General features: G+C 44.5%; 4 protein-coding genes across 9 annotated transcripts; 2 read left to right on the top strand and 2 right to left on the bottom strand.

Annotated features, from left to right (window-relative positions):
- The first annotated feature begins 10,003 nt into the window (after nucleotides 1–10,003).
- LOC118397760 (uncharacterized) lies at nucleotides 10,004–19,002 on the top strand. Of its 2 annotated transcripts, none has more exons than XM_035792646.2 (2): nucleotides 10,004–10,197; nucleotides 14,189–19,002. In XM_035792646.2, exon 2 carries the CDS (start codon nucleotides 14,256–14,258, stop codon nucleotides 15,195–15,197), a length of 942 nt encoding a protein of 313 aa, XP_035648539.1. In that variant the 5' UTR covers nucleotides 10,004–10,197; nucleotides 14,189–14,255; the 3' UTR covers nucleotides 15,198–19,002. The 2 variants fall into 2 exon arrangements, with proteins under 2 accessions (XP_035648539.1, XP_035648538.1); XM_035792645.2 differs by lacking the exon at nucleotides 10,004–10,197 and adding an exon at nucleotides 11,159–11,365.
- A 5,020-nt stretch (nucleotides 19,003–24,022) lies between these two features.
- Nucleotides 24,023–36,044, top strand: LOC118398264 (proteasome subunit beta type-2-like). Its single transcript, XM_035793432.1, has 6 exons — nucleotides 24,023–24,214; nucleotides 24,999–25,121; nucleotides 25,305–25,375; nucleotides 34,981–35,143; nucleotides 35,420–35,469; nucleotides 35,822–36,044. The coding sequence occupies exons 1-6, from the start codon at nucleotides 24,124–24,126 to the stop codon at nucleotides 35,948–35,950; spliced, it is 627 nt and encodes a 208-aa protein (XP_035649325.1). The 5' UTR covers nucleotides 24,023–24,123; the 3' UTR covers nucleotides 35,951–36,044.
- Nucleotides 36,045–37,272: 1,228 nt separating this feature from the next.
- On the bottom strand, nucleotides 37,273–49,247 carry LOC118398265 (transcription factor AP-2-epsilon-like). Of its 4 annotated transcripts, none has more exons than XM_052470555.1 (7): nucleotides 49,025–49,247; nucleotides 46,306–46,761; nucleotides 43,738–43,792; nucleotides 41,316–41,547; nucleotides 40,649–40,767; nucleotides 40,193–40,331; nucleotides 37,273–38,309 (listed from the first exon to the last, which is right to left on the bottom strand). In XM_052470555.1, exons 1-7 carry the CDS (start codon nucleotides 49,232–49,234, stop codon nucleotides 38,048–38,050), a joined length of 1,473 nt encoding a protein of 490 aa, XP_052326515.1. In that variant the 5' UTR covers nucleotides 49,235–49,247; the 3' UTR covers nucleotides 37,273–38,047. The 4 variants fall into 4 exon arrangements, with proteins under 4 accessions (XP_052326515.1, XP_052326516.1, XP_052326517.1 ...); XM_052470556.1 differs by having other exon boundaries at nucleotides 46,318–46,761; XM_052470557.1 differs by lacking the exon at nucleotides 49,025–49,247 and adding an exon at nucleotides 48,079–48,285.
- Nucleotides 49,248–50,122: 875 nt separating this feature from the next.
- ncdn (neurochondrin) lies at nucleotides 50,123–59,717 on the bottom strand. Of its 2 annotated transcripts, none has more exons than XM_035793430.2 (8): nucleotides 59,470–59,717; nucleotides 59,050–59,126; nucleotides 55,560–55,764; nucleotides 54,185–55,438; nucleotides 51,825–52,069; nucleotides 51,432–51,647; nucleotides 50,956–51,098; nucleotides 50,123–50,802 (listed from the first exon to the last, which is right to left on the bottom strand). In XM_035793430.2, coding segments are annotated over exons 2-8 (2,487 nt in total). In that variant the 5' UTR covers nucleotides 59,052–59,126; nucleotides 59,470–59,717; the 3' UTR covers nucleotides 50,123–50,380. The 2 variants fall into 2 exon arrangements, with proteins under 2 accessions (XP_035649323.1, XP_035649324.1); XM_035793431.2 differs by lacking the exon at nucleotides 59,470–59,717 and adding an exon at nucleotides 59,361–59,438.
- Nucleotides 59,718–70,738: the final 11,021 nt, after the last annotated feature.

Genomic DNA, 70,738 nt, shown 5'->3' with positions numbered 1-70,738 from the left:
ACCTAGACTTGGCATTCCAGTACCGCTTACCGTGCTGTAGCAGAGAGAACAGTCTATGACTAGGGTGGGTGGAGTCGTTGACAACTTTTCAGGCCTTCCTCTGACACTGCCTGGTATAGAGGTCCTGGATGGCAGGAAGCTTGGCCCCAGTGATGTACTGGGCCATACACACTACCCTCTGTAGCGCCTTACGGTCGGATGCCGAGCAGTTGCCATACCAGGCAGTGATGCATCCCATCAGGATGCTCTCGATGGTGCAGCAGCAGAACCTTTTGAAGATCTTAGGGTCCATGCTAAATCTCCAGAGGGGGAATAGGCTTTGCGTGCCCTCTTCACGACTGTTTTGATGTGCTTGGACGATGTTAGTTTGTTGGTGATGTGGACACCAAGGAACTTGAAGCTCTCAACCTGCTCCACTAAACCCCCGTCGATGAGAATGGGGGCGTGCTGGGTCCTCCTTTTCCTGTGGTCCACAATCATCTTCTTTGTCTTGATCATGTTGAGAGAGGGGTTGTTTTCCTGGCACCTCACGGCCAGGTCTCTGACCTCCCCGAATAGGCTGTCTCGTCGTTGTCGGTGATCAGGCCTACCACTGTAATGATGGTGTTGGAGTCGTGCCTGGCCATGCAGTCATGAGTGAACAGAGAGTACAGGAGGGGACTGAGCACGCACCCCAGAGGGGCCCCCGTGTTGAGGAGCAGTGTGGCGGATGTGTTGTTGCCTTTCCTTACAGCCTGGGGATTGCCCGTCAGGAAGTCCAGGATCCAGTTGCAGAGGGAGGTGTTTAGTCCCAGGGTCCTTAGCTTATTGATGAGCTTTGAGAGCACTATGGTGTTGAACGCTGAGCTGTAGTCAATGCACGGCATTCTCACATCAGTGTTCCTATTGTCCAGGTTGGAAAGGGCAGTGTGGCGTGCAATAGAGATTGCATCATATGTGGATCTGTTGGGGCTGTATGCAAATTTGAGTGGGTCTAGAGTTTCAGGGAAATGGGGTTGATGTGAGCCGTGACCAGCCTTTCAAAGCACTTCACTGCTACAGATGTAAGTGCAACGGGTCGGTAGTCATTTAGGCAGGATTCCTTAGTATTCTTGGTCACAGGGACTATGGTGGTGTGCTTGAAATTTGTTGGTATTACAGACTCAGATAGGGAGAGGTTGAAAGTATCAGTGAAGACACTTTCCAGTTGGTCAGTGCATGCTCTGAGTTCACGTCCTGGTAATCCGTCTGGCCCTGCGGCCTTGTGAATGTTGACCTGTTTAAAGGTCTTACTCACATCTGCTACATAGAGCGTGATCACACAGTCATCCGGAACAGCTGATGCTCTCATGCATGTTTCAGTGGTACTTGCCTAGAAGCGAGCTTAGGCTTGTGTTACTGGGCAGCTCTCAGCTGTGTTTCCCTTTGTAGTCTGTAATAGTTTGCAAGCCCTGCCACATCTGACGAGCGTCCGAGCCGGTGTAGTGCGATTTGATCTTAATCCTGTATTGACGCTTAGGCAAAGCTCAATGCGGTTGTTCCCTGTAATCCATGGCAACTGGTTGGGGTATGTACAAACGGTCACTGTGGGGACTACGTCATCAATGCACTTATTGATGAAACCAATGACTGATGTGGTGTACTCCTCAATGCCATCGGAAGAATGCCAGAACATATTCCAGCCTGTGTTAGCAAAACAGTCCTGAAGCTTAGCATCTGACCACTTTTTTATTGACTGAGTCACTGGTGCTTCCTGCTTTAGTTTTTGCTTGTAAGCACGAATCAAGAGGCTAGAATTATGGTCAGATTTGCCAAATGGAGGGTGAGGGAGAGCTTTGTACGTGTCTCTGTGTGTGTGGAGTAAAGGTGGTCTAGAGTTTTTTTCCTCTCTGGTTGCACATTTAACATGCTGGTAGAAATTAGGTAAAACTGATTTAAGTTTCCCTGCATTAAATTCCCCAGCCACTAGTAGCTCCATCTCTGGATGAGCGTTTTCCTGTTTGCTTATGGCCATATACAGGTCATTGAGTGCGGTCTTAGTGCCAGCATCGGTTTATGGTGGTAAATAGACATCTACGACGAATATATATGAAAGCTCTCTTGGTAGATATTGTGGTCTACAGCTTATCATGAGATACTCTACCTCAGGCGAGCAAAACCTTGAGACTTCCTTAGATATCGTGCACCAGCTGTTGTTTACAAATATACACCCTTTGCCTTACCAGAGGCTGCTGTTCTATCCTGCCGATACAATGAATAACCCGCCAGCTGTATGTTATTCATGTAGTCGTTCAGCCGCGACTCGGTGAAACAAAAGATATTTCCCTTTTTAATGTCCTGTTGGTAGGATATACGTGCTTGTAGTTTGTCCACTTTACTATTCAGCGATTGTACGTTGGCCAATAGTACCGATGGCAAAGGCAGATTAGCCACTCGTCGCCGGATCTTTACAAGGCACCCCACGATCTCCTTCCGCGATATCTCCGTCTTTTCCTCCTGCGAATGACGGGGATGAGGGCCTGGTCAGGTGTCTAGAGTAAATCATAAGAGACGGTAGCAGCAACATTATGTACAAAATAAGTTACAAGCAATGTGGGAAAAAAAATAGCAAGGTTAGTTAAGAGCCCATAAAACGGCAGCCATACCCTCCAGTGCCTTCATCGCCTGTTCAGCCTCATTGTTGGAAAAGATCAACGTAATACTACTGTTTATCTTCTGCCATCCTTATTAAGCCTTCATAAAGCATTGCCTGTAAGTACAAATCATTTCTAAGATAGTCATATTTTAGTATTGTAAGTATTTTATACAGGTACTGTTTTAATTCTGAGTTATTATGTAAATCGATGACATGTATTTCTTATTTTAATTTGATTTAACCTTTATTTAAATAGGCAAGTCAGTTAAGAACAAATTCTTATTTACAATGAGGCCTACCAAAAGGCAAAAGACCTGTGGGGACAGGGGTTGGGATTAAAAAATAAATAATAATAACATCGAAATATAGGACAAAACACAAATTCCTTCACTCACCTGCCTCTTAAGTGCTGTTCTGTAGCTAGCTTCTCTCTACATGTGAGTTCTCTTCACACTTAAGTTATCTTACATGAAAATGTAGATACTAATCCTGTTTAGAACAATATTCAAGCAGGATACGTACATTTTCTATGTACAGTGTTGGTCAAGTATTGTATTGTTCACAATGCAACTCTATTCACTCTGTTATGTATTTATATTGCCTTTAAGTCTGAGCTGCTCCAATAATTTTGTTTTTCTTTGTTGTTACAGCTTTATACCATTTCAACTGTAAAACAGGAGGTTTATGGAAAGCCTGTCCCTGACTCTGGTTCAGTTCTTGATTGGAGTTTGGCTTGCTGTCAAATTATGGTTGCATACACCTTAAGGAGGACAGTACAGTCAAAAGGCACAGCTACTATGGCAGTGGATCGATTCACAGTACAACAGAACCTGCAACATGGAAGCTAAAGGAAAACAAGACGACCAATGTTCCCAGGTCAGTTCCAGAACGGGATCGTCAAGATCATCAGTTGCTGCAGCTAGTCGAGCCAGGGCAGAGGAAGCACGCACCCGTGCATCATTCGCTGACAGAGAAGCTTAGATCAAGATAGAAAAAGCTACATTTGAAGCGGAGTTAGACGCATTAAACCTTCATAGAGAGGCAGCCGCAGCACTGGCTCAGGCCGAGATCTGGGAGGCAGCAATAGAGCCGCAGGATGAGGGGCTCGGCGATAAAATTGGCGACCCTCCATGTCAAAGGACATTGCTGAACGCACAGGCGAATTACGTCAGGGAGCAGGCAAATACGTCAGGGAGCAGGCGAATTACGTCAGGGAGCAGGCGAATTACGTCAGGGAGCAGGCGAATTACGTCAGGGAGCAGGCGAATTACGTCAGGGAGCAGGCGAATTACGTCAGGGAGCAGGAGAATACATCATGGAGCAGGCAAATTACGTCAGGGAGCAGGCGAATTACATCAGGGAGCAGGCGAATACATCAGGGAGCAGGCGAATTACGTCAGGGAGCAGGCGAATACATCAGGGAGCAGGCGAATTACGTCAGGGAGCAGGGGAATTACGTCAGGGAGCAGGGGAATTACGTCAGGGAGCAGGCGAATTACGTCAGGGAGCAGGCGAATTACGTCAGGGAGCAGGAGAATACGTCAGGGAGCAGGCGAATTACGTCAGGGAGCAGGATTACATCATGGAGCAGGCGAATTACGTCAGGGAGCAGGCGAATACATCAGGGAGCAGGCGAATACGTTAGGGAGCAGGCGAATACGTTAGGGAGCAGGCGAATTACGTCAGGGAGCAGGTGAATTACGTCAGGGAGCAGACGAATTACGTCAGGGAGCAGGCGAATTACGTCAGGGAGCAGGCGAATTCAGGGAGCAGGCGTCAGGGAGCAGGCGAATTACGTCAGGGAGCAGGCGAATTACGTCAGGGAGCAGGCGAATTACGTCAGGGAGCAGGCGAATTACGTCAGGGAGCAGGCGAATACGTCAGGGAGCAGGCAAATTACGTCAGGGAGCAGGCAAATTACGTCAGGGAGCAGGCCAATACGTCAGGGAGCAGGCGAATTACGTCAGGGAGCAGGAGAATACGTCAGGGAGCAGGAGAATACGTCAGGGAGCAGATGTATACGTCAGGGAGCAAGCTAATTACGTCAGGGAGCAGGCTAATTATGTCAGGAAGCAGGCTAATTACGTCAGGGAGCAGGCTAATTACGTCAGGGAGCAGGCTAATTACGTCAGGGAGCAGGCTAATTACATCAAGGAGCAGGCGAATTACGTCAGGGAGCAGGCTAAGCCGTCAGTCAGTATCTGGTGTGGCCATCAGCTACATTAAGGACTGCAGTGCATCTCCTCCTCATGGACTGCACCATATTTGCCAGTTCTTGCTGTGAGATGTTACCCCACTCTTCCACCAAGGCACCTACAAGTTCTCAGACATTTCTACCCTCTGATCCAACAGGTCCCAGACGTGCTCAATGTGATTGAGATCTGGGCTCTTTGCTGGCCATGGCAGAACACTGACATTCCTGTCTTGCAGGAAATCACGCACAGAACGAACAGTATGGCTGGTGGCATTGTCATGCTGGAGGGTCATGTCAGGATGAGCCTGCAGGAAGGGTGCCATATGAGGGAGGAGGATGTCTTCCCTGTAACGCACAGCATTGAGATTGCCTGCAATGACAACAAACTCAGTCCGATGATGCTGTGACACACAGCCCCAGACCATGATGGACCCTCCACCTCCAAATCAGTCCCGCTCCAGAGTACAGGCCTCGGTGTAACGCTCATTCCTTCTACGATAAACGCGAATCCGACCATCACCCCTGGTGAGACAAAACCCTGACTCCTCAGTGAATAGCACTTTTTACGGTGGGTTTATGCCCATAGGCGACGTTGTTGCCGGTGATGTCTGGTGAGGACCTGCCTTATAACAGGCCTACAAGCCCTCAGTCCAGCCTCTCTCAGCCTATTGTGGACAGTCTGAGCACTGATGGAGGGATTGTGCGTTCCTGGTGTAACTCGGGCAGTTGTTGCCATCCTATACCTGTCCCGCAGGTGTGATGTTCAGATGTACCGATCCTGTGCGTGTGTTGTTACACGTGGTCTGTCACTGTGGGGACGATCAGCTGTCCGTCCTGTCTCCTTGTAGAGCTGTCTTAGGCGTCTCACAGTACGGACATTGCAGTTTATTGCCCTGGCCACATCTGCAGTCCTCATGCCTCCTTGCAACATGCCTAAGGCATGTTCACACAGATGAACAGGGACCCTGGGCATCTTTCTTTTTGTGTTTTTCAGAGTCAGTAGAAAGGCCTCTTTAGTGTCCTAAGTTTTCATAACTGTAACTTTAGTTGCCTACCGTCTGTAAACTGTTAGTGTTTTAACGACCGTTCCACAGGTGCATGTTCATTAATTGTTTATGGTTCATTGAACAAGCATGGGAAACAGTGTTTAAACCCTTTACAATGGAGATCTGTGAAGTTATTTGAATTTTTACGAATTGTCTTTTTATTTTACCTTTATTTTTTGAAAGACAGGGTCCTGAAAGCGGGATGTTTCTTTTTTTGCTGAGTGTATGTGTGTTTTCAGATGCTTCCAACAAAGCCATTGGTGCATCGACATACATCGGAGCCACTGATGAAGATGAACAAAGTGGAGTGGGCTTTGTTTTGCAAAAAGCCAAGTTAACCCTTCAATCTGTGTCTGCCATACCCCGCCTTGAACTATGTGGAGCAGTGTTGACAGTAGAATACTATGGGGTATTGTGTTTAGGCCAGTGACAAAATAGTAACTCAATTTAATCCGTTTTAAATTCAGGCTGTAACACAACAAAATCTGGAAAAAGTCAAGGGGTGTGAACACATTCTAATATGGCAAAAGTGAAGGCACTATAAGTGATGGCACTATAAGAAATATGGCACAAGTCATAGCAGCCAAGTCAAAATTAGAAATTGATGAACAGAACTATAGAACATTGCGTAACTGTGCAGTTAAATTGAATCGAAAGGAAAAAAAGTTAATTTACAACAATGCTTTTATTGATTGTAAAAATGATTCTAAAAAGGTATGGAATACAGTTAAGGGCTTACTTGGTACATCTATCTCATCACGCCCATCTAGTGTGGAGGTTGACGGGAGAATAATAACAAAACCAGTTGATATTGCCAATCATTTTGCAGATACAGTATACAGAAAATTAAATTACTGAGTAACAATGTAGACCAACATTCTTCCAAACAAGCTATTGTCCAATGGATTGATGATCATATTATGAGCAACAAGATCTTATAGTCTGCAAACGGTGTCAGTGGAGGAGGTGTTAAACCTATTGAAGTCATTACCTGATGGTAAATCTACAGGTTATGGTCTTATGGACAATTTTTTGCTTCGCTGTGCAGCTCCCCAGATTGCAGTTCCACTGAGATACATATTTAATTGGTCACTGGAAAAGGGGATGTTTGCAAATGTTTGGAAGCATGTGAAACTGTGTCCTATTCCAAAAGACAGCAAAGAACCCATTACTCCTGCCAATAGTCGACCAATTAGTCTATCCCCTACACTCAGTAAGATATTGGAGGGTATTGTGAGTAGACAAATGTGGGAGTGCATGGAAAAGAATGATCTGATTACAGCCAATCAGCATGCTTATCACAAAAACCATTCCACGACCACTGCATTGGTTGACATGACTGACCAGTGGCTCAATGCTATGGATAATGGCAAATTTGTAGGTGTACTATTTTTAGATTTCAGTGCAGCATTTGATTTAGTGGATCATGAAATAATTTTGACAAAATTAATGCATTATGTTTTTAAGGAGGTAGCATTGAATTGGGTACAGTCATATCTAACTGACAGGAAACAGTCCACCTATATCAATGGTTAATTTTCTGCCCCTCAAGTGTTTAACTGTGGAATACCGCAGGGCAGCTGCCTTGGGCCACTTCTTTATTTAATATATACCAACGACCTTCACTATGCCTTAGTTGAAACTCAAGCTACTATATTTGCAGATGATACTAAAATTTATGCAGCAAGACAATCGGTTCAACAGGTACAGCAGGTTTTACAAGGAGATTTGGAGAATATCAGGAAGTGGGTTTGCCAAAACAAACTTGTTTTAAACACCAAGAAAACCAAAGTTATGTTGATCTGTTCAACTAGGAAAAGGCCAAAACAGCATGGGATACAATTAAGTATGGGAGGAGTACAAATTGAAGAAGTGGCAGAAACCAAACTATTGGGAGTGCAGCTAGACAACTGGTTATCATGGTCGTCTCAAATAACTAATCTATGTACAAAAACAAATATTAAAACAGCATGCATAATCAGAAGGATAGCTAAATATTTACCGGGAAAAATTATGCATTAATTGAGAGTCAGGTGAACTACTGTTCGGTGGTCTGGGGAAATGCATCATCAAGTGAAGTTAGGAGGCTGCAGAATGCACAGAATAAAGCAGCAAGGATTGTTTTAAGGTGGAGATATGGTTCTTCTGTTGCAGTCATGGGTTGTTTTAAGGTGGAGATATGGTTCTTCTGTTGCAGTCATGGGTTGTTTTAAGGTGGAGATATGGTTCTTCTGTTGCAGTCATGGGTTGTTTTAAGGTGGAGATATGGTTCTTCTGTTGCAGTCATGGGTTGTTTTAAGGTGGAGATATGGTTCTTCTGTTGCAGTCATGGGTTGTTTTAAGGTGGAGATATGGTTATTCTGTTGCAGTCATGGGTTGTTTTAAGGTGGAGATATGGTTCTTCTGTTGCAGTCATGGGTTGTTTTAAGGTGGAGATATGGTTCTTCTGTTGCAGTCAAAGATTGTTTTAAGGTGGAGATATGGTTCTTCTGTTGCAGTCATGGGTTGTTTTAAGGTGGAGATATGGTTCTTCTGTTGCAGTCATGGGTTGTTTTAAGGTGGAGATATGGTTCTTCTGTTGCAGTCAAAGATTGTTTTAAGGTGGAGATATGGTTCTTCTGTTGCAGTCATGGGTTGTTTTAAGGTGGAGATATGGTTCTTCTGTTGCAGTCATGGGTTGTTTTAAGGTGGAGATATGGTTCTTCTGTTGCAGTCATGGATTGTTTTAAGGTGGAGATATGGTTCTTCTGTTGCAGTCATGCGCAGTGGTCTTGGTTGGTCATCAATCGACAAGATAATTGGGGAAAAAACATGCTTATTTTATTTCATAATATACATAATTTAAAACGGCCAAGTTCTCTTTACAACAGTATTCAGTTGATAAGAGACAGACATTCTGTAAATACTAGGAATAGATTGTCCACTATCTATGTGTTATCCAGACAGAAAAGAGAAATAGGCAAAAGAACATTTCAATTTAGAGCAATAAAGAAATTGAATAAATTACCTGAGCAAACTAGAAACCTTTCAATATATAAATGTAAAGATTATTTTTTCAACAACTTAAATATAATACCTAGAAATGTTGTGGGACTATAGTAGATGAAGAATCAATATTTTTTAGATAGAGTATTTATTGGGTCATTATGCTAGTATATTATGTATGTTTGTAATAGTGTATTATATGTGAAAATGTGTTTGTATTATAAATTGTATTTTAATGTTTAAGGACTCTTGGAAGATTAGTCCAAATGGGGAATAAAAGAGATCCAAATCAAATCAAATATCTGACTTTGAAGGACTGAATCCTAGTTGGGAAAATGTCCACTCAGCACTAAGTTTTTGTGCAGATTTTGCATTGATGTCAATAGAATTGTGTGAAAATGTAAGTAACATACTTATCACATACTTAAATGTGTCCCTAAATGTCACTGTCTCTCTCTCTCTCTCGCTCTCTGCACCTTCATTTTGATCAGTCTTACCTTCGCTTCAGAATACAAACAATAGAATATCAGTTGACTGACCTCAACCTGACTGAATCAAGACTGTTACCTATAGAACTCAGTCCCTTAGAAGTTACACCCATCCTCTGTTGACCTCTCTAGGCTCAGAGAGGACCACTCTTGGTCCAGAGTTAAGATAATTGCAGTTTATAACCTAATGATTATGATAAGTGGCTAATAATAAGGCCCCATTAGGAGTACTTTTAATGACCGCTTTTATCTCTCCATCTCATTAGTCCATGGTGATTTAGCAGCAGGTCTCGGGGTTAGGGGCTGCAGGAAAGCTCATTACACACCATTAGGAGCAGGCACAGGGGCTGGAGTGAACCCCATGGATACCCTCTTAGCTTTAGGCTGAGACTTAATCCTGGTTTTGTTTATTCAATCATAACATTTGAAAGACGGGGAAGGTTATGTGAATTATATTAATCGGGCCTGACCGACCACAATATCTAGAGGACAAAGCCGTTTTATTTGACTTCTAACCGAGAAGAGGCTAGAATAATTGACCAGAAATATGCACTCTTTCACTCTCCGTGATGCATTCCAAGGGGTGGAACATCTAACTAAATGTAAGGGGGTTCGTTTTATGTGGCGTGTCTTGGTCGATTTGACTATCTCTGTTAGAGAAGAGAAAGCTGGAGGTCCTCTCAACTCTAGTTCTCTGTACAGTATCTGCCGTTATGCATTGTGGTGTTGTGAGCTGACAGTATAGCCATTGGTCGCTCCCCTCGGCCACTGTCACAGTAAGGACTGGTGTTACTGAAGATGAAGCTGAACTGAGGGAAGTGGGTCATTACTTGGGGCTGTGTAAAAATCTAACAAGGTCTTATTCGCTAGGTAAGTCATGCTCTTTTTATTAAATGCTGGCGTGTGAGATGGGTGGTTATGAGTTTCCTCGGTTGCTCTGTAACCAAAGCACAATATTTATTTACCGCCCCAAGGGACCTCGCGGATGACCATGCGTCTGAACATTTGGTTCACATGCACCGCAGCACGCGCTCTCATTGTTTCTTTTTGTATGCCTCGCAATGTTTCTATTTTCCGGCCTTGTAGCTATCTGTTTCTCTATATCGGTGTCCTGCTCCACGGTTCTGTGTTCAGTTTTGGAAGATAGAGATGATTTTGCATGTGACGAGGCCGCGGGCGGCCGATGTGTTTGATGTATTTTTCATGTGCTTAGGCTACTATTGAACGATGGGGAGGAGGGGGACAGCCTGGAGGTGCGACACTTGAATGGGGATGTTGTTGAAGTGGAAAGGGTTTGAGGGGGAGATGGGGTGAAGGGGGGGCGAGGGGGACTTTCGCTCTTCTGCCGCCAGCGACTGCATGTCAGGGAATGGGGAGGGAGTATACTTGCAAAGTCTGTCTGATGTACCATACCTCCCACCCGAAAACACACTCACACTCAACACAGGCGTTCTCTATGATCTAATACCGACATATACACAGTCGTCAGTTTAAAGCGACACAATGCAACAAATAGCAGTTTGTCTCACTTGACAACAGTGTGAGCATTTATCGTAAGTAACATTTGTGTAGCCTATAAACATTTACATTTACATTTAAGTCATTTAGCAGACGCTCTTATCCAGAGCGACTTACAAATTGGTGCATTCACCTTATGACATCCAGTAGAATAGTCACTTTAAAATAGTGCATCTAAACAATTGTTCGTTTGTGGCATATACTTTTCTGGTCGTACCTTCCCTTTAAAAAACAAAGATAAGATGAGACATTCCAATGTCATTTCTGCAGCACTCTTTCTGCTCACATCTTTCTGAAGTTTCCCTTCTACCTTCCCTGCCCAGTTTAAGTGAGTCATTGGGTAGGCTAGCAGTCCATTCTATCAGAGCGCTAGAGAGAGCGGATGGGATGGATAGAGATTCTGGATAGAGCGGAGGTTAGTCACTGATAAACATTAACGTTACATAGGAGGGTGGACGGATGGTGAAATACGGAGGGCGCCGAATCTAGTTCCTCTTACGAAGCACTTGTCTACCAAACGGTAAGACAAGGCCCTCCTATGAATGCATTCACATATTTGTCAATCAGAATTATTGTGTAACCGGTGAATGAAATAAGGAATGGTAAGGTTGTTTTGTATGAGTGGGAGAGAGGTAATCGCTACGACCGAGAGAGGAGAACTCGGATATGGGGTGAGCTGATAGCGCTGCTGCTATAGGGCTATGCTATTACGTAACGCACAGTGGAGATTCATTCATCTTTATATTAACTTCATAAAACCGCGTTTTTTACCACATCTGTTTTTCTCAAACCATATTACGTGGTCTATGTAGGATAATATTACATCTCGACGCTTTATTGTCGTGAGATCTATAGCCTATAATAGTCTATATGCTTTCATCGAGCATCGGCGTTCGTTCATAACATTTCAAATCTATTTCAGAACGAATTAATAAAAATTAATGTTCAAGCATTATGCTGTGTAGCTGCAAAGCAGGTGGTGTATTGAGAACAAACAAACGCATTAGAGTAATGGTGCATCCTGTAGTTGACCGCGTTTATGCTGTGTAGTTTAACATAAGCTAAAAAAAGGATGGAAATGCGTTTTATTGTTGGGCTATTGCAGGAACCACAAACCAATAGAAAACATAAATTAACATATTATATCTCATCACCTAAATGTCGATTTTACTTGATAACTTAATGCTCACTAATCGAGCGTCAATATTTACATAGATGCCATTGGCGCGCACGACCCTGAAACGTTAGTTGATGTCCTTCAGCGGAACGTTAGTTGCTGTCCTTCAGCACAACGTGCCTGTGCATCATGGGACAGAGCGGGAGAATGAGTGACAGTACCCTGAAGTCAGGATTAGAGAAATTTCCATTCAGAGGAGACATGTAAATATTTGATGGTAATATAAATGGAGTGCAATCGGACGCACTGAGCAGCTCCTTTTTACCATATTAGAAAAATAAGGAATAGGAGTGATGCCTAGAAGATTAACTAGTATTAGGCTAATCTAAAACATATTGTGATTTATTCAGCAGCATACAGGACTGAATCAGGAAACGAGGCGGGAGTTATCAAATTATAGCATGCAGATTTATCTAAATTGTAGGCTAACTCAGGGATTAGCCTTGAAACAATTGCTTTAACTAACTTTCACCAGAGGAGCTAAATGCCTTTTATGCTCGTTTCGAGGCAAGCAACACTGAAGCATGCATGAGAACACCAGCTGTTCCGCTCTCCGTAGCCAATGTGAGCAAGACCTTTAAACAGGTCAACATTCACAAGGCCACGGGGCTAGACGGATTATTAGAATGTGTACTCAGCATGCTCAGATCAACCGGCAAGTGTCTTCACTGACATTTTCAACCTCTCCCTGACCGAGTCTGTAATACCTACATGTTTCAAGCAGACCACCATAGACCCTGTGCCCAATAAACTGAAGTTAACCTGCCTAAATGACTATCGCCCTGTAGCACTCACGTCTGTAGTTATAAAGTGCTTCGAAAGGCTGGTTATGACTTCTGTCAACACCATCATCCTGGAAACCCTAGACATGACGCAATCTTAACCGCACACCACAAGGCCCTTTCACACCAGGATTAAAGGAACAACTATATGAGAATGCTATTCATTGACTGCAGCTCAGCGTTCAACACTATAGTGCCCACAAAGCTCATCACTAAGCTAAGGACCCTGGGACTAAACACCTCACTCTACAACTGGAACCTGGACTTCCTGACGGGCAGCGCTCAGGTTGTAAGGGTAGGCAACACACACCTGCCACGCTGATCCTCAACGCTGGGGCCTCTCAGGGGTGCATGCTCAGTCCCCTCCTGTACTCCCTGTTCAACCACGACTGTTGCCAACACCATCATTAAGTTTGCTGACGACACAACAGTGGTAGGCCTGATCACCGACACTGATGAGACAGCCTATAGGGAGGAGGTCAGAGAACTGGCAGTGTGGTGACGGGACAACAACCTCTCTCTCAATGTGAGCAAGACAAAGGAGATGATTGTGGACTACAGGAAAAGGAGGGCCGAACAGGCCCCAATTAACATTGACGGGGGTGTAGTGGAGCGGGTCGAGAGTTTCAAGTTCCTTTGTGTCCACATCATCAACAAACTATCATGGTCCAAACATATCAAGACAGTCGGGAAGAGGGCATGACAACACCTTTTCCGCCTCAGGAGAATAAAAAGATTTGTCATGGGTCCCCAGATCCTCAAAAAGTTCTACAGCCGCACCATCGAGAGCATTCTGACCTGTTGCATCACCGCCTGGTATGGCAACTGCTCGGCATCTGACCGCAAGGCGCTGCAGAGGGTAGTGTGTATATCACTGGGGCCAAGTTTCCTGCCATCCAGGACCTATATACTAGGCGGTGTCAGAGGAAGGCCCAAAAAATTGTCAAAGACTCCAGTTACCCAAGTCATAGAATGTTCTCTCTGAAACCACACGGCAAGCGGTACCGGAGCGCCAAGTCTAGGTCCAAAGAGCTCCTTAAACAGCTTTTACCCCCAAGCCATAAGTCTGCTGAACAATTAATCAAATGGCCACCCGGACTATTTTTATTGACCCACCCCCCCCCCACCACCACCCACCCTTTGTTTTTACACTGCTGCTACTCGCTGTTTATTATCTATGCATAGTCACATTACCCCTACCTACATGTGAGAATTACCTCGACTAATCCGTACCCCGCACATTGACTCGGTACCGGTACCCCTCGTTATTTTATTACATTTTTTACATTTTATTTACATTTTATTAACTATACTTTGTTGGTTAATGGCTTGTAACATGTGACAAATAAAATATTATATTTTCTGTCTCTCCTTTTCTCAACAGTGAATCTCAGTCAGGGTCAAGAAGCATTGATTCTCGGTCAAGAAGAAGTGAGTTTCAGCAAAGGAAAATGCTTCACCAGAACCGACCCGTGAATCCCCAGTACGGAGGCCAGGGAGGCGGATCCTCCTCACTGCGGATACTCAGCAACAACAGCCAGCCTCAGAAGGGCAACAGGAAGCAAGGCAAGAAGGACGGCAACTTCAACTTCCTGGGTCAAGACGATGACATCATGATGGGAGGGGACGAGAACCGCAACCAGGTACGTCCTTGTAACCTGGGCTTGTTGGGCCGCGACCAGCCCCACCCTCCCTCCTCCTCATCCTCTTCCAACCACTACGGTCCGGGGCCCCTGTCTCCACTCTCCCGCCTTCCCTGCTGGAGCCCCATGGATCCCCTGCCTGAGATTGAGAGTGGAGACAATGGGTACAGAAGAGTCCCCCCCGACGGTGCAGAGGAGGGCAAGATGCAGGAGGAGATGGGGAGGATGAGCGATGACGAGAAGGAGAAACAAGAGCTGAGAGGAGGCAGCATGAAACAGGGAGTGGTGGTGGAAGAGGAGGAGGTGGAAGTGGAGGATTCAGAGGAATGGGGCAACAGCGACTCAGAGTTTGAGTTCAGGTCCAGCGGCAGCCTGTCCTCTCTCAATATGGAGAGTGGAGGCGAGGGGGCTGGGATGGGGGGGTGGGGCAGACTGGGGAACAGCCTGCTTGACGGGGGAACGTTGTCGGACTCGGACACGGACTGCGGTGAGCTGCCTGAGCTGGAGGATGCCGTGTGGACCCTGAGGGACCGTGAGCGCTTCAAGGCCCAGGAGATGGAGAAGCACCAGGTCCAGCTCACCATGTACCGCAGGCTGGCTCTGATCCGCTGGGTTCGCACCCTGCAGGGCCGCGTCCAGGAGCAGCAGAACCGCCTCCAGTCCAGCTTTGACGTCATCCTCGACCACAGGAAGGAGCTGCTGCGCATGGGTGCTGGCACCAATGCAACTGCCACCGCCAGCCAATCGTAAAGCAAGAAGGAAGAGCGGAGGCCATAACAGGAAGTGGTCACTAGCAGAGACAGGACCATCTTTGAAGGGGAATACAAAGGCATTGTTGCCATTGGCTATGGTTAATTTAGCTTATTTTTCCCCAGGCTTAACTTTCCCTGAACTAGACAATCTCCAAGCCTCCTCTGAGATTTGACTCTGTTGTGGTGTTTTAATAAGTGGATAATACAGTTTGTTTTGTATTTATTGGCGTCCTACCCTGTGTCACTTTCCAAACATATCCATGTCACCTTTCTTCTTGAGAGCCAGGATATCTTTTTTCACCCTAATTCCGCCAATCTATTGAAATATCTAAAATATTATATGAGAGTTTAAGAGTTGAATAAATGCTTGTATCTTAAAATGTTCTATATACGTTGTAGACTGTGCTATTTTATTTGTTTCTATAACTGTGATATAATCCATGCCAAAAAATATTCAAAGTACAACATATGAGGTGAAATGTTTCTTCTCCAGTGGCATAATACAATTGTTTTAGAGTTATTTGCGTATCGATAGTTGATAATTTATAAGGTTAGGATGTTGTTGGGATTTTACTAGTCTATTTGCACTCTTTGCACAGTATAAACCCCACATCAATGTTAGGTCAGCATACAAAGAAAAGTGTGGATTAGCAGCATATGAGAACAAGTAGGCTATGTCAGATAGCTTATATTGAACACATGCTAAACCTAAGCTATAGGCAGTTTATTTAACATACACTACATCACAAAAGTATCTGGACTGGTCCCCCCTTTGCTGCTATAACAGCCTCCATTCTTCTGGGAAGATGTTGCAGGGTGTCCATTCAGCCACAAGAGCATTAGTGTGATCGTGCACTGATGTTGGGCCTGGCTCGCAGTCGCCGTTCTATTTCATCCCAAAGGTGTTCGATTGGGTTGAGGTCAGGGCTCTGTTGCAGGCCAGTCAAGTTCTTCCACACCGATCTCGACAAACCATTTATGTATGGACCTCGCTTTCTGCATGGGGGCATTGTCATGCAGAAACAGGCCTTCCCCAAACTGTTGCCACAAAGTTGGAAACAGAGAATTTTCTAAAATGTCATATGCTGTAGGTGTTAAGATTTCCCTTCACCAGAACTAAGGGGCCTAGCCTGAACCATGATCAACAGCCACAGACCATTATTCCTCATCCACCAAACTTTACATTTGGCACTATGCATTGGGGCAGGTAGCATTCTCCTGGCATCTGCCAAACTCAGATTTTTCCATCGGACTGCCAGGTGGTAAAGCGTGATTTATCACTCTAGAGAACGCATTTATTCTGCTCCAGAGTCCAATGGCGGTGCACTTTACACCACTCCGGCCAACGCTTGGCATTGCACATGTCGATTTTAGGCTTGTGTGCAGCTGCTCGGCCATGGAAACCTATTTCATTAAGCTCCCGACGAACAGTTATTGTGCTGGTGTGGCTTCCAGAGGCAGTTTGGAACTCGGTAGTGTGTGTTGCAACCGAGGACAGACGATTTTTAGGCTACGTGCTCCAGCATTCGTTAATCCCGTTCGGTGAACTTGTGTGGCCTACCACTTCACGCCTGAGCCGTTGTTGCTCCTACATATTTCCAATTCACAATAACATCACTTGAAGTTGACTGGGGCAGCTCTAGCAGGGAAGAAATTTGAGGAAAGGTTGGAAAGTTGGCATCCTATGACCGGTGCCACGTTGAAAGTCACTGAGCTCTTCAGTAAGACCATTCTACTGCTAATGTTTGTCTATGGAGAGTGCAGTTAAAGCCTCTTTGTATTCATTGTTGAAATATATACATTGCAGCCACTGGTCCATGACCTTTCAGTACAATCTTCTATTTATCAGCAGCACAAAGTTCGTTTGTATCGCCTCATCATGACTGTGTTCTGTTGGTGGTGTGATAGCCCTGTGAAGACCAAGCATCACTCTTTATAGGCATGGATACTGCGTCTCTCGTCGCTGCGGGCAGTGAACGTCTAGCAGTGCTGTGTGTGTCTGTGTGAGTGCTTCCAGAGATACCAGCCTTCGCCAACTAATCTGCGGTCCGAGTTGAGCTGGTTCTGCAGGTTACGGTCCCCCGGGGAATCTGTCAGTTTGCGCCCCGGGGCCAGGCGGTCCTATCCGGCCGGGTGAGCAGCCGCCGGTCCAGTCCCGCAATATGAGCCAAACCCCGGGGCAAGTTTGCGATAATCCTCGGTTATACCTCCGAACTCCGGGCGCTGAGGCTTATGTTCTAAAGCTTATCGCCTCTCCTGGACGCAGGCATGACAGTGAACATGTGAGAGAATTAACATATTTATCTGTTGTTTATTGGGTTTTAAGATGTGTGTATTTAGGGCATTAAAAAGGGAAGCGGCTGGGATAACACGTTTGTTCTGTCATTGTCCTGCCTGTGAACAAATACCTTTTCCAAAAATCGCAGAGAAACAAAACATATTGAGAACATAAAATCCCCATAATGTAGTTAGGCAGGCAGTGAAGTTCAAATGCAAAGGGACATTTTACCTATAGGCCTGTGGCCTATACAATTAGATCTGATGGAGTTGTTACTATGTCTTGTTAGCTATTGGCCTCAACTCCACAAAGGGCCAATTCAAGCAAATGTCTCCTTTGTTTCTGTAAGGATGAAAAAGGTGTTCTTGGATGCACATTGTATCTCAATTTTGGATTCTGCGCTGTGTCTAACGTTAAACACTGTGACCTCACCCTGAACACATCTCTTCGTCTCAGCGACACTGTATAATAGGTTCGCCACACGGCGGGACACGAGGCATGTGTGATGGAGGTCCTGCTGGGCGCGAACAGCGGCACAGGCGAAAGAGCACCCCGCCCGGGGAGAAGCACACGCACGGGAGAGCTGCGGGAAGCGCCACCGTCTCTCTCCTTGAGCAGAACTGCTAAAACGAGCGAAGAACTGCGTTGCTAACGTTTTCTCCCAAATTATTGCGGAGGAGAGAGAGGTGCACACAGCTGTGCCTGGTGTCATCCAAGTCGGTGTCAAGTGTTTCCAAGTATGTGTGACCCTGCGATATTCGCGAAATAACGATCCACCTACTCATTACATACACTCCAACAATTGAATGTATGGAATTTACGTTTCAGACTGTTGTGGCCATTGTTTAGAGACATTCTATCTGGCAACTTTGCGCGCATTCGGGCATAACTTGGATTTCGATAGCAGTGGTGTTCTGCCTAAAACGCCAACTATTCTCATGAATTAGGCTATATTTTATATCAATGATATTGCCTTCATTTAGCCTAACCCCTGTATTTCTGAAAATCATGAATTGATCATCATAGTCCAGGTCAGGCTCGTCCATCCCATGTGTAATGGTGCCATAACGCATGATGGTCATTTTCAATGATTTGCCTATTGTTGACGTGTTTTCTTTCCCTTCATTCGGTCATGTCTTTTTCACACGACAATGACAACAAGCTGAACCCACCATGACACAGTATCCTGCAGTTGGCCTATGAAGCGGAGTGAAATAATAACTATATTTTAGTCCAGCAGAGGGCGACTCTTCATCACATAGCTCCTTTTGTCACTTACATTTTTTAAAATCCAATTGCGTGTTAAGAACACAAGGGGGCTATCTTCTGCATGATCCAATGAAGTAGCTTCAGTTCAGCCCGTGTTTTGTGAGTTGGACATATAGGCCCGTACTACCCAGTGTTGTCTGATGAGTCCATAGAGCAGACTCTCTCTCTCCCCTCTCTTCTTTCTCTCCCTGTCTTCCCTCTGCCTGATGTAGTGTGACAGTGTGCTTGCCCCCAGCACTCTGTTGGCGTGGAAACAATCAGCTTTGACAGAAAGGGGGTGGTGGGGGATTGGGGGGGGGGGAGGGCAGGGGGGCTGCGGCCTGCGGCCTGTGTATGATGAACTGGATAGAAAGACCTGTCGCCAAAAGAGAAAGAGCAAACATACAGCAGGATAGATAGATAGATGTAGTTAAGTATCTCTTCACTTTTTACCAATGATCTACATAACAAATTGAAAATGAACTAATATTTGCCATGAGCCACTCAGACAGTATATATGTCCTTCTTGGGTATGAAATTGTGTGGGTTTTTTGTGAGTTATGTTCTTTTTTTGAAAATAAAATAAAAGTATTTAATTTATTGGTTCATTTCCAGCCAGGCTTTGAATCATTTCATTTTTTATATCAGTATCCACAGCAGTGAATTAGAATAAAATTAATGAATGGAAAATATCCTCATAGAAATACCAGGCACATTTTAATTCATGAACGGAATTTCAAACCACTTCCTGAATTGCCTGAATTGGAAATGGTTAGACAAATGCTCAAACTACCTTCGGTACAACTGGAGGGCTGTAGCGTTACAACAGAAAGCACAAGTAGGCTATATCATCATAACCTTTACGGTGCTGTGAGGATAGAAATTGTGCACAGAGCCTTAACAAAAGTGTTGATGGAGTGCTTTATAAATGCCAAGGAGAGTCGGGGATGGGCAAGATATGTCCTTATATAAAAAAATGGGAAGTGCTCTTTGCGTCACATGACAATTCATTCATCCACATATTTTTTACATGTCATTTTAATATGATGTTGAAAATGTTTTGAGGTCCAACGTATCATATGCAATATAAAGTTATTATTGAAATGTAGGTTAGGCCTAATAATGATACTATTCTCCATAAAGTAAACCACAATCCAGAGGGCTTATTGAGATATATCCTCATGGATTCATAGAGGCCTGTATTTGTTTTAGTTTTATTTTGGACATAAAATGGACTAATTCAATGAAGACATCATTCATCCTGACTAATGCGTCATCATCTTGTTAATGCAGGTCGTCTTAATTGATGAGATTTAAGAAACCTGTTGGCTGACATAAAATGATGATCCCTGAATATGACCACACCAAGTTAGCCTATGCCGATACAGTGCGTCTATAGGCCTATATTTCAATTTGCTATCATGGTTGTGGGAATAGTAGGCCTTCTGAAGACCTGTATCACTGATCATTTGCCTGCCTGCTTGTCCAAGTCTGAGGGGTCCTCTGGGGTTTCGCCGGGACTTTCTGAATGTGGGCGTCTTGAGAGCCTGTTGGTGGGGTCTGGGGTATAAGGTTCAGCTGCCTCGGTTGCTTTAACCAGCTAATAAATATGAAAACAGCGGGTTAAAACTTGTATTCGTTCTCTGCTTGAAAGGATTATACCCTTCTATAGAGTCCCATGTAAATCCTGAAACCTCATAATGCCCAATGTTGTCCCATAAAACTGTGTCGGACAATAGAGAGAGAAAGGGAGCTTTTTCACGCATAAGGGGGTTTCACAAGAGCACATTGAGAGAAGCCCCTCCGCGACACGCCCATGGATTATGTGGCTGTTGGTGAAAGCGCTTCTGGGAGCGGCAGGTGCGTGTGCCAGACACGGGGGTCGTGCGGTCGGCGACCATATAGGGGAGCTGACTATGTCGAATGCGCGCAGCTGCCAGCAGGAATTTTTTCAGAGATTGTCACTTCCATTTAACTTGCTCTTTTTCAACCCCTTGAGATGAAGTGGTCTCTCGTGCCCAGTTTCCCTCGACGTCCCTCTCCCGGTTTGCAGACGAAAGGGACCGCTAAACGGTGACATCCCATCCTGCCTCAGCACCGTGAAATTGTGGATTAAACCGATAAACGGTGCCACTGATATCGACCTCGCATTTCTTCAGGACGTATAATTGAATGCCAAAATCTAAGAAGGCAAGGTTAAACAAAGTCTTAACACAATAACTCTCTATTCCCTCGACACTTCTGTTCAAGCCCCATATTTCTAAATCATGATCCACCACACCATAAGCCAGTCTGTTGGTTAGTGTGAAATTGGTCATGCAATTTTGCAGTAACTTATCAAATAAAACAGGTTACAGTCTTGCCTACTCAGTCAATTAGGATAGCGCACAAATATATGCTGATGTTGTCTACATTCACAAAGGAAAGTCTGTGTGTGAAGGTCAAGAATCTTATCTCTGTAAATTGAACCATGTCAAAATGCTTGAGCCTCACAGCCTGCACAGCCTGCACAGCCACAACCTAATTTCCAGGCTGTTTTTTAAATATTTTTAGTGTTAAGAAAAAGACAAGCATATTTTTTTGTAAATTGAAACGGGGGGCTTTAGCCCGTGTAGGATATTCCCTCAAATTGTTTGCACCATGCACATTGATTGCTAATCTCTGTCGTTCAAACTATGTCCCATTCCAGCAGCTCTCCCCTTAGGGCAAGTTGGGTCCATACATAATCCTCCCTAACTCCGTCGCGTATCCCACTGGGGTTTGGCTAAAATGCTATGTCTGTCAAAGCACAACATTGTCCGCTTTTCACACCATTTCTGGCAACAAAAAATGATTAATTCCCCCTATAGATACAAACAATAAGACTAAATGACAGCAACATGTATGATCAAACACAAGTGTGTGTGTTTGTATCTGTGTGTTAGAAAGTTCGATTTAGTGGTTTGTGAAGATACATATATTTTTTTAAATACATCTGCTCTGTTCACTAATATAATTCCTAATATTCTACTTGCTGGCTCGTGCGGTTTCAACCCGTGAGCCTCTGCTGTAGCCACCGCTGCCAAAAACGGACAGTGAGTGCTGCAACAGCCAGTGAGTGAATAAAATGAAAGATGAAATAGTGTGATAAACTGGTAGATAATCATCTTTTCATTAAACTTTCATCCCGGGCTAACTTAAATATTCAAGAGCCCAATTACACAGCTTGTATCTTTTTTTCTTTAACAAGAGCAGTCAGGGTGAGTGTATCTCGCTTAAGGGTTCAGTGAGAGCATCATTACTGAGTGGCCACGGGGGAGTTGACCCATCTCTCATGTGTTGGGCAGGAACCAGACTGAGAGATGGAACAGGCTGGCTGATGGCTGTCTAAATAAAGTATAGAGAGACAGAGAGGTGTATAGATTTTCCGGGCAGATAGTGGAAAGATGTGTGCATTGGGATGTGTGCCATAAACAGTGTGCGTGTGCGCCCCACTCTGATCTAGTCGCTCTCGCTTCTCTCTCTCTCTCTCTCTCTCTCTCTCTCTCTCTCTCTCTCTCTCTCTCTCTCTCTCTCTCTCTCCTCTCGCTTTCTGTGAGTGTGTCAGTGTATTAGCAGTCAGAGCACTGAAGCCCAGGGGCGATTCCTGTGTGTGCTTGCGATAAAGGGAAAAGGGAGGAAGTATAGGGGGGAAGGGGTGCGATAGTAGTGTGTGTGTGTGTGTGTGTGTGTGGGGGGGGGATGTGGAGAGGAAAGAAAGAGAGGAGGAAGTTGGGAAGGGGGGGATGTGCAGAGAGAAAGGGGTTAGAGATATAAAGAAAGAGAGAGTATGAAGAAGGGGATGAACAACCAGAAGAGCTGAGAGAGCTTCCTCTGTGCTGTCAGTGCTCCTGGATCATGTCCCCACTGGGCTCTCTCTCTCTCTCTCTCTCTCTCTCTCTCTCTCTCTCTCTCTCTCTCTCTCTCTCTCTCTCTCTCCCTCCTTCCCCCTCTTTTTCACGAAAAGAGGAGAAGAGTGTCTGGGCAGGGTAATTAAGAATGGCCTCTAAACACAGGAGTATGGCAGGAACGCTCCAGATGAAAGTAAATGATTAAAATAATTACAGGCTCAGAGCTGACGAGCCGGAGTGTGGGGTGGCCGCCGGACATTTGTCGGTAATTAGATAATTAATCTGAATGCAAATGATGAGCCCTAACGAAGCAGTCAAGCTGAACCAGCGACAACTGCCGAGAGTGAAATAGGAGAGGAGAGAGAGAAATATGAAAATGAGTATAAAGTATCCAGCTTCCAAAGTCAGCCTGCCAAAACACATCAGAATTGTAAATCAATAACTCTAGCACCCAGTTTGAGTGTAGCTTGTGCACAAAAAAACTCCTCACATCTCTACATCTATAACTCTCACTCATTGTGACAAGTAGATATGAATAACTTGTTAAAAATACACAATCCTACAAAGGGTGCCTGACAGTCGGAGCTTGAGCAACTGCATAGCAATTTCTAATGTTACAAAAGGTGCATTTCAGAGAGCTCAAACTGGAGGTTGACAGAGCCCAGAGAGACAGAAAACTAATGATGAGTAATGCTGAGATTTCTGCACACAGTTTAAATCCATTTGCAAATTGTGTGTTTATGGCTTTCTAACCTGACTGTTGATAATTTTCTAACCTGCCTTCAACAAGCTACAGAGTTGGGAGGTTTGGAGGGTTGGAAAGAACAAACTGAAAGAGCAATCAACAGAGAACAGAAAAACAGAGCAAACTGATTTCAAACTCAATAAAAAGATAAAGTATATGATTAAAAAAGATGGTTGCATAATCCAAAAATGCTTTTAGTGTGTGTGTGTGTGTGTGTGTGTGTGTGTGTGTGTGTGTGTGTGTGTGTGTGTGTGTGTGTGTGTGTGTGTGTGTGTGTGTTAAGCCTAGCACCATCCTACCGGTTAAGAGTGTTGGGCCAGTAATCGAAAGGTCTCTGGTTCAAATCCCTGGCTGAATAGGTGGAACATTTGTCGATGTGCCCTTGAGTAAGGCACTTAACCATAATGGCTCCTGTAAATCGCTCTGGATAAAAGCGTCTAATAAATGACTAAAATGTGTTCAATTTTTTTTATGTGTCTTTGTTTTTGTTTTTTTACCTTGCTTTAGGCTATTAAACACCCCACTTCAATTAAAATAAAGTAGTCTGTATATTCCAGAGATAGACCGTGGTACATTAATAATTTTCAACAGAGGGCTCTGATTTGCAGTTGGCTTTCAGTGGCACCAGACCCGGGTCACATGAGAAGGGGAAAAGCTTCATATATCATGACGTCAACATCTTGCGCCAATTATTACAGTTTTGCTGCGTAATCTTAGTGTACGAACGAGTTTGAGTTGTTGCTCAGGCCAAACTTCTTTAAAATTGTTACCCATAAATTACAGTATGGAATATTTGATCGGGATTCAGGGACAAGACTTTGTCCTGGTTGCTGCTGATAATATTGCCGCCAACAGCATCATTCAGATGAAACAGGGTAACGTTATGACTATGACATCGCTCGTTTGCAGTTAGCCAACTAGCTATTTAACCGGCTTTTGTTGGCCATGAACTAATTCATAAAATGTTTAAAGTTAGTAAAAGGTCCAACATATTTGTCTCATACATTTCCGTTTTGAGTCATATGTTAACTTACTAGTTAGAATGGTTGTGTTAATTAAGCATTCTAGCCTAACTAGCTAACATTGCTGTTTGAGCTAAATAGTTAGTTAGCTAACTAGCGAGCTTCCTTTCTCATTGGCTAATGAGTCGAGATCGGAAAAGCACACGCTCTTAGCTAACTGATGTGGCTTCCAGCATAAATGTTAGAACAGTATCTCTGCTTTCAGTTCTCACCTAACGCTAGCTATCTGTATATCTTGCACGATTTTAACTGTTCACGCGACTAAATGTGTTGGGAACAATCGCGTTGGACTGTCTACCTAGCTTGTTAACTTGCATGTTCACAAACTCAAAACGGTGTTTTACAGACTTGTTAGATAGGTAAAAAGGCTAGCTAGTGTGTTAGCCAGCCAACTAGGTAGTTTGATTATTCGAATTGTGAAAGTGGAATTCGGCAAGGAGTGCACACACAAGTAGGTCCAGATTACTATAAAAATTACTTGCAATATTTTCCTCAGTCAAAAAATCTGAAAAATATTTGTAATCAAACATTTTTAGGGAAATTGTGTATTCTTTTTCTTTAGTATTTCCATGCATCATGTTGAACATATCACTGGTGTGTGTGATTTGAATAACTAACACCTTGTCTATGCCCTCAGACCAAGACAAGATGTTCAAGCTGAGTGACAAGATTCTATTGCTTTGTGTGGGAGAGGCAGGTGACACAGTGCAGTTTGCAGAGTACATCCAGAAGAATATTCAGCTCTACAAAATGAGAAACGGTAAGTTCTCTTGTGTTTCTCTAGTGTCAAATTAAAGATGACCTAGTAGCCCTATTATTCATGGCACCGCTACGCTTCTAATCTTGATTTAAAATATAGATGTTAGATTTGAATTACGGTGTTTCCATGGTTATGTGTGTCTTGTAATGGACATTCCTTTCGTTTGACTCTCTTGTCTTTCAGGTTATGAACTCAGTCCAAAAGCGGCAGCCAACTTCACACGCAAGAACCTTGCAGACTACCTTCGAAGCAGGGTAATTATTTGCCTAACAAATCAGACACTAGTGAAGATTCCATCCAATTGGCAACAGGTTTCTATGCACATATTCTCAAGTCTGCATAAATCGATGTGCACGTTTTCCCACCAGAGATTTTTCCATAAAACAGACTAGTTGTGGATAACAGGCTGTGCGTGATGACTTAGTGCACAAAAAAATACTTTTGGGATTACTTTCCAACTTTTTAAATGTGTTGCCATTGCATTTTCAATTCTTCCGATGGTTTTGTCACAAACTGTTGTGCTATATAGCAAATGTGCCCACTCTGGTTTTGACATGTGCGCTGTAGTCAACAGCTCGCAGATACAGTGCATGTAGGATAGCCTACATAAGGTTATTTAAGATAAAAGCAAGATTATTTTAATTTGTCAAACAGCCAAGCATTGATCATCATGTCACCAGAATAAGACCCTTGATGTTTATTAGTAAGGAGCATCAAGCTCATTATCATGCACTTTCACCACACTGTGAATTTCACCCTAATAGACTGCGTGCTATCCCGAGTCAAAGTGGGAGGTCCACACAAAATATAGTTGAAGTCAGAAGTTTACATACACTTAGGTTGGAGTCATTAAAACTCGCTTTTCAACCACTCCACAAATGTCTTGTTGTCCAACAAAGTCTGTTGTGTCATATGCAAAGTAGATGTCCTAAGTAATTTTCCCAACAATTATTTGCAGACAGATTATTTCACTTATAATTCACTGTATCACAATTCCAGTGGGTCAGAAGTTTACATACACTAAGTTGACTGTGCCTTTAAACAGCTTGGAAAAGTCCAGAAAATGATGTCCTGGCTTTAGAAGCTTCTGATAGGCTAATTGACATCATTTGAGTCAATTAGAGGTGTACCTGTGGATGTATTTCAAGGCATACCTTCAAATTCAGGTGTCATCTAAAATAACCCTGATTTATAAGACAGTTCTTATTTGATTAATGGTGGTCGGACCCATCTACGTGAAGCTAGTCACAATAAGGATTAGCCACAACAGTGGACTTTGCGGTTAGCCTTCAAAATAACAGTATGGTTCAATTCTACTACTTGTATTCCTTTGCATAATTGTCAATGACATACTTTTATTCTGAAGGCAAACAGCAAATTCCACTATTGTGCCTAATCCTTAGTGTGGCAAGCTTCACAACACATACCCCCGTCAGGTCGAGCTTCACTAGCCAAATGAAGCTTGCTGGCTGCTTATAACGGTAGCTTTGGGCAACAGGGTTAAGTAGCTGACTAGCTATTTATTTTCATGAAATGAAGTTCAATTTCAATAGGTGAACAACAAGTGGCCACCTAGCTAATACCTACTCACATGAATTCCTAAATCATTGCTAAGACTAATGAAAATGACTGCAGGTTCTACTGGTCATTGTTTTCAGGCTGGTTGCATTGGTGCTAGCTAAGTACCAAGCTAAAGCTAGCTACCCCAGAAGTTGCGGTCGAACAAATGATTTATTACCAACGCGGTATTGTTAACACTTCGTTCGTGGCCGGTGTTTGCTGACTTTTTTTGTACAGCTTTGAATCAAATCAAATCAAATTTATTTATATAGCCCTTCGTACATCAGCTGATATCTCAAAGTGCTGTACAGAAACCCAGCCTAAAACCCCAAACAGCAAACAATGCAGGTGTAAAAGCACGGTGGCTAGGAAAAACTCCCTAGAAAGGCCAAAACCTAGGAAGAAACCTAGAGAGGAACCGGGCTATGTGGGGTGGCCAGTCCTCTTCTGGCTGTGCCGGGTAGAGATTATAACAGAACATGACCAAGATGTTCAAATGTTCATAAATGACCAGCATGGTTGAATAATAGTGAGGCAGAACAGTTGAAACTGGAGCAGCAGCATGGCCAGGTGGACTGGGGACAGCAAGGAGTCATCATGTCAGGTAGTCCTGGGGCACGGTCCTAGGGCTCAGGTCCTCCGAGAGAGAGAAAGAAAGAGAGAATTAGAGAGAGCATATGTGGGGTGGCCAGTCCTCTTCTGGCTGTGCCGGGTGGAGATTATAACAGAACGTGGCCAAGATGTTCAAATGTTCATAAATGACCAGCATGGTTGAATAATAGTGAGGCAGAACAGTTGAAACTGGAGCAGCAGCATGGCCAGGTGGACTGGGGACAGCAAGGAGTCATCATGTCAGTTAGTCCTGGGACATGGTCCTAGGGCCCAGGCCAGTTGAAACTGGAGCAGCAGCATGGCCAGGTGGACTGGGGACAGCAAGGAGTCATCATGTCAGGTAGTCCTGGGGCATGGTCCTAGGGCTCAGGTCCTCCGAGAGAGAGAAAGAAAGAGAGAAGGAGAGAATTAGAAAACGCACACTTAGATTCACACAGGACACCGAATAGGACAGGAGAAGTACTCCAGATATAACAAACTGACCCTAGCCCCCCGACACATAAACTACTGCAGCATAAATACTGGAGGCTGAGACAGGAGGGGTCAGGAGACACTGTGCTACTGTATCTTTACAGTGCTACTGTATATTTTTTTGACATGCAAAGACCCAAACAATTTTCCATAATATGTATGTATGTCGTGAAGCTAATAGCAGTGACGCTATTCCTGTGTAACCCCAGTAGGGCAACATCTGAAAAATAGCACACTTGGAAGTGTGTACTGGTGCTCGACCAGTCAGCGAAAGCCAACATCACAGACGACAGAGAACGTTCCACTGTCAAGGGATTTCCCCTTTGAGTTGTCTCTCTGAAATTGTTGTAGTCTTTCAAATGACTGCTCAACTTGTTGACTGCTCGATCCACACAGCAGACATCGTGGGCTAGGTTAGGAATGCTATGTTGCACCTGTAGCGCAAAATTTGACGTGGCGTCATTACGTACATTATTATATAGGTAGGCACGGTAGTTTTGACATCGGTTTTTAACATCGGCGTTAAACTAGACATCGGGCCGATACCGACGTTTGCATTTTTAGCTAATATCGTCTGATTCCGATATGTTCACCGATATATCGTGCATCCCTAGTTTGCACCATTGGTGTTCTTAGAGGAGTATCTACACAATTAACATATTATTTCCCCATTGATCAAAATATGCCTTTTTGATTAGACACCCTCCAATATTTATTTATTTCCATTATAAATAGAGGGAATGCTTTTTATGTCCTTTACCGTTTAAGTCCAGCTAAGATCAATCTCAAATTTACAAAAACGGCATCTGGGAATAACAATGCAAGGTTCGTTTAACAGACACATAAGACAATGCATTTTTATAATGTAAGCTGAGATGTTTCAGTTTTTAGCTCAAGTTATGTTGCTACTGTGAGACTGTGACACGCAGTCACGACTGCTAGCATGAAAAACCCATATTTTAAATTGGCAAGAAATGTATTAATGCCCATGAAATAGGCTACCATGTGCATCATCCGCATATGAATTGTCCTTAAAGTATGATCACTTATCTGAGAAAGTACAAAAAAATATCTGAAGATGTTATCTGAGGGTCCCCTCAACACCAAAGTTTGCTTTGGAGCTTTGAAATCGGGAACTTGCACAACTGTCAATAACTTAATAATAAAACCTCTGATTGGTTTAGAATAAAAAGTGTTATGGATATAACCAGATGAATTGGTTGAAGCATTAAAAGCGAGATTATAAATTTTTTTTTTTTTTTAAATGTTTTACATGTAAGTCCAAAGATGGGAGTGGGTTTAATCAGTACTCTTACCCTATTTCCCCCTATATAATTGTGCATGGCTGTAAAGCTACAGCAGGGACACCATGGGACAATGTCATTATTTAATGTGGACCCATGCTTGTATTTTCTCCAGTGTAGCCTACTATGTTACCACTAAGTTGCTCTGTGCTTTTGCCGCTTAGCCTTTGTCACACATTCAGGTGGGAATTCAGTCTGAGCCTCCTACGCTGGACACTTAACCTTTGCAGAGCATGAGTCATTCCCGTTGTTTTTAGATGAACATTGGGCACAGGCATGTCGGCCCGCATCCAGTGTAGTAACTTTTAACAAACAAAAAACGTCTGCTTTCGTGACGTGCTAGTGTAGCACACATGTTCCACCCGTTTTGTCTCTGTGTTCCTCTACTATATCAGTTTGAGATGTGGGCAGCGCGTCTATTTTGACTGATCCAGAGACATTTGTCAATATGTTGTGAATTGGCATAAGTGTCGCTCTTGTCTCAACGGTACGCAACACCTGCGGCAGAAACGTAACGCAACCCACTGGGTCCCTGTCCTACCACTCCTTGGAGATAAGTGTGTGTGTGTGTGTGTGTGTGTGGAACACAGGAGTCAAGTCTCCTCGTATCCGTCCCTCTAAATCTCATCTGGTTGTGACGAGGTTAATATGTTAAGAAGAGTGCAGCCGCTGCCTGTCACAATAGCAGAAGGATGAAAATAATTACAAAAAACAATTAGTGAGGCTGAGAAGGGAATGTGGGACACAAGGAGGTGGGAGCCGAGGGAGTGGGATATGGAGGGGGGAGAGGGGGCCAGTCCCGAGGGCTTTGAGCTAGACCCAGAAGTCAACACGGCACAGAAGAGTGCGAGCGTCTGTGTTAGTTAGGCTGCTGCTGGTTCAATATGTGCTTTAGATATTGGATAACATTACAAAATATTCAGAAATACATGCTTGCCCAAAGGCAGTAATACCATATATATATATTTTTATCCTGTGGTGAAAATATCCTTTGTTTATGTATATATTTTCGTACGCAGTTCTCGCAGGGTTCCCAAAAGTATTGAGATTTTATTTTGGTTAAAGCAATTTCTGGTCGACATCCCACACCTTCCTTTAGCTATGCTCCCCAATTCCCACCCACCCCAAAATATATGGACATGCAAATATGTTGCATAAACATGTTTTCCACTCCTTCCTGAGCATTTCATGTTTTTTCTCTCTTGTCTACCTGAATGGAGGTGAGCTACGTTGTTAAGCGAAGAGGATGTCTCTTGTGGTTCGAAACCTCGGGGGATAAGTGGTAGCGTTGGAGCTTAGAATTGGGGGGGGTGATCTTGCACTGGGTACCTACCAGGGATCCAGAACAACAACTGGGCCTCTTGATAACCCCAGGAGTAAGCACCAAGCTTCAGAGATGGTGTGAGAGAAGGGAAGATGGAGAACACTGGCAAGCAACTGTGAAGAAACCTGAAATCAACTAGCTGCATTATGTATTTCAAAACTGTATTTGTAAAAATGGACTGCAAATTTCAGTGGCAGTGGTCTTTTACAGGGTTTGTAAATCATTACCTCAGTCAGATGTCGCCTCTTGGGTTGTATCCAAAAGAACAAGTAAGTCTTCTTGCTTATTTAAAGATTTAGCAAGAAGTCCACAGCAACAGTTTGTGGTTCTAGCGTCACATATGGGGTTTTCTTTTTTTAGTACAGCACGGGCACAAATAATTACTAGTGCCATATTGCACACGACTCCCCTGTTCCAGCACAGATGAACAATTAATACAGCACATTGAGGAGAAATGCCAATAAAGAGAACATGTCCTGGGGCACGGGGAGGAAGAGAGGGGGGAGGGAGGGCACGGTGCACAGAGAGGGGGGGAGGGAGGGCACGGTGCACAGTGCCCTCCCTCCCCCTCTCTCCACGGTCCCCAGAGAGGGGGAGGGAGGGCACGGTGCACAGAGAGGGGGAGGGAGGGCACGGTGCACAGAGAGGGGGGAGGGGCACGGTGCACAGAGAGGGGGAGGGCACGGTGCACAGAGAGGGGAGGGCACGGTGCACAGAGAGGGGAGGGCACGGTGCACAGAGAGGGGAGGGCACGGTGCACAGAGAGGGGGAGGGCACGGTGCACAGAGAGGGGGGAGGGCACGGTGCACAGAGAGGGGGGGGCACGGTGCACAGAGAGGGGGAGGGAGGGCACGGTGCACAGAGAGGGGGGAGGGAGGGCACGGTGCACAGAGAGGGGGGAGGGAGGGCACGGTGCACAGAGAGGGGGAGGGAGGGCACGGTGCACAGAGAGGGGGGGGGCACGGTGCACAGAGAGGGGGGAGGGAGGGCACGGTGCACAGAGAGGGGGGAGGGAGGGCACGGTGCACAGAGAGGGGGGGGGAGGGCACGGTGCACAGAGAGGGGGAGGGAGGGCACGGTGCACAGAGAGGGAGGGCACGGTGCACAGAGAGGGGGGAGGGAGGGCACGGTGCACAGAGAGGGGGAGGGAGGGCACGGTGCACAGAGAGGGGGGAGGGAGGGCTCGGTGCACAGAGAGGGGGAGGGAGGGCACGGTGCACACAGAGGGGGAGGGAGGGCTCGGTGCACAGAGAGGGGGAGGGAGGGCACGGTGCACAGAGAGGGGGGAGGGAGGGCACGGTGCACACAGAGAGGGGGGGAGGGCACGGTGCACACAGAGAGGGGGGAGGGCACGGTGCACAGAGAGGGGGAGGGAGGGCACGGTGCACAGAGAGGGGGGGGAGGGCACGGTGCACAGAGAGGGGGGAGGGCACGGTGCACAGAGAGGGGGGGGCACGGTGCACAAAGAGGGGGGGAGGGCACGGTGCACAAAGAGGGGGGAGGGCACGGTGCACAGAGAGGGGGGAGGGAGGGCACGGTGCACAGAGAGGGGGGGCACGGTGCACAGAGAGGGGGGCACGGTGCACAGAGAGGAGGGCACGGTGCACAGAGAGGGGGGAGGGGAGGGCACGGTGCACAGAGAGGGGGAGGGCAAGGTGCACAGAGAGGGGGGGCACGGGGAGGGAGGGGGCACAGAGAGAGGGGGGCACGGAGAGGGGGGGAGGGAGGGCGCGGAGAGAGGGGAGGGAGGGCACGGTGCACAGAGAGGGGGGCGCGGTGCACGGAGAGGGAGGGAGTGCACAGAGGGGGAGGGCACGGTGCGCAGAGAGGGGGAGGGGGCGCGGAGGAGGGGGGGCGGGCACGGAGAGGGGGGTGCACGGAGATGGAGGGAGGGCGCGGAGAGGGGGGGAGGTGCGCGGAGAGAGGGGGGAGGGAAGGCGCAGGGAGGGCGCGGAGAGGGAGGGAGGGGGTGCACGGAGAGGGAGGGAGCGGAGGGGAGGGAGGGCGCGGAGAGGGGGGTGGGGCGCGGAGAGGGGGGGCGCGGTGCACGGAGAGGGGGGAGGGTGCGCGGAGAGAGGGAGGGGGTGCACGGAGAGGGAGGGCGGTGCGCGGGAGAGGGAGGGGAGGGCGCAGGTGCGCGGAGAGGGGATGGGGTGGGGAGAGGGATGGGGGCGCGGAGAGGGAGGGGCGCGGAGAGGGGGGCGCGGTGCGCGGAGAGGGGGGGGAGGGCGGGTGCGTGGAGAGAGGGGGGGGTGCACGGAAAGAGAGGGGAGCACGCGGTGCACGGAGACAGGGGGGGGCGCGGTGCACGGAGAGGGATGGGGTGCGCGGAGAGAGGGGGGTGCACGGGGAGAGGGAGGCGCGGTGCGCGGAGAGGGGGGGAGGGAGAGGTTGGGCGCGGAGAGGTTGGGGCGCGGAGAGAGGGGGCGCGGTGCACGGAAAGAGAGGGGGCGCGGTGCATGGAGAGAGGAGGGCGCTGTGCACGGGGAGGGAGGGTGCGGTGCGCAGGGAGGGAGGAAGGAAGGGAGGGCGCGGAGAGGGAGGGAGGGAAGGCGCGGTGCACGGAGAGGGAGGGAGGGCACGGAGAGGGAGGGAGGGAAGGCACGGAGAGGGAGGGCACGGGAGGGAAAGGCACGGAGAGGGAGAGAGGGGGTGGGTGCGCGGAGAGAGAGGGAGGGGCGGAGAGTGCGGGAGAGGGGGGTGGGAGGGGGTGCACGGAGAGGGAGGGGTGCACGGAGAGGGAGGGAGGGCGCGGAGAGAGGGGTGGGTGCGGTGCACGGAGAGGGAGGGAGGGCGCGGTGCGCGGAGAGAGAGGGAGGGGGTGCACGGAGAGGGAGGGCGCGGTGCACGGAGAGAGAGGGGGGCGCGGTGCACGGAGAGAGGGGGGGGCGGTGCACGGAGAGAAGGGGGCGCACGGAGAGGGAGGGAGGGCGCTGTGCACGGAGAGGGGTGGGCGCGGTGCACGGAGAGGGGTGGGCGCGGTGCACGGAGAGGGGGAGGGTGGGCGCGGTGCACGGAGAGGGGGGGGGGGCTGGCACGTGGAAGAGGAGAGGGAGAGGGGTTGGGTTGATTTACTACGGTTCACTTCTTTCATCACCAGAACTAACCGTACATCCTTTTAGTTGAATGAATATTAGACAGACCATCTCTCTGTGTGTTTTATGAGGTTCTTTTGAACATGTATGTGTTGTGTGTTTGTGACTTGGCGTGAGGTCTGGTGCAGGATTTAAGGAGCCTGCTGCCCGGTTGTTGGTGCCCTCTGAGGTGACACTGGGAGGAAGGGTTATTTTGATGCCATCTCCTGCGCTGTATTGTTACGTTGTAACCTGTGAGACTGGTGTCGCTCGTGTGGGTGGGGGTGATGCCACTGGGGTGTTCCGTGGTACACCAATGGGTTCAGGCATGGCCTGGCGAGACACACACACACACACACAACCCCTCTCCACAGGGAGCATGGCAAGTCGGCCTTTCTTTCCCCTGGTAGAAGTGTCTAACACACATTGATACTTGGGGCAGGTGTTCAGATTACAGCAGGTTACTGCAGCTCAGAAGATGTCACATTAGACATCCACTGTCTCTCTCTCTATTCTAGGAATGGGTTCATGTGCAACGCTTCGCTGCTGATTTTTAGCATTCACTTCATAGCATCGGTAGGTTTGACTCCTTTTAAACGGAAACTCTACAATTGTCGAATGACTAGTTTCACACCATGACTGGTTTCTGAAACTTCAATTTGTCCTGATTAGAGGGATTATAGCAAGGAGGGAGGATGGCGAAAGAGGAGTATTGCGAGCGTGTAAAAGAGCTCATTGAAACGGAGTGGCTAGAAGGATAAAATAAGTAATTTAAGGGAGAGGGAAGGAGAGAGAGAGAGAGACTACAGAAGTTTTTAATGAGCCTTGGCGTTACTCCAGGGTGGAGGTGGGTGTGTGTGTGTGGGGGGGGGGTGATGGAGGGAGCAGCGGGGGTGCCACCTCCCAGCAGATGTCATACTGCTGGTGACACCATGACCCCCCCCTCCCCCCAACACCCAAACCACCTAGCCCCCCTCCATGTCACGGCAGTTTCACACCCTCCCCATACTTTTGCGCCGCTATTGTTGTTTAATCTCCTATTTTGTTAACTTCCAAATCACAGCCGATATTTGGGTGCGGCGACGTTTGAGCGAGCTGAAAAGAAACTACATTTTATTTGCCTTCTGTTGTGGTCTTAATCATAAGCTGCCTCTTCAAAGTGTCGTTCACCCAGCTTATTGCAATGATAGTTTAATGTGCTGACCATAGAGAGAAATCGTTGGCGTGCGATATTAAATCGATTAGTCTCTATGGTACTGACTATTGGTCGCTGTCGGAGCATCAGCCTTGGACGGTCATAACGAAGGAATGGAAAACTGGACCTTGTTGTTCGGATGTGGGCGAAGGACTGCATCGTGTGTGTGATCATTTAGTTCATCGTCCTTCCTTACATCTCCATCATGAGAACATTGTCATCACACGATAATGTCTTCGTATCGCGATAATAGCATAATGTCGCGATAATAATCACAGTTGCTTTCCACACCTTCGCTGACCAATGCCTCTCTCGCCAGACTCCGTACCATGTGAACCTGTTGCTGGCTGGGTTTGATGAGACGGACGGCCCAGGGCTCTACTACATGGATCACCTGTCTGCTCTGGCCAAGGCCCCCTTCGCTGCCCACGGCTACGGAGCCTACCTCACCCTGTCTATCCTCGACCGCTACTACAGACCAGGTGGGATCCCTCGTTCTCTATCCCGTCTTTTTACCATTCCTCTATTTTATTGCCCTCCATCTCCTCTTTCTGCCTCCTCCTGTTCTTAACCTCTTTGTCTGTTTCCCCTGTTCCTTTGGCTGTGTTCTTCGTGCTCTCTCAACACTTAACAGAATTGAAATGGTAAATGATTGAAGAGTTCTTGTGTTGAAGTTAAACTTGATCGGGATGTGCAGTGAGTCATATTGCTCTCTTTTGATTCCCGTCTCCCGCTCTCGAATCTCTCTGGTGCTTCAGATCTGACTCGCGATGAAGCCGTGGACCTACTGAAGAAGTGCGTCGAGGAGGTGAGCTCTTTTTTTTCTTTTCTCTCTCTGTTTTAGGGCGAACTGAATGACGGCGGTGGGCTTCATCACCACCTCATTAGTTGGTTTAAAGTTCATCACGTTTGGAGATGTTGTTGTGATGCACGTTGTAGTTGAATCATTTCCCACACAGCAGTCGGATGCAAGTTACTTGAATTGATCAAATTGAGACGTCTCTAATTTAGGAAAACTACATTTAGCGAGAACTGTTCAATGAACTGATTTCACCTATATAACAGGAACATAGCTTTGTTTTCTCCTATATTCTAGTGCTGCTCTGTGCATTGGCATGAAAAGACTCATGATCTAACTCTCCTCTCTCTGTCTCCTCCAGCTGAACAAGCGCTTCATCCTCAACCTGCCCTCCTTCACCGTCCGTTTGATTGACACGGAAGGCATCCATGACTTGGAGAAGCTTATGCCCGTGGGCGCCAAGCTCCCTGCTCCGGCGCCAAGTTCCTAAGCTCACTGCTTACCCCTAATGCCCACATATTTTCCCTTCTGTACCCTAGACCTTTGCTCTTTTTGTTCCAATAAAACGTGACACACCGTTGAGATATCTTTGTCCTCGTGGTGCTTTCCTCTGTGTCCCCTATCAAGAGAACAGCCTTCTGGCTGTGTACTCTGCAGTCTGTCTTGTCTTCTGTGTGCCTCTCTCTGTATGTGTTGTGTACGTGCATAGTCAACCACGAGTGAAAGTGAAAAGCCATATAAAATGGGTTTTTGTTTATTGCTATTTTTAAGTGATGTACCTCAGTAACATGTGGGTCATTTCAAAAGACTTGGAGCATGAGTTAAGTACCAAATGTTATGCTTGTATTGCGCGCACAGTATATTTAAGTGTTATGTTAAATACATAGCATAAACTCATTTACCTAGCTGTCACATCACTTATAATCCTAATTTACCTCTACATTCAGGAAAAATGTAACCTCTACAGCTGGAATAGTGAATACTAAGCCAGTGTCTCCAACTCCTCTCTCTCTCTCTTCCTTTACCGCAGACAGGTGATTAATAAACATTAAACAATCCCTCCTCTCCCAAACACACCGGAATCTGATGGGAAGAGCAGCATATGTTTGCCTGGAGGCACAGAGAGATGGAGAACAACCCTGCTGAGTGTCAGATATAGGAAAGGAGGGGGAGGGGGTAGGTCACAGGGAGATAGGATGGGGGAATTGATACTTGGGGTAATGTGGAGGGAGGGGGCAGGTAAGGAGGTGTAGAGAACAAGCAGATAAGAGAGGTAGTTTAACAGATGGGGGGAGAGGGACGGAAGCTGAGGTGCGGTGTTGTGCACTGGTGTCGCGGTGGTCTCCCAGGTAACGGTGGGGCTGGCGACTGCCTGGCACGGTGACAGTTACCGCTGTGATGGTGAGGGATCGTTTTCACTTCATCGCTCTGCCGTAAATGGGCTCTCTGAATTTGTGGCCCCTGGGGTGCACGTTCGCATCAGTAATTATTAATTTGTGTATGTGAGAAAGGGAGGTGGGTAGTGTGTCTATGGTTAATCATAAGTGGTGAATTGCTTATTTTTTTAAAAATTAGCAACATATTTTCTCTATCAAAAAACGTTTTAGTAAATATTTTTAATTGTATATCTTAAGAAATTATTTTTTAGATAAAAAACGTTTAAAAAAAATTCACCTGAAATTGTACTTAAACCATTCAAATTTTGAAGGATCTAATTCATGGCCAGTGGTTTTTAGGTATTAGAATTAACCTTGAAAAGCATCCTTCCACCATTATCGACAGTGAATGATAAAACATGATACCCAGGCAGTCTGCATCAGTTATTCTTTAATAATATATGACATTTATGCCGTAATACAATAATAACAGTAATAACATTAATATTAAACATACACAGTAAGTACAAAATGATGTGTTTTTTTTCTTAATTTACCCACACCTACCCTCCCCTTCACCCAAAAAAATCCCATAGCTGCCTGTGACACCATGCCCCCACCCCCAAAGAACTCAATTACCCAGCAGCACCCACATAGAATCGTAGTACACAAACTGCCCATCCTATGGGGTGGAGTTGGACGGAGTCCAATGTCCAGATGAGGAATGAGCAAAACTAAGAAAGTTGGCTGTCCTGGATATGGCTCATCTCTTGTGACGAGATGTTTTCAACGTGGGTCCAAGTCCAGAGAGTCAAACAGACTTTGAAGGGAAGTAAGCATAGAGATAAATAGTCGTATCTCTACGGGAAGTAGAGGGCATTCCAATGAATGCCGGTTGGGGTATCATCTTGACAGTCAGACAGACATACAGGGACATGAAGTCAGAACTCATTCAGAAAATGTCATTGGCAGTTAGGAATGGACACTGCCTAGAAAACCAGCAGCCCAGAAGAAGTCCATGCGTCTTTGAGTGAAGTGGCCGACACATATACAGCACAAACATCACCATGCCCTTCCCTGTGAGAGATTGGGCCGTAGTAAGAATTTGGGGAAGAAATATGTCGTTGTCCTCTTAAAGGAGGCTAAGAAAGGATGGAATATGGAAATCAGTCAGTCCGTCAAATCTCCAATCTCGTCAGAAGGCGTCCCACCTATTTGCGGTGCTTCATCTCCTTCTCGTGGTGCCCCTTGCCACCCCCCTGGTCCTTGTCCAGCATTTTGATGGCCTCCACCAGGTAGCTCTGGAAAGCGGAGAGGGCGGCGCAGATAGCGGGGGTGCCAAAGCCGTGGGTGAGTAGGCTGAAGTGGGTGAGGTTGCTCTGGACTCCGTGCTCCAGACAGGGGTTGGGACGGCTCGCCCCCAGAGGAGAGCGGTCCTGGGACATCAGGTCCACAAACTCCTTGCAGATCTCCCTGAGGAGAAAAAGTTAGAGACGGGTTAGAATTTTTCAATGCCAACGTCAACATTTTCAGGTCAACGTTTAACAATGTAATGGGACGATCATCACACTCATTAAAACTATACACATATTTCCCAAATAGCTTCGTCTGCTTCACTTAAGCCAAACATATTTTTTAGTTGGCGTCTGCCCTTCACGCACACTATGTACAGTGGGGCAAAAAAGTATCTAGTCAGCCACCAATTGTGCAAGTTCTCCCACTTAAAAAGATGAGGCCTGTACTTTTCATCATAGGTACACTTCAACTATGACAGACAAAATGAGAAAAAAAATCCAGAAAATCACATTGTAGGATTTTTAATTGATTTCATTTACAAATTATGGTGGAAAATAAGTATTTGGTGAATAACAAAAGTTTCTCAATACTTTGTTATATACCCTTTGTTGGCAATGACAGAGGTCAAATGTTTTCTGTAAGTCTTCACAAGGTTTTCACACACTGTTGCTGGTATTTTGACCCATTCCTCCATGCAGATCTCCTCTAGAGCAGTGATGTTTTGGGGCTGTTGCTGGGCAACATGGACTTTCAACTCCCTGCAACGATTTTCTATGGGGTTGAGATCTGGAGACTGGCTAGGCCACTCCAGGACCTTGAAATGCTTCTTACGAAGCCACTCCTTCGTTGCCCGGGCAGTGTGTTAGGGATCATTGTCATGCTGAAAGACCCAGCCACGTTTCATCTTCAATGCCCTTGCTGATGGAAGGAGGTTTTCACTCAGAATCTCACGATACATGGCTCCATTCATTCTTTCCTTTACACGGATCAGTCGTCCTGGTCCCTTTGCAGAAAAACAGCCCCAAAGCATGATGTTTCCATCCCCATGCTTCACAGTAGGTATGGTGTTCTTTGGATGCAACTCAGAATTATTTGTCCTCCAAACACGACGGGTTAAGTTTTTACCAAAAAGTTATATTTTGGTTTCATCTGACCATATGACATTCTCCCAATCTTCTTCTGGATCATCCAAATGCTCTCTAGCAAACTTCAGACGGGCCTGGACATGTACTGGCTTAAGCAGGGGGACACGTCTGGCACTGCAGGATTTGAGTCCCTGGCGGCGTAGTATGTTACTGATGGGATGCTTTGTTACTTTGGTCCCAGCTCTCTGCAGGTCATTCACTAGGTCCCCCCGTGTGGTTGTGATGTCTTGTGATCATTTTGACCCCACGGGGTGAGATCTTGTGTGGAGCCCCAGATCGAGGGAGATTATCAGTGGTCTTGTATGTCTTCCATTTCCTAATAATTGCTCCCACAGTTGATTTCTTCAAACCAAGCTGCTTACCTATTGCAGATTCAGTCTTCCCAGCCTGGTGCAGGTCTACAATTTTGTTTCTGGTGTCCTTTGACAGCTCTTTGGTCTTGGCCATAGTGAAGTTTGGAGTGTGACTGTTTGAGGTTGTGGACAGGTGTCTTTTATACTGATAACAAGTTCAAACAGGTGCCATTAATACAGGTAATGAGTGGAGGACAGAGGAGCCTCTTAAAGAAGTTACAGGTCTGTGAGAGCTAGAAATCTTGCTTTTTTGTAGGTGACCAAATACTTAATTTTCCACCATAATTTGAAAATAAATTCATTAAAAAATCCTACAATGTGATTTTCTGGATATTTTTCTCTCATTTTGTCTGTCATAGTTGAAGTGTACCTATGGTGAAAATTACAGGCCTCTCTCATCTTTTTAAGTGGGAGAACTTGCACAATTGGTGGCTGATTAAATACTTTTTTGCCCCACTGTATAGCTGTATGTACATGCAACACTTGAGATGGTTCAGTATTAGTGAGAATGTATCTACTGTAAGATTGTATTAGGCCCAGACATGGATCACGAGACACTCACTTGGTGGCTAGCAGCATACTGCGTCGTGTGGGAAGCTGCTCGGGGTCACTCTGCCGACACAGATACTCTGCTGTCGCTCTGGCAGGGAACTCCGTCTCGCACACATACCCAAAGTCACGGGCCAGGTGGACTGCCTCACCTGGAAGAGATAGAGAAGACTAGTGAATGGCCGGATGTGGAGGTTCGGCAGGAAATAAGGCAAAGCTCAGTTTTTTTACATGGTGCTCTTGTTTGGATCTACCGTTGGTTTATGGTCTTTTATGTTACTATTTATTACCAATTTTCATTCAATTTAATTGTGCAAATACATTTTGGTTGAACAGTTAATTACAGTGGCAGTAGATTTGAATCGAGATTTGACTAAGCGATAACTGGGGAATATGCCGTCTACCTAGAGAGTTGTGTTCACCCAGGAGTGTCTGTCAGTATGTGTACAAGTTACTGTGGACCTCTTACCCTCCACTAGAGCCGTCAGGAGGGTGACGTTGGCTGCCTTGCGTCGCCCAGCGGGGAGATTGAGCCCAATCTTCTCCAGACGCTCTCTCAGACAGCGCCCACCATTCTTTGACTTTGCCCTGAGGGAGGAGAGAGGAGCCAGAGAGACCAGCTTAAGACCTGTCTGTGTGGCCCCGTAACAAACTGCTGAGCCTTGTCCTTGGCTGTGGCTGCCCACTCCTAGGTCTGTTTGTCTGTCTGGGCTGCTTTCACACAGAACTCCCCATGGCCATAGTCTAGTACTGCTGCCACTTGATGGTTTCATTTGGTCCTTTGCTTTTGCGTTCCATTTTTTGTTAGATAGGGTGCCAAAGCACTTCATAGAAGGACATTGATTTGAAATATGCACTATTGTAATCTAATGTATGAACACTGAGCAGGAAATGTGGTTCATTGCATATTTTTGGGGGAGGAATTGAAAATGTCTTAAAATATATGCATTATTACATTCTCTGTGGAGGAGCAGAGCCTTTTCCACTGGATATATTAAGCAATCAAGGGGTGACAAATATTGTATTCTATTGTCCAGAATACATGAATACATCTGTTGTTCAGAAGCCTTGAAGCCGTGTCTCTCTCCACTGTTTCTCTCTCCCTCACCCCTTACTCCAAACTCCGACCCTCTCACCTGCGCAGGACTCCGCCCAACAGGGAAGCGTTGAGGCACTCGGGCGGGGCCAGCCGTCGCTGCACCTCCCCCACGGTGACCTTGTACTTGGAGGTGGAGCTGAGGAGGGAGAGGCGGCCGGGGACGGAGCAGAACACCTCCCCCGGGTTGGACACGGAACCCATCCCTAGACCATCCTTACTGAGGTGGAGAGCAGACAGGGACGAGCCGTTAAGCTTGGAGGGGATGGGAACTGTGGACAGAGAGAGGAGCGAGAGAGAGACAGAGGGAGAGAGAGAAAGTGTGTAAAGGTGAGAGAAAGGTGTGGAAAAGAGGGGAGGGGGGGTGGCAAGATAGGAAGAGAGATGATAGAGAAAGATGGGTATTGAGGAAGGGAGAAAAAGAGTTTAGGTGAATTAAAAGCATATTTCCACAATCCTTTCTAATATACAAGTAATGTAACTAATGTGTTTATTACATGAGGACGGAGCAGTGGCACGTTTTCCCATGTGTTGCCAGCTCTAATTCTGGCACCACTATTGCTGTTGTTGTTTTGGTCACAGCAGGTGGGTTCCCTGTTTCTTTAAGTAACACATCTCATTTAGATCTTATTCACGCCTCACTACTTTCACAGTCACTTTTCTCTGACTGCTAAGCTTAAAGACCTTCATTCTCAAGTATTGAATGTTGCTAGAATTTAAGTTGCCTCTTTACAGGTTTAAAAACTGGGAGAAACTGGGGACAAAGCAGCACTACCATATGAATGCCAATCATAGAATTGTGGCTGAGAAAGCATTTGAACCATTAAAATCTAGGCATCGTGGTATTATTTGCAGTTACTTGAGAGGATTATTCGAAAAATGATTACAATTTAAATGGCCATTCAGTTCCTAATAATGATTTATGTCGACGTAAAAAAAAAAAAAAAAGTTACATCATCTATTAAACCGTTAATTTGTTTTCTTGAAATTAGCTGATGTAGCCCACTAATCAGACGTATTTTCATGCCAGGACTGTGGGCTGGGATCTAAAGACTGTGTGGCTCCTATAGGCTGAACTGAGAGGATTGAATTAACCCTTTCCCTAGGTGAGCGTGTGTGTTATTATGTATGAGTGTGCATTACTGTGTTTCTATGGTATCTTAGTATCCTCTCCTGCCCCTGTGTGTGTGTGTGTGTGTGTGTGTGTGTGTGTGTGTGTGTGTGTGTGTGTGTGTGTGTGTGTGTGTGTGTGTGTGTGTGTGTGTGTGTGTGTGTGTGTGTGTGTGTGTGTGTGTGTGTGTGTGTGTGTGTGTGTGTGTGTGTGTGTGTGTGTGTGTGTGTGTGTGTGTGTGTGTGTGTTTCTCCATCTCTTCCCCCCTTATCCCTTTGGCTCAGTGCATCCTCCCAGTGACTAGCTATACTGTTGCGGAGTTATCTCTGTGCCTACTGTCAGCTGTGCTAGAGCTGCCGCTGTGATGTTTTCTCTCCACTCTCTCTCCGTGGGCGGCGTGCGTCTCTTCGCGACGCCCCACTGTGCGGCACAGATTCCCGGACAGAAGGGAGCTCTCTCTATCCCCCATTCAGAGCCAGCCAGGCCTGGCCGCGGAGCAGTGTAGAGGTCTTTAAGGTCTCTCTGTGTGTGTCTCTCTCTGTGTTCTGTTTCGCTCGCTCTCTCAGATCCGCTTATTCATGTAGGCTTTGAGTTTGTTCTATGCTCTTAAATCCGTGGCCATGAGTACGCACTGTAATTGATACACTCTCAACCTCTGCAAATCACTGGAATGATAGTCATTCCTCTTGAAAATGAGTGTTGGTTGCAAAATGTTAAGCATCGCTCATGCATAAATGTCATGTCTCCGGTGTAGTCACTAAAGCGGATTTGGAATTTAGGTATTTCAAGCTGTTTGGAATTCAACTTGAATTGGTTAATCGTGCCCCTGTGTCTTGTGAAAAATCATAGTTCTTACTATTGGTAATATTAGAGTGATCACACGGCTGTGAATTTCTCCAGAACTCCTCTTTTATCACTTCTTTCCCCTCCCTTTTCCTTGCCCCACTTCTCTTCTCTCCTCCTTGCTCTAATCCTGCTCTCGCTCTCTCCCTCTTCCTCTCATATGACCATGAACAGTTCATTAAGAATGACTGCCTTTAGGGTGAAGTCTGCAGCCGAGTATTAGAGAACTTTTTGACTTCAAATGAAATAGCAAAACAGAATTATTTATAGTGTGTGTGTGTGTGTGTGTGTGTGTGTGTGTGTGTGTGTGTGTGTGTGTGTGTGTGTGTGTGTGTGTGTGTGTGTGTGTGTGTGTGTGTGTGTGTGTGTGTGTGTGTGTGTGTGTGTGTGTGTGTGTGTGTGTGTGTGTGTGTGTATATATATATATATGCTGGAGGGGTGGTTGGTGTTTATAGGGAAGGGTGCGCACACACACACACACACACACAGAGAACTCTGCCTCCCTTACCTTTCTTAATGACGGAGTGGTCCAGGATGCCCAAGGCTGATCCCTCCTCCATTCCCTGTGTTGGGTAGATACAGTGGCCAGTCAGGATCATTTATTCACTACCCCCACCAGCCAATTCAAAACCAGTCTGGGCCAAGTGCAATCTATAATTTAGCTCTTGTCACAGTGTAAGAAAATTATAACAGTTGATTGGCAGATTTGCTAGAGTATTGTGGTTTGTTAGGGCATCCGTGTTGGAAACTAGACTCAGAAGAGGGCCGAGAAGCCGGGGTTAATTCTATGTTGAGGTGGTTATTGTGGGGCCCTTATCATAATGCAGTGTATGAGACTTAGCAGGCGCTTTTATTCAAGTCCAAGTTAATACACTTACAGTGTCTGATCTCTATGAACAGGGTGGAAGAAAAAGCAGTAAACAGAATTCACTATTTCTTGAAATTGGATGTGCAAATACACAATGTTGTGTGGTCAGAGAACAAAGAAGAAGACAAAAGTTGGCCCTGCTTAACATGGCCTTCACTCTATGAAAACCTAGACAAAGAACTGACATTTTGTGTTTGTGAGTTGAGAGCGGGCTATTATTGGCATGATCATCACTTTGTCAATTCCATGTATTTTTTTACACATTTTATGTTGTGTGTATTTTGTTTTACATTAAAAGTTGCAAATAAAAAACTATAGCCTAAGTAGGGTATGTTTTTCACTTAAATGAGAAAAGGGGCTAATCGATTAGCCTTCATGAGATGAACCCTGCTACCGCACTCCTTTTCAGATGTGAATTCATGGACGTCGGACATTTTCAAAAATGTAATTATTTTGCCCAATTTTCAAGTTACTAAATCTTCATGTAATTATCTATCTTAAGCCTACATATTTTTATATGGATGGATCAGGCCTACTTGTCTATTCAGCAAATAAACTTTATTGAATCATCATTGAACTGCAAAAATAAAGTGACCAATTTAATTCGCTATAACAAATTCAACAAACATTTCAACATTTTAAACGTTGAAGTGTTTGCCATTTGTGGGGTATTTCTATGTTATTCTACATGCGTCAATGAGGAGTGTTAGAAAAAATCTGCAGAGAGAGATGCTCTTCGTCTCGGATTTATATGGGGCTCAAATTTGCTAATTTAATCCATTAATCAAATAGAAGGTTCCGTCAAGAGAGAGCGTTTAACACAAACATGCTCTGGATGACTCCATGCCTTCCGCTTGAGTAAGTGTTTCTTTGTATTAATGACCACGGGAATCAAATTGGTTGCGCCGAATTGTGTCAGAGATGCAGGATGCTTTGAACAAATGCGTCTGAATCTGCAGCTGCTTGCTTGTGTGTGGTTGACTACTCAATAAATCCATAGCAACGTTTAAACTATTCTTCTTGCTAAAATTGCATGCATACCATAATATGTTCAACACTTCTCCCCATGACTTCAATGGATACCGGCTAAAGGCACCAACGAAATGTTGACTTGCTTCGTGTGTTAGAGGATAGCCTATAGGCCTAATAAGTCAGGCTTGAATTTCAGACCCACAAAGAACAACAAAACTATTCAGGAAGGAAATAATTACAACATATAATATTTCATATTATTATGTACATTTTTCAGGAGATTAGCATCAATTTTGTTAATTTTCCCGCTGCAATTAATACATTGTCAATGTCATTGAAATCAGAAACAAATGAGTTATATGAGGTAATAGTATAAATGCGCCTATTATTTTATTGATATCGTACTATTTTGTTGATATTTCCAATATCCATGTCTATTTCAATTTACCTGAAAGAAATTGATTTTCCAAATAATCGATTTAAGAACTGCGTCCACAAAATAGACTAATATAGTTAAACATATCACTAAAATGTTTTCAAGGTCTAAGAATGTAAATGATAGTTGCTTTCAGATATATTTGTTTGATCTCTGCCCGCTATATTTAACATAACAACACTTTGGGGATTAGGTTGAACTAATATAATTTTTAAGCTAACGAGACAAGCGAGCCCCTGCAATTAGTGGACCAATTCCATTTAACATGATTAGGCCTACATGTATCCATCAACGCAATCATCACCACTTAGACAAGTCTCTAGCCTATTTACACTGCCACGGGGAAAAAGATGCCATTGGTCTCTAAATAAAGTGTTTAAACTGTGCGTAAACTCTCACAATAAGATCAGGGCGAAGAGCAAGTTCATTTAATTTGACAGGTGGCCACTTCGAGACAAGTATTAGTGTAACAGTTGGTCATTTTTTTCACCAAATCTTATATGAACTGCATTTACAATTAGGTATTTTTCTAAGGTGGAGCCTTTGGGAGAAAAAAGCGAGTGTGCAAAATACGCATCAAAAGAAGACTGTCACAGTAACAAAATAAAAGAGAATCCTTGCCATACACACAATTATTCACTAGTTCTTATAGATTCTTCCACAAAATAAATAGTAAACTAATGCAGCAATGATCTACATAATGGGTGCGTGGGTTAGGCTATGCGCTGAAAGGTGACTTTTACGCACGACGAATATAGTGTTTGTGAACGGGAGAAGGAATAATAAAAAGGTCCACGCACAAATAAACCCACCTGCATGTCCTCCAGTCCGTGATGTCCAATGTGCATTCCAAGAGGCCCGTCCCCTAGCGCTGCGGCACCCTCCCCAAGTCCGTGGAGAAGCCGGGGTACACCGGGGTACTCCCGACGGTGGTCGAGGCTTAAAGCCCGGTGTGACTGTGACAATAGCCCCCCCTCGTCCGCTCGCGACCTCTGCGAGTGCCATGCCGCTTGTTGATGCTGATGGATGGAGTTGATGGAGGTGTAGGGGTCCGATAAGTGAGAGTATGCAGAGTCCTGGCTCTGTGAGTAGGAGAGCGAAGACTGTGGGTATGGAGGGGGGAAGTACGGAGGTTGGAAGTCAGAGGCCGGTGTGTGGCAGAGAGGTGGAGCCGAGGAGTAAGCTGCCTGGTTCAGCGAGGAGAGTTGGGACAGTCGCCCGCTGGGCGAGGAACCGGTCAGTCCGTCCGCGCGGTCCTGTGCATTAAATACAAAACAAGTAACTTAGGCTTCTAAATCAAACTATTTTTTGATAAATGCTTTTACTGCACCAAATGTCAGGCCTATAATTAAATGTATTTTTTTTATTCAAATAATCTTTGCAAAACTATAAATAGTAGCCTAAGCGTTATCATAAGCACATTACAATTCGTTATTGATTGTGATTAACTGAACTGCAATGAAATTGAAATCATACAAATAAAATTATTTTAAATCAGTTCGATAGAGCATATAGATCTGTACAAAACTTAGTCTGTCTTGACCACACAAAAAAATACAAATGTAGCTTAAAATTCAACTATTTAATTATAAAATGTCAAAATAACTCAAGGTGTTTGATTTGCATGCCAGACAGGCAGCAGGTGCCTCTGGCATCGCTGCATGACAGTGTCAAAGGTCATGGCCACTGAGAACCCCAACAGAACAAAGGACAGGTATCTAATGCGCAATAGCATCATGTTGCCCCAGGACATACAACACTCAATATTATAAAATATGTGAACACATTTATGACTACAGGAACTTATAAAATATTGTATAATATGTTCAAGTTAAATGTAAAGCAATATAGCCTAAACATAACTTTAGCCATTTTGTCTGAATTAATTTGGGAGTCATCATGTAATATTTTAATAACATACTATCATCAATGCAATCATTTTACAATATTCTCCAACTGTCCTGTAGCCTTCACATATGCATGCACTTCCTGGTTAAAATCGATTTTTCTAAAGCTGGGTCCCATCCGATCGATTTTGTTTTGTTGGAACAATGTCCATTATTAGAAACTAACAATGGGGGATTTAAAAGCAAAAAAAAAAGTTAATTTAAAATATGTATAAAATAATAAATGCCAACATAAAACTAATAACCACTAGACTAATATATTAACCACTAGACTAATATATAAGTTACAATCTGAATGTGTATGTATGCCTTATACATGTCACACCCCTTTAGTAGTTTCAATTTTCACTATGCTCACCACAGCAAAACGCAATGGTACTTTTACAAAAGTATTACTACCATCTCAAAGTGCCATTCTGGTTTTACTCGGCTCTCTTTAAATTCATATTTCGACGGACACTTTGATGCGGTCCGACATTCCGCATACAGCCGATCTATCCCGACAGCTGACAATGACAAAAGCTGCGCCGCTAGTGCGAAGTTAACGTCACATATCTGTGCCCACTCGAGTCAAGACAAAGTTGTAGAAATGGAAAATGACAAGACCATATCGGACCTAATCTGGTCTGCAGACTAGCGCGTAGTATTGAATTTAAAAGGACTCACCATAGCCGAATATGTGTGGACTAACATCTCTTCTGGTTACCCAAATTCACGGTCTAGGATATGGATGTCTTGTCCGTGTCACCAAATAGTTATAATCCAAGATACTTTCTTGTGTCAACAAGATCCATACAGGAAATAGCTAAAGCTTTTCTTCTTCTTCTTGCTTTTAGAAATGACTCAATCCTTAACCATGTGCTGTTACGGATGCTTCTGTCAGAAAGTGTCCTAAATTTTCTCCATGCACGCGCTACTTATAGGTTTTCCAAACGCGCTCCACAGAAGAGGGGGGTTGGGGGTCCAGTTTTCTTAAAGAGATATTCATTCAGACAATCATACATTTCCCCACATGTATGTTTGATCATTTTCCTACCTTTACTTTCTTTTTAGATTCGAAGTTATTAAACTAACCAGACATCCCATATTATTTGCCTCCTGTTTTAAACGCCAAATGAGAGGTCTCGTCACCAGACAAGTCAAAATGATTTTGGCACAGAGTATGCATCAAATAGCCTATTAGTCTATATGAATCAATATCCAGCCTTCTGTTTAAACTGCCGCGTAATTAAAGCATTTACGCACGCTATCCACCTCGCTCAACTTTGTGAGATATAGATAACTCAAAACAACTTTTAAAGGGTTTTTGAAATATATTTACATAATTTTGAATAATTTGATTGTGCTCACCATGACAATGAGTGAATGTTATCTATACCATTTCATTCACCCAAATTGGAAAACTGTTAACATGTGCAATATCGATCCGTAAAACCATTATAATATCAAACAAGTTCTGTCACTAGTTCTTGCCACTTTACAAAAATTATTTAAAAATATATATATTCATTGTAAGCCCGATCAGTAATAGCATGAGAGAAAACATTTTTCAAAATTCATTAGCCATTTTATACACTTTTATCAATTCAAGCATAGCCAAATCATTTGTTACCTGACAGTAGGGCTCAGTCTTCGTTCGAGATTTCCAAAGCATGATGACCTTGTTGTAAAGGGTGTCCGGGTTGCAGAGATTTGAGTTACGTTTGGACAGGGGGTTATAGCGGGCAACAGGAGGTTTGATAAAGACGAGCTGAAGGTAGACTGATGAGTGAGTTAGTTGGAGTAGCGACGCAGGAGTTTTGTATGAGTCACACAGAGACATGGACGGAAGTTTGAGGAGGGGTGTGAGGGCGGGAGGTGAGCGGAATCAAGAGGGCTACTAAATAAGGGCAAAAAGAGGGTTAGAGTTTTATGCCAAAAGGAAACATTTGAATAGATAACGCATTCGATTTAATAAACGGGATTGTGTTAAGTTGGACTGTAATGTACAATTATATTATTACGCATGACTAAGACATTTTAAGCAAACTATATAGACTATATTTTTATTAATTACAGGCAAATAATTATATTTAAGCATTTCCATAGATATATCATTTAAAACGGAATTATAACCGTACACCATACTTCAGGCTTACTGGTGTCTCTACTTGCTATTGTATAATTTGAAAACTATGTCCAGGCTTGAGGCCCTGCATGTTTTATCAAAAATGTATCGGAAAATTAACATCGTCACTCTTTTTGTAAGAAAGAAATTAAGTAAAATGCAGCGTTGAAATCTGAAGACTTATTTTTTCTGAAATGTAAAGTTAAAACATTTCAGTTTTGTGGATTGAGAATATCTGCAAAAAAAAGAATTAGTTATTAGTGTCACTGATATATTAGGGTCTTCAAAATAACTTCCAACGCGTAATCTATGCATCATTCTGGGATGTACCATGACCCAAAATGCCACACTGCTGTCAGAATGCCATCTAGCGGTAGAAAAAGCAACATGCATAGACATGGAAAGATATTGGTTCACTTTAACTACAATACCACATAGTTACAATACCAATTATATTAGTCTAAAGTGTGTGTTCATAAACTGCATCACTCCTTTCAGAAAACAGAAACATTGGTTTTAATGCATATGTCCTGTAAGTGTTTTGAATTTCTCTTCTCTGTTGAAGGAACATTCTGCTTCAAAATGAAAACACTTAAGATGAAATCTTTAACAAAATAATTCTTTATTTTATTCTTAACTTTCATACATGTAACAGACTGCTTATATACAGTCATACCATCTTAAAAACAAGTGAAATGTTTATCAGGAAGCGTATGACAAAGCAAGTATAGCCTGTTACTAAACAATGATATATTCAGCCATTTTGTCTTAGTCTCGAGGCTGAAGTTTTTCCTGATCATGTTACGTTTCTGCTCAGGAAAAACTCCTGGCCCCCATCTTCATGATCAATACACAAGTGCTTCAGTTTGTGGTAAGGGATTTCCTCAGACTGTCCATGCTACCCAAGGCTCCCTTGGCACTGCTCTTCAGGAGGACACTGATCTCCTGTCGACAGAACGGGCACTGGAGTGCCACTGCGCAGAGGGCCTCCTCTAGTGCCCCCTGGGTGTGGGGGTCAGGCAGGGTGCTACAGGAGCCCAGCATGGCGAGAGTGTGGTTGAGCCAACCCTCCTCCCTGACCAGGGTGATGATCCAGGGCTGGGCCTTCACACAACCTCCCAGGGCCTGCAGACCCAGCCTCCACAGCTCCCCAGCCTCCTCCCACCACTCCTCCCAGGCAGGGCTCACCCTAACTGGGCCCGGGCCCGAGCTGGAGTCCAGGGCACCACGGAGGAACCGCAGGGCTGCAGAGAAGAACCGCCTCTGGCTTGCTTCAACCGGAGCTGGAACATGGTAGAACAAATACAAAGACAGGCTTCAATGAATTTAGAGGGAATGTATTAGGCATACATTCATACAATTGCAAAAATAAACAATTCTATTAAGACAGAAATTGGCCCGTTCACTCATCGAAAAACAAAGCCATGTTAACTCACCTTTAGGAGCTGGTTTAAGCCTGCCAATCATGAGCCCCAGAGTACAAAGATTGGCAGCCAGGACCAAGAGGCGGGGTTTGTGCAGGAGAACAGGAAGTGCTTCACTCAACAGTGACTCAAGGCATCTGAAACAAGGGTCCTTTCTGAGAGACAAGATTGTGCATAAATAACAGATTTTGTCACACAGGTTATATTGTAATGTTATGCATCCCCAATGTGAACTTGCAGTTAGTGAAATATTTACCGTTGAGGGGGAGATTCAATTTAATTTATAAATCAACAACACAAAACAACCCCATTTTGCTGTATAAAAATCCATCCCAACTAGTCACCAGTATCTGTAAATTAAACTATGCTATGTGTGTTTTATAGCGTACGTGTGTGCATTTCAGTCTCTACAAAACATTAGTTATACAACACATACATGTGTATTTGGGTCTCTGCAAGGGCAGCTGTGTGTAGTGTTTATTTTGTACCTGACTCGCTCCGGCTCCATGACAGTGAAGTTGAGCAGGGCCGAGCAGGCTGTCTCCATACTGGGGTCCCGGGCTAACGCTGCCCCTCCTTTCCCCCGCAGGTCACCCCATCCCTGGGTTAGGAAGGTCACCAGGAGACCTGGGGTGTCCAGGGTGAGCAACACCTTTCTTGGGGCGTCCTCTGCAGAGAGGTGGCACAGAGCTGGGAGGAGATACCTAGAGGGGGGGGCAGGAGAGGCTGTGGCTTAAGATCCTGTTTCTCAAATGCGGTCAACTCCTGATAAATGCACACAGCTTGGGACTGTCAGCACAACCTGCACTAAACCCAGTATGCAGTTACCAGGAGCAGTTTTTTAAAGAATTCAATTGGGACTGGAATCAGAGTCAACCTACCTTACAGCATCTTTGCCTGTCCAAGCCCCTCCCTGTGAGCAGTCGCCTACAGACATCTCCGACATCCAATTGGAAAGACCCTGGTCGTGACTCTCTCCCTGCAGATGGCTTCTGGCGTAGCCCATCAGAAAGGGCAAGAGGGCAGTCACTTCCTCCTTGAGACATGAAGTCTCTTCGGCGAGCCAGGCGCAGAGGGAACGGAACGTGGCGAAAATGAAGGGGTCGCCGTAACGACTCGGACCAACCTGGAGAAAAATACTTAAAAGTTAGTTTCAGAATCAGAGTTACATTACATTTAAGTCATTTAGCAGACGCTCTTATCCAGAGCGACTTACCTTCCCATACAGGAGTACTCTTTGAGCAAAGCTGAAAGTGTGATGCAAGTTAAACACTACCGTATTGGGTAAATCCATTTGAATTCAATCCCTTTTTGACAGCACCCCTTTTGATTTGAACGAAGCCTTCAATATATTTTCCCCATTGTAGGAAGGCTCAGAAAGTGACTTTTTGGACCTGAATGTAAACGTGTTCAAAGTGAACACATTTTGCACACCCCACCATACCATGAGACATCCATGTCTTCATCACTGGAAAATATAGCCCTTTGCACTTCTACCCGTAAACAGGTTGAAAGTCTTGAGACTGATAAGCACCCAAATTGGAACGTAGTGGCTGTACAGTTAAATGCTATACATGAGTATCAGAGCTCAGGGTCTCCGCTCCCCAGCTCTGTATGGGTTTTGACTGACAGTCGTTCTGAACTTGACCACCGCGTGCAACAAGAAGTTGGCCACATCCCTCCTAATTTGGCAACTTTTGCACATTTTTTGTTGTCCGAGTGAAGGAAATGCTGTCGATGTATTGTGAAAAGCGAGACGTTGAGGATTCAAACCAATATTTCTTTGATGTCATACACCAAGCCAAACCCCTGCGAGTCCAAATGTGCACTTCACATCTCCATCTCATAAAACTCATGTAATATACAGTGTCAATGCTTATGATCACTAAGTTTGATGTACAGTTACAAGATGACATGGGTTGTCCTGTACAGAATGAGCCTGTTTGTTGTATTGTGAAGACAATTTCCCGCAGACCACACATCTGAACACACTCACCAAAGCGAAAGCCTAATACTGTAAGATTATAAAATACAATTTAGCTAGTCATGTTGGAAATAGAACAAGCTTTCAAATTATGCCCACCTGACCCAGAATGAGATTTATTATGGACCGCTTTTTGGATTGCGCAAACAGTATTTGTGTAAAGGTGGGGGGATGCAATGCTGTGTTCAAAACAACTACAAGTGTACTTGCTCTAGTTCCTCAACGGCACGGCTAGGAGAGCTAAAAATAAACTTTATAGCTGAAGACTCTTCGAGTCATATAAACGCATTGAAATTACTTAGGAACTGTGCACACTTAGGTGTGTGGCCACTTGGAAACACCAGTTAGACCACTCACTCAAAACCTTTGTCATGTCTTAGGTTGCACCTATCCCAAATTTTCCAAGAATATTCTTATCATGTTACTGAATGTATTTCCAGATTTCGTTAAAGAAATTAGGTAAAGGACAGTAAAATGCACATAAAATCAACAGTGTAATGTTTGGATTCACTCGTGTCAGGTGAACTGTTGTGTCCTCACCTTTTATCTAATAATTTTCCCATAATCTCCAACATGTTTCCTTTTAATTGCTACCATGGGTATGAATATGCTTTCCATATTTCTTCTGTAAGAAACATTTCAATTTAGCCCTATCCATATAGTGGAAAAGGTTAAAAAAATTAAAATCAAATACATTTTTTTTTTTAAGTTACCTTAAAAACGTAAATGATCCCATAATATATATTCGCATAGACCCTATTTTACATTATCTGAGGTTCTTGTTTTGTGCCCGCCATCAGTTGAGGCACAAATCCTACAATTCTGTAAAGCAGGGTCTAAGCTACGTGAGTATTACATTTAAAAAAATAAAATAAATCAGAGTTCACCCATATTTTGATAATTAACATTAAAAAAAGGTTAACATTTATTTTATTTTAAATAAAAACATTAATTTAATTTTAAAAAAATTCAAGATATTTTAGAATAGTTTGACAACCCTTTTTGTGAGCTTTTAAATGATACCAAACTCAACCGTTTAGCTTTTCCAGTGATGAAGACGTGTAATGGTCGGGTGGGTATGCAAAATGGCTCAACTTCGAGCACCTCTATCTTCTGAAAGTTTCGGCATTCAGGTCCAAAAAAAGTCACTTCCTGACCACATGATTTGAATTTTACTCCACCTACACTTTCTTACAGACACTCTGGCTGATGTGAAAAATGAGTATGAATGCAAGCTTCTTTGCCTCGTTCTCTTACCTGCTGCAGGTGATAGATGACTGCCGAGAAGGCCTCCTCCAGAACCCGGAGAACCTGCCTGCTCTGCTGCAGACTGAGTCCAGTGATGGCAGTCTGTGGCTGGGCATCGCTCTGCTGGGCGACTCCCTGGCTGCTGCAGGCCTGCTCCATGGCCGCTTCCATGATGCGGTAGCAGGCGGTGAGTGTCTGTTGCAGCTGGGGACTCAGCTCTGTATCGGGGGGCTCCTCGAGGCCCATCCTCACCTCCACACAGGCCCGGTTCACCAGCAGGCAACAGAACTTAGGTGGCCCCACAGGCTCCCAGCCGCACAGGTCCAACAGGCAGGCAGAGAGGACTAACACAGGGCCTATTTGACCTGGGGTCAGCTTAGCCTGCAGCATGGGCCTCAGGGCCACCCACAGACTGACCATAGTTGGCGTTAGGTCAGTGTCCTTTGGTGTTCCACCTGGCGAGGGGAGGAACTGCGGCACCAGGGCACACATATCGAGCTGGGTGAGGCCAGTGGCTTGGCAGAAGTCTTGGGAGACTCTGGCCAGGAGAGAGAGGAGTTCGGCTGGGTGCTTACTCCAGGCTCTCTCTTTAGTTTTGCCTGAGAGCAGGGCACCAAGAAGGGGTAGTCCTTTTTCATGGCTCAGTGTCTGTTTCTGCCCCAAGGCCCGACAAAGAGCTGGGACGGCACTCCTGGCCAGGAGCTGATCTGGGCCCCGGGGTAAAGCACACACTGTATTCAAAACCTGGTAACAGTCTGTAGCCAAGGCCTCATCCAGTTTGACTGTTGAATGGGAAGTTGGAGCTCCATTTTCTGCAGTACCTTCCTCAGAGCCTGTAGGTCTCGTCGCATCTTGAGACGGTGCTTTGAATCCTGCAGTGTCCTGGACAGGCTCCTTGGTAGTGTTCGTGCTCTGTGATGACTGTTCACCTTCAGCCTGGCTTGGCTGGTCTGGTTCCATCCCTTGTCTAGCCTGGTGCTGGGCTTGTTTCTGCGGGCTCCATTTGGGCCCATCGGCCAGCAGCCCTAGCAGTAGAGGGATGGTGGTAAGGAGCTGTGGGTGGGCGGCCATGTCTGGGTCTGTGCTGAGGGCAGCCAGCAGAGCTGTGCCCAGAGACAGAAGCTCATCTGGGGGCAAGCCGGAGGCATCACTCCCCCGAACCGCAGTCACCAGCAGGCGAGCAGGAAGACTCAGCCCCACCGCCTCAAAGATGCGCCGCAGTGTCGCACTGTCAAGCTGGCCTGCTGGACACAATCGTGTAATCTACAAAACAGAAAGTGAGGGATGGAGAATATAAGGGTGAAATATGTTTTTGTTACCCACCATACCAGATTAAATAGAATTACGAAGGGTCAGAGATAAGGTAGACTGGTGACACTCTTACTAGGAGGAGTGCAGCGAGTGTGTGGCTGTCGTTTTTGGCGTGGGTGAGTGTGTGTAGACAGCGCTCCAGAACCTCGCGCTGGGCAGCAGACAAGCCATCTATCGCCAGTGGCGCTCCCTCTCCTTCCTCACTGCCTGTGTGTTCGCCACTGGAATCACTCTCAGAACTCACAATAAATGTACCCTCAGCCATTGCTAATGCCATCCTGTAAACACAATATACATATCAGTGGTGAAAATGAGTGAGACAGAGATCCAGACAATGCCCCATCTTCAAAATTGAGGTAGTAAGACAACCTCTACTGCATCCTGTACATTGGATTAGTGAGCAAAAATAAACCACTGCCCTTTTTTGTCAAGAGCTTACCTCAAATTAGCCCTTTTGGAAGTTTTTCTTGATAAGCTATTCTCATAATTTGTGTCATTGTTGTGGAGCACCACTCCGTCACTTTGTTTTCTGAAGTGCAAAGGCCCACCTGAACTCTTATATTATAAAATAAGTATTGTTGTGTATTGTATTATGTTCATGTTAGCTGTGTAGCTAGCTAGACTAACTATCCCAAGATGTACTCTTAATAGGTAGACCAAACCAGTTTTGGTGATTTCTGGTATTTCATCAAAATAAATCAATACATTTTTGGACTCATTCAAAAGTTTTTACCTGAATAAGTACAATACCAATGGAAAATCATGTTTAAAAAGTTCAATTTATATTCCTAAAACATAAGTTGAAAAGGATGCTGTCGCTGCTTCCTGTTGACAAGACATTTTGAGAAATAGCCCAGTGTCCAAATCAATAACCAACAGTTTGTGAAATATTGTAGACCTAAACATAAAAATGTACTATCTGCACATTCATGTGCAACAATAGTAATCATATTACTTTTAGTTTTTATAAACTGCACATGCACCAAAAAACACTGTGGCAATAAACCACTTATCGATTAGGGGGAAATCAGGTTGTACGCACTGATGAAACTAACACCTAAAAAACCTGCCACATTATTCTTTATTAGGATCCCCGTTAGCCTACAACTAGTCTTACACATGTAGTGTGTTTGCATTGATCAGCTACACATACATGTCAGTACATACACACAAATGGTAGCTCAAACGGAGGAGAGGTGTTGCTTTATTGGTTTATTTTTTTAATAAACCAGGCTTGCTGTTCACTTGCACTATATGAGATGGAAGAGAGTTCCATGCAATCATCTGTGCATTACCTTGAATTTGTTCTGTGACTGGGGACTGTGAAAAGACCCCTGGTGGCATGTCTGGTGGAGTAAGTATGTGTTAGTGTTGTGTGTAAGTTGACTATGCAAACAACTTGGAATTTCCAACATTATTTCTCTTATCAAACAAGAACCCAGTCAGTCTTTCCTCAACTCTTAGCCAAGAGAGACTGGCATGCACATGATTAATATTAATACTCTGATTACAGTGAAGAGCAAAACATGCTGCTCTGTTCTGGGACAGCTGCAGCTTAACTAGGTACTTCTTTGCAGCACTTGACCATGTGACTGGACAATAATCAAGACCAGATAAAACTAGAGGATACAGTACATTCTTTGTTGAGTCAAAAACCCATGGAAACTTGATGTTTTTTTTTACATTACTGGTTAGAGAACAACCTGCAGAAGACAGTCAGCAACATTTTGGAGTGATGAAATTAGATTTTTTAAGATGGGGGTAAAGTAATCCTTCTCACCCCCCTTAAAAGATTTAGATGCCAAAACAGAAACGCAACACTTTTTTTTGTCAAGTACTCATATCGATTTCACGTTGATATCGATTGCATGAGGGGGGAAACGAGGTTGCACGTCCTGATAAAACTAACAGTTCAAAACCCACAGAATCTGGGAATAATGTGTACATCTTTGGTTAGAGGACAGTTTGGAGAACACCGCCATTTTGAATCAAGTCGGTTGCCAACGCGGTAAGTATAATGCAACACTTTTTTTTGCGAATCACTTCGATATCACGCTGAAATCAATAGAACAGAGGGAAAACACTTCGGATGTAGCGCTGTTTACACTAACACTATTCAAAGGCCACACGGAAACTTGGAACAACCTATACACGGTTGGTTAGATGAGAACTTGATAAGAAGGCTTATCTATATTTTGGAATGTCGGATATTGATTTCGGGAGGCTGCCATCACAGAAAAGGAACAGACCACTTTTTCTGTTAGTTAAATTAAACAAATAACGACGCAGCATAGGATAGAAGTGACAACGGTTGACTGCTATTTAAGTGATAGCTTGACAGTCAAATTAATGTATTGGTGTGCGGCATGCGACTTTTATAGAAACCGCCCCAAATCGTCTGTGCCATTTCCTTAACTCTGTGTTCAAAGTCCTGCGCATCCCAGCGCGTGACAAAAATCAACAGTACAAAACCAAAGATATGTATCTGTTTTAAACAATCAATAATCTCATCCAGATGGCTATACACTTTTATACTAATATCACCAATCTGAGGTATAAAGGATGTGTGATTCCACTCAAATTTTACAGGGTGAAAAATGCAAGCTTGTGTAAAGTAGTAACACAGACTGTCCACATTAGGAAAATTAGCGCAATATAGAATATGGCAAAAATAATTCCACATGTCACTTTAAGGTGATAGTGTGTTGCCCAATCAAACTATTGCAACAATGACATTAAACTCAATTAACCAATTAAGATTTTTTTTAAGCTCTCAAACAATTTAGCTCGGCACTCTAGACCAGTGTTTCACAAACTTGATCGTGGAATCAGCTGTGTAGTGCTAGGGCAAAAAACAAAACGTGCACCCAGGGGGTGCCCCAGGACCGAGTTTGGGAAACACTGCTCTAGACTAAAGCCTCCACAGTGTCTGTGCAGCAGCCTGGAAGTTTGAGATCCCTACTCTTAAGGAGCCTTGTTATTTGCCGAGGTAAACTGTCTCTAACAGCCAAATACATGAATCGATTCTCAATTACGATACGTTTCCAAAAACAAAGCCCTTTTCATATCACACCAAAACAATTTCACAAAAGCAACATACACACTTTTCACCAGCTTTATCAGTTGCAGCTGACAGTATTTTTCAGTGACAACACGTTTCTGGCGACCTTCTACACAGGTGTTCGGTGCCGCTGTAACATAGAAATATGGCCATGTGGAAACACTAACCTGGCCTAACGCTATAAAAAAGGTGAGCGCCAATTTTAACGTTGTATTTTTAGGAAAATATGTATCGCTGCTATGAAAGATAAGGTCCTTATTACTTCCTAAACCGTACCGTATGCGATTAATGTTAATGTTCAGACCGAGCGTCGGGGCTCTTGTGGAACTGAGAGTCATGCTCAAGGGCTAGGCTAACTCAAATTAGTAAGCTTTCCAAAGTGTTGTGGCTAATGAACTCATATCGTTCACGTTCGCGTACATATATTTTAGCATTTTCTTTGGCATACATTGAAAACTACTGTGATAAAATAAATAGTGGAAGTAGCTACAAACATACTCACATTTAGGCTAGCTGCGTTCTTTATTTGTTCATTCAACTTTCAGCGCTGCACAAGAGAATGAGATCCACGAAAGCAAGCTGTCAAAACAAGAGATGGTTAGAACAACCAATCAACGTGATCAACAAATTATAATCGGCCAATCAGGAGGAGGTTCTTTGACATGTAAGGACGCCATTTTGGTTGGTGGCCCTTCTGGGAACGTTTATATTTTTGGTTGGCAAAGCAAAATATTGGCACATTATTTCAATGCCCTTTGATAATTTTGTGTTTAGTCCATAGCAATAAAAGTTACTCCAAAAGATTGCAATTACTTGGCTGCGTGAGACGGACGTGATTGGATTAATCGTGTTTTGGTTTATATTGTAGCTACCCGCACAGACAGCTGTGTGTTAGGCTAGTAGGTGGTTGTGTTGTACTTACCAGTACCCAGTGTTCGCGGGGTCCGACATGCCAATCAACCTGCTATCTGCCAATCACGGGAATGCCTGGAATGTTCTGATGCCGGACATTCTGGCGGAGGGGGGTTGGGCAGGGGGATGGAGCATTGGAAGTTAAGACCAGGTTTTGCCTTTGTTCTCTCTTACGTTTGGGCTTCACAAGAGGTCACGGTTCGCTTGTGGGGTATCTTTCTTTTATTTGGCGTGGGCTACGGCCAAACAGTAGCCTGTGTAAAGTTGGGTTAATAAACCGTCAATTCGTAAACTCAACCCTCTGTCTGGACAATTGTTCCTTTATGATCTAGTCAGGTCATTACAACATTAAGTCGCAAACTTAAGCAAGACCACTCAGAAGCCAGTTTTTGTGAACTATATTGAACAAAAATACAAACGCAACAATTTCAAATATTTTACATTGTTACAGTTCATATGAAAATCCGTCAATTGAAATAAATAAATTAGGCTCTTATCTATGGATTTCACATGACTGGGCAGGGGCGCAGCCATGAGTGTGGCTGGGAGGGCATAGGCCCACCCACTGGGGAGCCAGGCCCAGCCAATCAGAATTAGTTTTTCCCTAAAAAAGGGCTTTATTACAGACAAAATCCTCCTTAGAAGGTGAAAAAGCCAAATGTGGAGGTCCTGGGCTGCCATGGTTACAAGCAGTGTTTCCTCTAAGATGCAAGCCCAAGACTGCCACAGAGAGAAGCACGAGATTGAACTTCACTCAACTTTCTAGAGCAGTGGTCACCAACCGGTCGATCTCCAAGGCATTTCTGGTCAATCGCCAAACATTTCTGTAAAAACCTCAACGATAAATCCTAGTATTCCTTTTTTTTTTTTGTCACAGGCTGTTGGCGGTAGGTGCACCCAATTCAGCTGCCCTGTGCGCCTGGTAGGCGAACTGTTGCCATTTTGAACCATTTCATGTGTCTGAAGGTAAAAACTCTGCCTTCCCGGCTAGCCCAGAGAGCAAATCAAGTGCACTGTAGGCCTACCGCTGGCCAATCGTATGGCTCAGATGACCATGTCTGCAGTAAAGTAGCAGACTTAAAGAAAGCTACAGCAAAGTTGATACTGTGAGATTTCAAAACGTTTAAAACCATGACTAGAGAGAGACTGTCAATGAATACCGCAAAGATACGTTGTTTTTAAGTTCTTACTCAGCACTGTCAACACTTTGTATTCATCGCTTTTACAATCCATAAAACGCGCATTCTTCCTATTTATACAGCATTACAACAAGTATTGCAGTAGTATTGAATGAGTATTAAAGTGTATCTATAGGATTGCGTTATTATTAGTGGCGGGTTTTTATTTAATATCAAAGAATATTTCACTTTCGCTGTTCATAGGAGTAACAACATGAATTTGTGCATGAGGCAGAAATAATGCGGTGTGACTCGAGTTTTGCCAGTTGGAAGACTGTGTTCCATTTTGGTCAGTGTCAGTGGAGGGAAGGGAGAGCTGAGTGATGTTGAGAGGCAGATCCCCAGTCTGTTGGAAGACTGTGTCCCATTTTGGTCAGTGTCAGTGGAGGGAAGGGAGAGCTGAGTGATGTTGAGAGGCAGATCCCCAGTCTGTTGGAAGACTGTGTCCCATTTTGGTCAGTGTCAGTGGAGGGAAGGGAGAGCTGAGTGATGTTGAGAGGCAGATCCCCAGTCTGTTGGAAGACTATGTCCCATTTCAGTGGAGGGAAGGGAGAGCTGAGTGGTCAGATCCCCAGTCTGTTGTAAGACTGGAGGTCAGTGGAGGGAAGGGAGAGCTGAGTGATGTTGAGAGGCAGATCCCCAGTCTGTTGGAAGACTGTGTCCCATTTTGGTCAGTGTCAGTGGAGGGAAGGGAGAGCTGAGTGATGTTGAGAGGCAGATCCCCAGTCTGTTGGAAGACTGTGTCCCATTTTGGTCAGTGTCAGTGGAGGGAAGGGAGAGCTGAGTGATGTTGAGAGGCGGATCCCCAGTCTGCTGCTCTCTCCCTTGCTGAGACTGACCATCAGCATATCGGAGCAAAGAGCATATCGCAACCCAGAGCAACTTTCTGTCTGGATCATTACACCGGATCAGTAATCCGTCATAGCTAGCTAACTGCAAACTGTGGCTACTGTTAGCTAACGCCTCTGTCCCGAAGCTAGCTCCAGCTAGCCTCGAGCTAGGCCAATGCTAATTCTAGGGCTACAATACCTCCTTTGCCAATTGGCCTGGATCCTTTATTGTCGACACAGAGCCCCGCGATCTATCGCGAATGGACTGCCGACGTGATCGCCCGATGTGGTCTCAACAGGCTATTCTATTACAATATCGCCGCAGAACCATCTACTAGCCCCGGCCCGCTAGCTTTTCTGAACGCTGTGTCCCCTGATCACCCAGTGTAGTAGTGACTACCGAACAGCACCCTGACTCACCTATTGCTGCTCTTTTGACCCTATGATCACTCGGCTACACAGATGATGCCCCCTGGACTGTTTCAATAACACGGTACCTCATTTTGTTTACCTGTCGGCCCCAGCCTCGAACTCAGGTCCTGTATGTACCTAATTGACCAACTCTGCCCATTCATCGCCATTTACCCGTTAGCTCTCCTGATCAACACCTGTGATTGCTTTAAGCCTCTCTCTAATGTCAATATGCCTTGTCTATTGCTGTCTTGGCTATTTTTTATTGTTTTATTTCACTGTAGAGCCCTCAGTCCCGCTCAAAATGCCTTACATAGCTCTTTCGTCACCACCCCACACACATGCAAAAATCTCACCTATGTTAATTGATGCCTCCAGAGACAAAACCTCTCTCATCGTCACGCAACGCATAGGTTTACCTCCACTGTACTCCCATCCTACCATACCCTTGTCTGTACATTATGCCTTGAATATATTCTACCACGTGCAGAAATCTGTTCCTTTAATCTCTGTCCCAATGCACTAGATGACCAGTTCTTATAGCCTTTAGCCACCAAAAATTCTGAAATTTCCATCCCCAATGACAACATTTTCCGCCAAGATAGAACTGCCCAAGGGGGTGGAGTTGCAATCTACTGCAGAGACAGCCTGCAGAGTTTTGTCATGCTATCCAGGTCTGTGCCCAAACAGTTTGAGCTTTTACTTTTAAAAATCCATCATTTCCAGAAATAAGTTTCTCATTGTTGCCACTTGCTACAGACCCCCGTCAGCCCCCAGCTGTGCCCTGGACACCATATGTTAATTAATTGCCCCCCATTTATCTTCAGAGTTTGTACTGTTAGGTGACCTAAACTGGAATATGCTTAACACCCCAGCCGTCCTACAATCTAAACTAGATGCCCTCAATCTCACCCAAATTATCATGGAACCTACCAGGTACAACGCCAAATCCGTAAACACGGGGGTACCCTCATAGATATCATCCTGACCAACCTGCCCTCTAAATACACCTCTGCCCTCTTCAACCAGGATCTCAGTGATTACTGCCTCATTATCTGCGTCCGTAATGGGTCCACGGTTAAACGACCACCCCTCATCGCTGTCAAACGCTCCCTTTAAAACACTTCAGTGAGCAGGCCTTTCTAATCGACCTGTCCGGGTATCCTGGAAGGATATTGACCTCATTCAGTCAGTAGAGGATGCCTGGTTATTCTTTGAAAGGGCTTTCCTCACAATCTTAAATAAGCATGCCCCATCAAAAAATGTAGAACCAGGAACAGATATAGCCCTTGGTTCACTCCAGACCTGACTGCCCTTGACCAGCACAAAAACATCCTGTGGCGTTCTGCATTAGCATCGAATAGCCCCCGCGATATGCAATTTTTCAGGGAAGTTAGGAGCCAATATACACAGGCAGTTAGGAAAGTAAAGGCTAGCTTTTTGAAGCAGAAAAGTGCATCCTGTAGCACAAACTCCAAAAGTTATGGGACACTGTAAACTCCATGGAGAATAAGAGCACCTCCTCCCAGCTGCACACTGCGCTGAGGCTAGGAAACACTGTCACCACCTAAATCCTGTCAGGTGGATGGATTATCTGGGCAAAGAAGAAATGCCCATTAACAGGGATGTAAACAAATGTGTGCACAAAATTTGAGAGAAATAATCTTTTTGTGTGTATGGAACATTTCTGGGATGTTTTATTTCAGCTCATGAAACAGGGGACCAACACTTTACATGTTGCGTTTATATTTTAGTATCAAAACTATCTATTGAACACTTATTCTGTAATTGTTTGCATAGTGAGGTGTTCTGGACTGATGTGAAGTTATAAATTGGCAAGAAAATTCATACAACCATAGAAATAGAAAGTTTGACATTATTTTACTACACTGATTCTACAACTGAATGTCAGTATTGTCATTAATCTCTTTATTTTATTTTGAACATTTTTCATACACAAATCAACATTTATGAAGAAAAAGCACCATTTAATATCTTCAACTGATTTGGAAAATTATTTAGAATCATTAAAACGACTGCAAAACAAAATGTCTGAAATGTATTCGCAACATGTCTGTATTGGATTTAATATGTTTGGTTTTTATTTATTTGTATATATTTTATATATTTGTTTTGATTTATTTTTCCTCTGTAATTTCTTTTTTATGTAATCCCTCTGGCTGTTCTGTCTTTTGTGTTTTGTATGTTACTATTTTTGAATAAATAAACAATAAACATTTATAAATAAATTACCCCTGAGAAGCCAGCAAGAATAAGCAAGACCAAGCAGCAAAAATTAGGATGTGACCTCGGCGATTACCCTTCACAATAAAACTCCCGCAATGAAGACGTTACAAATTTACAGAAATTGTCGAAATTCCTAAAATTGGCAAATGTTAGCAGAGTTAGATTTGAACCAATATCAAAAAGGAACAAATTATATTATAGCATTGACAATATTGTAACTAGCATTAAAAGTAATGATTAAGGTTCCTACGGTAACAAAAGTAATACAAATAAAACATTATTTATAATGCTACTGTTAATAATAATATAGTAGGCTTAAGGTCATTAAAATCATTTTAATGTAAAAACAATGTTAATAATAATATTATCATAATACTACACTTCATAATACTACACTTCAGTAAACACGTCTCTTATGACCGAAAATAGCTTCTGAACATCAGAAGAGCGATTACTCAACTTGAATTGGACAAATCATTTTTCTTTAATGAGTCGGAGGAGAGGAATTTACTCCAGACACCTGAACAGTCCCTCATCCCCATCATTCGCAGGAGAAAGAGACAGAGATTTTGCAGAAGGAGATCGGGGTGCCTTGTGAGGATCAGGCGACGAGTGGCTAATCTGTCTTTGCCATCCGTACTCTTAGCCAACGTACAATTGCAGGAAAATAAATGGGACGAACTAAAAGCATGTACATCCTACCAATGGGACATTAAAAACTGAAATCTCTTATGTTTCACCGAATCGTGGCTGAACGATGACATTAATAACATACAGCTGGCGGGTTATACACTCTTTAGGCAGGATAGAACAGCAGCCTCTGGTAAGACAAGGGGTGGCGGTCTATGTAGATTTGTAAAAAAAACAGCTGGTGCATGATATCTAAGGAAGTCTCGAGGTTTTGCTCTCCTGAGGTAGAGTATCTCCTGATAAGCTGTAGACCACACTATCTACCTAGAGAGTTTTCATCTGTATTTTTCGTAGCTGTCTACATACCAACACAGACCGATGCTGACATTAAGACCGCACTCAATGAGCTGTATACGGCCATAAATAAACATACGGCCATAAAATCAGTTTTACCTCATTTCTACCAGCATATTTAATGCGCAACCAGAGGAAAGAAAACTCTAGACCACCTTTACTCCACACACAGAGACACGTACAAAGGTCTCCTTCGCCCTCCATTTGGCAAATCTGTCCATTATTCTATCCTCCTGATTCCTATTTACAAGCAAAAAATGTAAGCAGGAAGCAACAATGAGTCGGTCAATAAAAAGTGGTCAGATGAAGCAGATGCTAATCTACAGGACTGTTTTGCTAACACAGACTGAAATACCTTCCAGGATTCTTCCGATGGCATTGAGGAGTACACCACAGTCCCTCATCAAGTCCCTCCCTCACTAGCTTTAAGCACCAGCAGTCAGAGCAGTTCACAGATTACTGCACACGGCCCATCTATAATTTAGCCCAAAAAACTACCTCTTTCCCTACTGTATTTATTTTATTTATTTATTTTGCTCCTTTGCACCCCATTATTTTTTTATTTTTCTACTTTGCACATTCTTCCACTGCAAATCTACCATTCCAGTGTTTTACTTGCTATATTGTATTTACTTTGCCACCATGGCCTTTTTTTTGCCTTTACCTCCCTTATCTCCCCTCATTTGCTCACTTCGTATACAGACTTGTTTCGACTGTATTATTGACTGTACGTTTGTTTTACTCCATGTGTAACTCTGTGTTGTTGTATGTGTCGAACTGCTTTGCTTTATCTTGGCCAGGTCGCAATTGTAAATGAGAACTTGTTCTCAACTTGCCTAACTGGTTAAATAAAGGTGAAAAAAAAATAAGATAAAAAGTCACTGGCTTCATCAATAAGTGCATCGATGACGTCGGCCCAACAGTGACTGTACGTACATACCCCAACCAGAAGTCATGGATTACTGGCAACATCTGCCCTGAGCTAAAGGGTAGAGGTGCCAATTTCAAGGAGCGGGACTCTAACCTGGAAGCTTATAAGAAATCCCTCTTTGCCCTCTGATGAAGAATCAAACAGGCAAAGCATCAATACAGGACTAAGATCAAATCGTACTCTACTGGCTCTGACATTTGTCGGATGTGGCAGGGCTTGCAAACTATTACCGACTACAAAGGGAAGCACAGTCGAGAGCTGCCCAGTGACTCGAGCCTACCAGACGAGCATTAGCTGTTCCGGACGACTGTGTTATCACGTTCTCCCCAGCCGATGTGAGTAAGACCTTTAAACAGGTCAATATTCACAAGGCCGAAGGGCCAGATGGATTACCAAGACGTGTACTCCAAGCATGTGTTGACCAACTGGCAAGTGTCTTCACTGATATTTTCAACCTCTCCCTGTCTGAGTCTGTAATACCAACATGTTTCAAGCAGACCACCATAGTCCCTGTGCCCAAGAACACTAAGGTAACCTGCCTAAATGACTACCGACACGTAGTACCCACGTCTGTAACCATGAAGTGCTTTGAAAGGCTGGTCATGGCTCACATCAACACCATTATCCCAGAAACCCTAGACCCACTCCAATTTGCATACCGCCTCAACAGATCCACAGATGATGCTATCTCTATTGCACTCTACACTGCCCTTTCACACCTGGATTAAAGGAACACCTATGTGAGAACGCTATTCATTGACTACAGCTCAGCGGTCAACACCATAGTGCCTTCAAAGCTCATCTCTAAGCTAAGGACTAAATAACTCCCTCTGCAACTGGATCCTGGACCTCCCCCAGGTGGTGAGGGTAGGTAACAACACATACGTCACACTGATCCTCAACTCGGGGGCCCCTCAGGGGTGCGTGCTCAGTCCCGTCCTGTTCTCCCTGTTCACTCAAGACTGCACGGCCAGGCACGACTCCAACACCATCATTACGTGTGCCGATGACACGACAGTGGTAGGCCTGATCACCGACAACAACGAGACAGCCTATAGGGAGGAGGTCAGAGACCTAACCGTGTGGTGCAAGGACAACAACCTCTCCCTCAACGTGATCAAGACAAAGGAGATGATTGTGGACTACAGGAAAAGGATGACCCTGCACGCCTCCATTCTCATCGACGGGGGTGTAGTGGAGCAGGTTGAGAGCTTCAAGTTCCTTGGCGTCCACATCACCAACACACGAACATGGTCTAAGCACACCAAGACAGCCGAGAAGAGGGCACAACAAAACCTGTTCCCCCTCAGGAGACTGAAAAGATTTGGCATGGGTCCTCAGATCCTCAAAAGGTTCTACAGCTGCACCATCAAGAACATCCTGACAGGATGCATCACTGCCTGGTATGGCAACTGCTCGGCCTACGACCGCAAGGCACTACAGAGGGTTGTGCGTTCGGCCCAGTACATCACCAGGGCCAAGCTTCCTGCCATCCAGGAATTCTACCCAGACTATTTTCATTGCCCCCCCCTTCCATGCTGCTACTCTCTGTTATTATCAATGCATAGTGACTTTAGTAACTCTACCTACATGTACATATTACCTCCATTACCTCAACTAAGCGGTACCCCTGTATATAGCCTCGCTATTGTTATTTTACTGCTGCTCTTTAATTATTTGTTACTTGTATTTGTTACGATGCTATTTAACCCATTCAATTGGACGATGGTTCAGTATGTTTTTTCATATTGGACATGCATATTGCACCTTACATAATTGCCTGTACATTGTGTTGCAGTGAGCAGCACTTATAGTTTTCATATTGGACATAGGTCTACATATTTGACACGAAGGTGGCTCGCCGGTGTTGCCTCGGCACTGCCGGCCTACTAGCCATCACCGATCCATGTTTCCTTTTTCCGTTTGTTTTGTCTTTGGTTCTGTCACACCTGGTTTTCATTTGCTTTGATTTCTGTGTGTATATTTACCCTGTTTCCCCACTTAGGTTTGTGCAGGATAATCTTTTCTTGTTGCTTGTGGAGCCTCAGTGTATTTTCGCGTGTAGTGATTTTAGTAAGGTGCGTTGTTGTTCTACGCCTTACGGGTGAACTGTTTGTTCCCGTTGTGTTTTGGGCATTTGTACTGGACTGTGCTTGTTTTGGACTTGCCCTGATGAAAAGTTACACGCTACACTGACATTTCTGCTCTCCTGCGTGTGACTCCTCACTTACCTTCAGTACGCACGCAACAATATTGCACCATACACAATTATCTGTACAAAACAGATGACTTTAAACAAAAAGCTAGGTAATAGGAAGTGTTGCTGGACCTGTAGGGCTCTATTCAATCTGTATCGCTGAAGCGTTATTACATTTCAATCATGCTGTAACACTGAACTTCCGCGTCACTGATTGAATAGAGCCCTTACTGTGTTCAAACAGGTTCAATTTGGGTGCCTGGACACTATATGGTACAAAATATACAGCACCCGGTGCCACAGGAAGGCCAAGGAGATCAACAAGTACCTCAGCTACCTGAGATATGGCCTGCTCACCCCGCTACCATCTAGAAGGCAGAGACAATACAGGAGCATTAAAGCTGGGACCGAGAGACTGATAAACAGCTCCTATCTCCCAGCCATTAGACTGTTAAATAGTCACCACTAGCCTGCCTCCGCCCAGTACCCTGCCCTGACATTTACTACCCGGCTACCACCAAGTACTCAACCCTGCACCTTAGAGACCAACCTGGTCTCAGAGCATTATGTTACGTTTCGTATGGTATGTATTCATTTGTGATTGTCCATCACCCATTTCATAATTTTATATTTTATTTTTTTACCTTTATTTAACTTATTCAATGACGGCCTAGGAACAGTGAGTTAACTGCCTGTTCAGGGGCAGAACGACAGATTTGTACCTTGTCAGCTTTGTACCTTGTCAGCTTGTCAACTAGTTCAATGCTCTAACCACTAGGCTACCCTGCCGCCCCAATGATATGTTGCGAATTACAATTCTTCTTACAAATGAAATTTGCATAATGTACTATATGTTACGAATTTGCGAAACGTATGAAATGTTATGAGTTCTAGCTAGGTGGTTAGCGTTAGCGAGCTGGCTAACGTTAGCTAGGTGTTAGTGTTAGGTGTTAGGGTTAAGTTTAGGGGTTAACTAAAAGGGTTAAGGTTAGGGAAGGGTTAGCTAATATGCTAAGTAGTAGCAAAGTAGTAAGTAGTTGAAAAGTTCCTAATTAGCTAAAATTGTCTGTGATTAGATTCGAACTCGCAAGCTTTGAGTTGCTAGACGTTGTTGTTATACGCCCACTCATCCAATGCGACCAATCACCCTACTTCAATTTTTGCCTCGAGTAGCCATCTTTCTTATGTAACCATACCAAACGTAACATATCATACTCATTTCAGTGTCCCAGATTTACGTTTACTATGTTACTTACAGTGGGGCAAAAAAGTATTTAGTCAGCCACCAATTGTGCAAGTTCTCCCACGTTTGGCACGTTTGGCACTGCAGGATTTGAGTCCCTGGCGGCGTAGTGTGTTATTGATGGTAGGTTTTGTTACTTTGGTCCCAGCTCTCTGCAGGTCATTCACTAGGTCCCACCGTGTGGTTCTGGGATTTTTGCTCACCGTTCTTGTGATCATTTTGACCCCACGGGGTGAGATCTTGCGTGGACCCCAGATCGAGGGAGATTATCAGTGGTCTTGTATGTCTTCCATTTCCTAATAATTGCTCCCACAGTTGATTTCTTCAAACCAAGCTGCTTCAGCTGCAGATTCAGCCTTCCCAGCATGGTGCAGATCTACAATTTTGTTTCTGGTGTCCTTTGACAGCTCTTTGGTCTTGGCCATAGTGGAGTTTCGAGTGTAACTGTTTGAGGTTGTGGACAGGTGTCTTTTATACTGATAACAAGTTCAAACAGGTGCCATTAATACAGGTAACGAGTTTAGGACAGAGGAGCCTCTTAAAGAAGAAGTTACAGGTCTGTGAGAGCCAGAAATACCAAATACTTATTTTCCACCATAATTTGCAAATAAATTCATAAAAAATCCTACAATATGATTTTCTGGAATTTTTTTCTTCTCATTTTGTCTGTCATAGTTGAAGTGTACCTATGATGAAAAGTACAGGCCTCTCTCATCTTTTTAAGTGGGAGAACTTGCACAGTTGGTGGCTGACTAAATACTTTTTTGCCCCTCTGTATGTTGATGGGTGAGGAACAAAATCCATTTAATCCATTTTGAAATCAGGCTGTAACACAACAAAATGTGAATACTTTCTGAATGCACTGTATAATTATATTTCACACTCTGACATTGCTCGTTCTAATTGTATATTTCTTCATTCTTGTCTTTTAGGTACTATTACTGTGACTGTAAGTCGCTTTGGATAAAAGCGTCTGCTAAATGGCATATATTATTATTATTACTATTATAGCTAGGAACATAAACATTTCTCTACACCCGCGATAACATCTGCAAAATGAGTATGCTTGTCACACCCTGATCATTTTCACCTGTCCTCGTTATTGTCTCCACCCCCCAGGTGTCGCTTGTTTTCCCCAGTGTATTTATCGCTGTGTTTCCTGTCTCTCTGTGCCAGTTCGTCTTGGATGTTTCCAAGTCAACCAGGGTTTTACACGTTCTCCTGCTTTTTGCATTCTCCTTTTTCTAGTCCTCCCAGT

The sequence above is a fragment of the Oncorhynchus keta genome, chromosome 19 (assembly GCF_023373465.1).
Source record: "Oncorhynchus keta strain PuntledgeMale-10-30-2019 chromosome 19, Oket_V2, whole genome shotgun sequence".
NCBI lineage: Eukaryota > Metazoa > Chordata > Actinopteri > Salmoniformes > Salmonidae > Oncorhynchus > Oncorhynchus keta.
Note: the sequence above shows the minus strand (reverse complement) of the source record. Positions and strands in the feature narration are given on the sequence as shown.

What these genes read in the sequence shown, in the direction of transcription:
- LOC118397760 (XM_035792646.2), top strand. Translation starts at nt 14,256, where the DNA reads ATGCTTCACCAGAACCGACCCGTGAATCCCCAGTACGGAGGCCAGGGA.
- LOC118398264 (XM_035793432.1), top strand. Translation starts at nt 24,124, where the DNA reads ATGGAATATTTGATCGGGATTCAGGGACAAGACTTTGTCCTGGTTGCT. An exon ending in CATCATTCAGATGAAACAGG is followed by an intron (nt 24,215 to 24,998) that starts GTAACGTTATGA and finishes CTATGCCCTCAG; the next exon opens with ACCAAGACAAGATGTTCAAG. An exon ending in CGACCGCTACTACAGACCAG is followed by an intron (nt 35,144 to 35,419) that starts GTGGGATCCCTC and finishes CTGGTGCTTCAG; the next exon opens with ATCTGACTCGCGATGAAGCC.
- LOC118398265 (XM_052470555.1), bottom strand. Translation starts at nt 49,234, where the DNA reads ATGTCTCTGTGTGACTCATACAAAACTCCTGCGTCGCTACTCCAACTA. An exon ending in ACATGCAGGTGGGTTTATTT is followed by an intron (nt 43,793 to 46,305) that starts GTGCGTGGACCT and finishes TACCCAACACAG; the next exon opens with GGAATGGAGGAGGGATCAGC. An exon ending in CCTGACGGCTCTAGTGGAGG is followed by an intron (nt 40,332 to 40,648) that starts GTAAGAGGTCCA and finishes TATCTCTTCCAG; the next exon opens with GTGAGGCAGTCCACCTGGCC.
- ncdn (XM_035793430.2), bottom strand. An exon ending in CACTCGCTGCACTCCTCCTA is followed by an intron (nt 55,439 to 55,559) that starts GTAAGAGTGTCA and finishes TCTGTTTTGTAG; the next exon opens with ATTACACGATTGTGTCCAGC. An exon ending in TCATCTATCACCTGCAGCAG is followed by an intron (nt 52,070 to 54,184) that starts GTAAGAGAACGA and finishes ATTTTTCTCCAG; the next exon opens with GTTGGTCCGAGTCGTTACGG.